The sequence below is a fragment of the Culex quinquefasciatus genome, chromosome 3 (genome assembly GCF_015732765.1).
Source record: "Culex quinquefasciatus strain JHB chromosome 3, VPISU_Cqui_1.0_pri_paternal, whole genome shotgun sequence".
Lineage (NCBI taxonomy): Eukaryota > Metazoa > Arthropoda > Insecta > Diptera > Culicidae > Culex > Culex quinquefasciatus.
Genome location: NC_051863.1, coordinates 88,054,425 through 88,116,350, shown reverse-complemented (window position 1 = coordinate 88,116,350; position 61,926 = coordinate 88,054,425). Strand labels below are relative to the sequence as shown.

General features: G+C 43.4%; 2 protein-coding genes and 2 long non-coding RNA genes across 4 annotated transcripts; 2 read left to right on the top strand and 2 right to left on the bottom strand.

Annotated features, from left to right (window-relative positions):
- Window positions 1-1,695: 1,695 nt before the first annotated feature.
- Window positions 1,696-2,816, top strand: LOC119770468. Its single transcript, XM_038265417.1, has 2 exons — window positions 1,696-1,822; window positions 1,912-2,816. Exon 2 carries the CDS (start codon window positions 1,912-1,914, stop codon window positions 2,314-2,316), a length of 405 nt encoding a protein of 134 aa, XP_038121345.1. The 5' UTR covers window positions 1,696-1,822; the 3' UTR covers window positions 2,317-2,816.
- Window positions 2,817-18,104: 15,288 nt separating this feature from the next.
- Window positions 18,105-19,069, top strand: LOC119769576. Its single transcript, XR_005278432.1, has 2 exons — window positions 18,105-18,654; window positions 18,724-19,069. It is a non-coding gene; the product is annotated as an uncharacterized LOC119769576 (long non-coding RNA).
- An 11,157-nt stretch (window positions 19,070-30,226) lies between these two features.
- On the bottom strand, window positions 30,227-33,220 carry LOC119769034. Its single transcript, XM_038260915.1, has 4 exons — window positions 33,191-33,220; window positions 30,740-30,821; window positions 30,612-30,679; window positions 30,227-30,534 (listed from the first exon to the last, which is right to left on the bottom strand). The coding sequence occupies exons 1-4, from the start codon at window positions 33,218-33,220 to the stop codon at window positions 30,331-30,333; spliced, it is 384 nt and encodes a 127-aa protein (XP_038116843.1). The 3' UTR covers window positions 30,227-30,330.
- Window positions 33,221-40,121: 6,901 nt separating this feature from the next.
- On the bottom strand, window positions 40,122-40,544 carry LOC119769577. Its single transcript, XR_005278433.1, has 3 exons — window positions 40,414-40,544; window positions 40,286-40,353; window positions 40,122-40,209 (listed from the first exon to the last, which is right to left on the bottom strand). It is a non-coding gene; the product is annotated as an uncharacterized LOC119769577 (long non-coding RNA).
- Window positions 40,545-61,926: the final 21,382 nt, after the last annotated feature.

The window sequence follows — 61,926 nt, the reverse complement described above, 5'->3', positions numbered from 1 at the left end:
AAAGGACGCGCCGCCACTACAGTGGAAGATGGGAATTATCCAGCAAACCTACCTGGGGCCAGATGGATTTGTACGCACCGCGGACGTGAAGGTTGGTGAAACAGTCGTCCGGCGTCCGATCACCAAGCTATCCGTCCTCCCGATTGAGGACAACGAGCAGACTGCAGACCACGGAGCGATTTCTGCTGGGACTTCTCCCCAGCCCGGGGGAGGATGTTGGCTGCTTGACGGATCGAGATGATTTGGCAGCACTGGTCGAGCGCCGCAGCCAGATTGCTACGATCGGTTTTATATAAAAGCTACTGTAGAATCATGGTAAAAATAACCATAGAATTTATCGTGTGATAACCATAAAATCTACTGTTTGTTTATAGTAAAACTTTATGCGGGTTTTGATTATGCGGGAGGCCACACAATGCTCATGTATTTTTCTTTGATACATTTTTTCCTTCTGAAAAAAATGGAAATATTGTAAATTTTACTAAAAATCTCTTTATCAAAAAGAGAAGTTTTCAGGTTGTAACTGCTTTCAATTTAAAAAAAATCAAATATTTTTCATCTCTAAAAACAAAATTCATCACTGCTTTTCGGGATATTTAACATTTTAACATTTTAAACAACACGAAAGAGTGATTTGTTTAATAACTTAAAAAAATTTTGAAGTTAAAATAGAAAAATTCGAAAAAAATCACTTCATTTTTTTGTAACATTGAAAATTAAATCCATATTTGCCAAGATAACATCAATAAAAAAAATTAGGTACCTTATTGGGTAACATTTACAATAAAAACATTTTTTCCTAAGTTTATTTTTTGGCAAAACTAAAAGACAGGTCGAATAAATAATGTTAAATAATGAAACTTTAGAATCTTTTACCAACCTTTTGAATTGTTCTAAGAGATGGTAGTTTTTTTTTCTTTCTCTTCCAAATTTGAGAGAAAAATTTGAAGAAAAAAATTAACAAAAATCTAAAAAACGGTACACTTTATTTAAATTGACAAAAAAATATTATCGAATGCAAGCGATTTTTCTCATTTAATTTTTTTTTAATATTTTCTGTGTGTTTTGACGATTTTTTAGAATCATAGCATGGCCAATAATTAGAAAAAAAAATCTTTTTAGGAAAACCTTATCATACACTTTGCCAAAGATTTGTGATCAGAACATGCCATCACAATGTACAGATTTTCGCACATATTCATAGCACTTGTGTATGGACAGCCCCCATTTTGTGTGCATCAATCACCCAGACAGAAACGGGGGGCTGTGCCAGACAGCTGTGAGTTATCCCGCCAGATTAGTCGGGCGTCACGCAAAACCTGGCTAAAAGAATGTGCCAAGTGTGACTGAACTGCACGACAAACGTCCGCCTGCGCCAGACACTCAATTTAATTTTACTAGATTATTTTCCGAGGGGGTGGTGGATTTTTGACAGTTCGAATTATTTCGAGAAAATCCACCGCGGTTAACCAAAATCAAATTAACAACAGTATTCATACCCAATCAAACCGTTCTCCGCTTGTCGGATTCATTCCGCTTCGAATTCCGATTCGAAAATTGTTTCGAAATTTTCTAAACGGAATCTCCGGTTGGACTCCGTTTCAATTCCGTTTGACCATTTTGGCACACCTGCTGGTGTAAGACGGAACCTCGGTGACAGTTCACCGCGATTCGCCGAAGCGGTTTTTTGAGTGTATTTGTGAGGGGCCTTCTAAGAAACGTCAACCATGTTTGATCTTGGAATTTTCGCAAAAGTCGTTGGGAGCTAATTTTCAAAGTTTTCGCGACGTGATGGAAAATGGCGTATCCTCCTCGTCCCTAGGTGAGTTGGATATTTCCTTCACCTAATTCGAAACGAGTGGACTTGGTGCAATAATCAACATTACCCATTTTATTCCCTCCTCCTTTTAGATGCAGCTTCCCCGGCCAAACACAGCAGCAGCAGCAGTTCCGGCCAACGAGGGCGCAAGATGGCAACAGCCAATCAGAGGCGGCTTCCTGGATGCCGGAGAGTTGATTGAGACGTACCTCGAAAAAAACTGGTTCAAAACATGGAGCTCTTGGAAAAGCAGGAAGCGTCCTGCATCGAAGCTGCCATCGCCGAGCGCAAGAGCGCCGATAAGGTACAGGAACTCCGTGCCAGCTGCCATCAGCGAGACCAGCTGCCGATTTCAGAAGGTGATCTCCAGCAATTCAGCACGCCAGAAGCTGAAGCGAGGTTCCAGCACAAGGCAATGCAATGATGGCGCTGTTTCGATCGGACGGGTCGGAACTGCCATCCCGACTCTGCCCAGAGTTAAGTACCATTCAGTTTGACTGTTTTTCTGGGCATTTACTCGTCTTTCCGAACAGGTGCAGAGCGCTGGAACACTCGGCAGCAATCAACGGTCGCAGAAGCAGCAGTGCATCATCAGATGCATCCGGACGCAGCAGCAGTCGCAGTACTAGACGATGGCGAACCAGTCGCAGTCGTCACGCACAGCAGCGACAACGGACGGAGGATGACGCGATCGTCGTCAACAGTAGCGGTAGCAGTTTACCGAACACGGTCGAAGAAAATAAGAAGAACAGTGAAAGAACGCGCCCAAATCAGGTCAGAATAGATTTTGTGAGCCAGTGCAGATTATGCTCTAGTACAGCAACACAAAAACAGACAGCATAACACATACAACAACAAAACAGAACATCCAGTGACTGCCTGGAGTTCAGAGTTCAAATTAAGTAGCTTTGGCCAGCAGGAACCGTACTACTGATCAGTTCAGAATATAACAGACGCAGTTTTACTAAGATTAGTGTGTACAGTCCACTATTTAGTCCGTCCATTTACTTACCGCGAATAAAACCTGACGAATAACGAATAAATGTTTTCTGTACAACCCGCGAGTTCTAATTTACGTTGATATATCCGATTTTGCAAGGCACCGGGAATCTGACGCTAGTATGTGCGCAAACAAACAACATTTTAGAAAAAAAATCAAGTAGTACGAGTGTAAACTTTTTGCTCTCTATAAACGCATTAAAAAGATCTTGAAAAAAAAAATTAAAAAAAATATTGGAATTTGTGTACGATTCTAATTAGATTCCGTTTCAGAATTCGGGTTGATCTGACTGGGATAGAGCATCAAAAGTTTACACAGGATCAGCTCGAATTTTTGCTCAAAAGTTGTTTTGAACGCTGGATTGGTGCGCTGGAAGTGGGGACGCGAAGCCGTGATTATGCAAGTTATTTTTTTTTTTTTTGTTGTGCTTTTGTGTCGCTATTCGTATGGGGTGAGTGATTGTGGTAATCGAATAATAGCATCATTGGTGCGCTGGAAGTGGGGACGCGAAGTCGTGATTATGCAGGTTAATTTTTTTGGTGTGCATTTGTGTCGCTATTCGTATGGGGTGAGTGATTGTGGTAATCGAATAATAGCATCATTGGTGCGCTGGAAGTGGGGACGCGAAGTCGTGATTATGCAGGTTAATTTTTTTGTGTGCTTTTGTGTCGCTATTCGTATGGGGTGAGTGATTGTGGTAATCGAATAATAGCATCATTGGTGCGCTGGAAGTGGGGACGCGAAGTCGTGATTATGCAGGTTAATTTTTTTGTGTGCTTTTGTGTCGCTGTTCGTATGGGGTGAGTGATTGTGGTAATCGAATAATAGCATCATTGGTGCGCTGGAAGTGGGGACGCGAAGTCGTGATTATGCAGGTTAATTTTTTTTGGTGTGCTTTTGTGTCGCTATTCGTTTGGGGTGAGTGATTGTGGTAATCAAATAATAGCATGCCTTACTGAATTATTTGTGTCTTGAGCGTTATTTTCGTTGAGTAATTGGTGTTTTTTGTGATTTTTTTTTGTGATCTTAATTAATTGTTTTGTGATTTTCAAAGCCCTTCCTATATCATCGTTGATCGGAAGGCACGGCGTCGGGTAAATGGTATATAATTTTTTCGAATAAGGTTTTATTTTTATGGTGAAAAATATATATATAATGATCGAAAGACACTGACATTTGGATTAATTAATAGTGAAGTGAAATAATTGTGAGTGAGTGATTTTGTGTGTTAACCAGAAAGACCTTCCCATAGCATCGTTGCTCGGAAGGCTCGCCAACAGGTCTGTTATGAAAGTCCTCCCCATAGTATCGTAGCTCGGGAGGCATCGAAAAGCCAATACCTTGTCCTACTAACCCAAAAAATAATAATCACGTGATGCTTGAAGGAGATGCTGTGGATTCAACTGTCTCAAGCGATATCAACAAGTATATAGCGAAAAACTGTGTGCTTGATGAGTCTGCAACTTCAACTATCGGACTAACATTCCTCCCTTTCGTTGAACTGCAGGCTTCTTGGGAGGGCGCCGGTATTGACTAATAAAGTAGGGATCTTCAGAGGTTAAACAGTCAACGGATGGTTGGCTCCCACTGATCATTTTGATTCATTGTTTAACTTCAGCTGATCTGTCAATAACGGAGTAGCAGCTCATTGGCAGTCAACCATGCTCATGCTCAAAAGTTGTTTTGAACGCTGGAATTTAACAAAACAGAATTCGCATACATAACCTCAAAGGGCGGAAATTTCAATCGACATTCTTCGCTCTGTTCTGCTACTCAACACTACGTGTCGCATGTCGTTTGGCTCTTGAACGCCAATTTAATTTTGTTTAACCGCGGTGGATTTCCTCGAAATAATACGAACTGTCAAAAATCCACCAAAGCATCTACCACATTGATCACACAAAAAAACTGTGGTAGAAAAGTATCCATCGCCCGAATTCTGCAACGGAATCTAATTAGAATCGTATAAAAAATCCGTTTCAAACGCAACAACCGGTTCGAACACGGAACCGGTTGTTGCGTATGAAACGGAATTTGTATACGATTCTAATTAAATTCCATTTCAGAATTCGGATTGAGTTAACTGGGCGGAAGATGCCTTGGAGGATTTTTGACAGTTAGAATTATTTCAAGAAAATCCACCGCGGATAACCAAATCAAATTGACAATGCAAATGCCAGTTCGACCCACTTTACCAAAAAAATAGTGTTATCCGAGTTGATAATTACCACTTTTTTGGTTTTATTTGGTAAGCGTGTAGAAAAATCGAGAGATCTCAAAAAGTAAACAACAAGTGCCGGAACTTGATTGCCACGATGAAATTACCTTCGGTGTCTGTAATTTTATGCTCGATATTTGTTTGTTACTTATCGCACTCAATTTATACTCTTGTTAAGCTCTTCAAGCCACCACAGTGCAGTGAAAACCCATGTTTTCATTCATATTTCACATCAATCAGGATGCAAAACTGCAGCTAATCTTATTCACATCAACAACAAGCAACCCGATAAGCAGTGAACTTTCTAAAATTAGTACCTTTAGAAACTTTGACTACAATAATGATTTTAAAGAGTAAGTGTTAAACGTGATTGGAGAAGATAAGAGAATAATTTCAAGTATCATCATCAGGGATGACATTGGATTGAGATTGGGCCATACAAATTTCTGCATTTTAGTATGACCCAATGTCACTCCTGATGGTGGTAACTGAAGATCGTGTTTAAGAAATGGGGGGGGGGGGGTAGCATCGTAGTGTAAAAACAGCTTAAGTTATTTGCAAAACTTTAAAATTGTGATTTCATCTAATTTCCATTGAACTTTCAATATGATTTTTGGACAATGTTAAAAGCATTTATTGATATAGTGAGTGTTGATTTATATAGTTTTTTTTTCCATAATCTTCATTATTCATTAGATGAGTCCAAAATTTGGTCCAAAAACATTGAAATGTTTTTTTTTTAATTAAATTTTCTGCAAAAAGCCTAATCGGGGCAAAATGCGGTGTCATCATCGAAGTGGTGTCTAGTGAAAACTGCTTTAACCCGGTGCATTTTGCCCCATTGTTGTGGTGCATTTTGCCCCGTTGTTGTAGTGAATTTTGCCCCAAAGTTGGGGTGCATATTGCCCCGCATTGTTATTTGAAATGAATCAAAAATGTTTTTGGAAATTTGATATTTTCGATCAATTTTGAGGTTGTTAAAGACTTTTTTCATATGGATGACGAAGAATATTAATTGTTTTGGAACATCGAACAAAATTGTTCCATAGAAATGCTGTTATAGTTGAGAAATCACAGTTTTCCCTTAGGGTGCATATTACTCCCTCTCGTAGGACCACCCAAAGGTAGAGGAGAACAATAGGTTTCAGAGAAAACAATCACGGCTACGTCACAACTGTCATCCACATACAAGGCGAGTGAAGTCAAAATCGAACCAAGTTTTCGGCGCGTAGCGTTTGAAAAGGTCGTATGCGCATCGGTCATAATTTTAAAAAAAAACTTTTTTCAGTTTATTTTTTTCTTTAGAAAGATTTACATTTAATCTCGGACCTGAACCTTGAAACAGCATTTAATTCCATCGAGCACCTTATGTTTGCATATCACCTTTTTGGTGAACAATTAAAACTAGTTTAAAAAAATGTCGATGGAAATTGAGTGAGTATATTAATAGCGCAATTCTGAAGTTTTTTTTTTTAATGGTCCAATAAACCAAATTTCCAGTTTTGGTTTTGGGTGATTTTGAAGCTGGCTTGAGTCAGGGTATTGAAAAACACCCAAAAAAGGAAAAACTGAAAATTTGGTTTATTGGACCTTTTAAAAAAACTCCAGAATTAATTTTAAACCAACGGTCAGGAAGAATCAAACGTAATTTATGTTGCTTCAAAGAATTGTATCTATTTCATTTTTACTTGAACGATTGGATCATAATCTAACATTGCTGAAATTTCCAGCCTGTAATATTTTGCGTTTTCGGAGATATGCCATTTTGAATATTTACGTTTTATCAAAATTTGCTGCAATCTACATATGCGCCCGTTTATTTCACTTGCTTTGCTACCTACTTCGTGGGCATCGTCGCTTCAAAAATTAGTACCTGGTTTCTAGAAGTTTGAAATGACTTTATTAGAATTTTCTGTTGCCTACATTTAAAATTGAGTACCTTAGTCAAAATAAGGTATTCGTACCGAAGTTTCTCAAGCGAAACTGGAGAATGGAGAATCTCAGTTTGACACCGAAAAAAGTATTCAGCAAAATATTGACTTAGCATGATGAATTTCTGCGATCAATCCATGAAACTGATCCACATTTATGTTCTATGTTGGATAGAAGAAAGAGGGGGAGGGGTTGTGTCCTTAAAGTGGGGATCAGGGGCGCCGACTCTGGGGGGCACGGTACTTTTTGCCCCCTAAAATTTGGCTGGGGGGCAGCCCATACATTGTGCCAATTTATATATCAAATATAAAAAAAAAAAACACAGAAATAATTGAAAATAATATCTAAAACTTAAATGGAACATTGTTTGTACACACGAATAGAATTCTTGTAAGCGAATCCGTAAAATAGTTCGAAAACGTTTGTTGTTTTCGAAATCGCTGAAATTTTTTGAACAAAATCGTTTACAATTTTCTGGATTTAGATGCATTTTTATTCTAAGTCGACAACATTTTATCTATACCACTCTGGGGATGATCTTGCACTTGCAATACAAGATATACGCGATTCTGTGTACTTGCAAATGTATGAAAAGACTATTTATTATAAACAGTCAACTATAGAAAAACATGAAAAGTCATAAAAATCTACGTATACCATTTCAATACCATACCATTACCCAAATTGGTTTGAGAAAACATTTAAAAATCAAAAAAAAATATTTTCGCTGCCTGTTTGTATGGGGATGGCCCATAGTGCACGTAGGCTCCGTTCAGACCTGGATACTTCTTGCTCCCCTGCAGACATACATCCCTTGGCACGGGTCGATTGACACTGTAGATTGGGGAATGGGATTTGGGGAAGGGATTGGGTATGGGGATGTGGAAATCTGCGCTGTCCACATCATGTCTGCCCACATCCTAGGCCCTTCTGGCAACCACGATGATGACGACGACGAGCTCTCCTTCTTTGACGACTCGTCGATCGTCCTCACAACCAGTTTAGCGATCAACTCGATCAGTCGTGTTTTTTATAACAATAAACGTTAGTCTTAACTGTAAATTCTCGCGTTTTCCTTCTCACTTCCGACTTCTGCATTCCTCTGGTCGCCGATAGGTTATGGGCCCAGCAGAGTCGGAATAGAAGGTTTTAAAAAAAAAACCGCGTGGTTTTCTTTGTTCCCGCAGTGGAAGAAGTTTTTTAGAGACTATTGTTGTCTGTGCTATTGTGTTCCGTACCGGAAGTGAACAAAATGGCGGAAAAGTTCGCCATCCAGAAGCTGAATGGCCGGAACTGGCAAACCTGGAACATCCGGATCGAAGCGCTGCTTTCCCGCGAAGACATGTGGTCCGTCGTGACGGACGCCATCCCGGTCGGGGACGCCCGGAAGCCGGAGTGGGTCGCACAGGACCGGAAGGCGATCCTGCTGTTAATTGAGGACAACCAGTTCCCGATCGTGAAGGGCAGCACCCACGCGAAGGAAGTGTACGATAAGTTGAAAGCGTACCACCTGAAAACGACTCGGTCGTTTCGAGTAAGCCTTTTGAAGAGGTTATGTTCATCATCTTGATAAAACGTCGGTGTGACGTCTAGAAATGTCACAACAACTATTTTGGTTTCTGCGAAACCCGCCAAACCTAACCAACAAATCGACGGAACCGGCAAGTTTGAGAAACAGTTCCCCAAGGGTTTGAGAATCGTTCTGGAATAAATTAATCGAAAATCCCCTCTTATTCTTTAGGGCAGCGCCAAACACATCCGGTTCCAAAGATCTCCCGGAGTGGTGACTTTCGTTGGCTTGGAGGGGGCTTCTGGCGATTACATTTTGATATTTTCAATGATATTATCGCTGATTATGCGCGGATACGGGGACTGTGCGGACCCGTTGCGCAAATGATTTGGTGGAGAAGACTTCGCCAGTTGCACGGGATTATGCAGGAAGCGATTGATCACTCAAAGGACCGGCAGGCCAGTTCGGTGCTGCCGAGAGGAGAGCTTAGAGTACCTACATTATGAGGAGGAATCCGTCGTAGGTTACTGAAGTGGGGGACCTTACTTTTGGGATATAGTATTTGTAAAGAAGATGAAGGATCTTTACGCGACCGTTATTTGGAGCTGGAACAAGCTGAGCTGGAAGGTTTGGGATCAAGTTTTTGATCGAATTCGGAAGAGTCCGATGAAGTTTCTGCCAAATAGAAGAAACGGCTGAAACGGCAGGTGGTGCCAAATTTCTTCAAGGGTTTGGGAAACATTCTATAATCAATTCTCAATTAACTGGGCTCTTGACACAGAACTCGCGAGGCAAAAAGCTGCGGCGATTTAGTACCTATAGGTAAAATTGTCCCAGACCAAGGAATTGCCCTTTTCGTTATTTAAAAAATTGGATATGCCTAGGGATATACTGTCTGGCTACAGCTGGGTGATCGAATTGTGGTTCTATCATGTGAACCCTGTCGTTTTTGTTCAATTTTCAGCTTTAAAACTGTGATTAAACCTAAAAACTGTCACCTCTTGAAAATTTTAATGCTCAGCCTCGTGCTCAACGTAAACATAAACACAGGCAAGCAAACGAACGAAACGAACTGTCAAAGCCAAGAAGCGTAAAGTTAAGGTGGTCTCGTGATTCGAATTTCGTTAGTATACTAACAAGTATATTAAAATAACGTAAGTATACTTAAATTAACTAATTATACTTGGAGTTTCCTGCCCTTGATCGACACCAGACAGAAATTCGTGCAGGAACTGTGCGTCACGAAGCAGATTGCGTTGGAGTACCGTCCGACGGACGGATGGTAGCCGATCTTCACCAAGCCCCTGGGACCGTTGAAGCTTGGGCAGTTCTGCGGAACGCTCGGGCTGCTGGCGTAGGCGTTGCTGTTGTCCATCGAGGAGGAGTGTGGAAATCTGCGCTGTCCACATCATGTCTGCGCACATCCTAGGCCCTTCTGGCAACCACGATGATGACGACGACGAGCTCTCCTTCTTTGACGACTCGTCGATCGTCCTCACAACCAGTTTAGCCGATCAACTCGATCAGTCGTGTTTTTTACAACAATAAACGTTAGTCTTAACTGTAAATTCTCGCGTTTTCCTTCTCACTTCCGACTTCTGCTTTCCTCTGGTCGCCGATAGGGAATGGGACGTGGTTCTCTGTATGGCTTTTTGCGAGATGAGAGCAGAGGACAGCAATCATCTCAACGTTTCCACTATACCCGGGCTAACGTCCGGCAGTTCCAGTTCACGATGATTTCCCTTCATATGTTAAAAAAAGGTGCAGGTGGTTATGTTACACATGACCAGTATGACAAAGAACTTTGCAAGATGGTTGTTGAAATTTTCGATAACATTGTCTGGTCCAAATATTTCCAAGATTCACTAGATTCATAATTACCATAAAGTTTGATACCCATATTGCCCCAACTCTTATGGTTCGGCAAATGTCCTCCCATCGGAACATCCCCGGGGCCTCCTGCCACTTCGGATTGTGGCCACTGCTGCTGAAATGTCAAATTTCATATCCAGTATCAAAAGTCATAAAGTTTGATACCCATATTGCCCCAACTCTTATGGTTCGGCAAATGTCCCCCCATCGGAACATCCCCGGAGCCTACGGCCACTCCGGATTGTGGCCACTACTTCCGAAATGTCAAATTTCATATCCAGTATCAAAAACCATAAAGTTTGATACCCATATTGCCCCTACTCTTATGGTTCGGCAAATGTCCCCCCATCGGAACATCCCCGGGGCCTCCGGCCACTCCGGATTGTGGCCACTACTGCCGAAATGTCAAATTTCATATCCAGTATCAAAAACCAGAAAGTTTGATACCCATATTGCCCCAACTCTCATGGTTCAACTTTAGCCTCCGGCCACTCCGGATTTTGGCCACTACTGCCGAAATGTCAAATTTCATATCCAGAATCAAAAACCAGAAAGTTTGATACCCATATTGCCCCTACTCTTATGGTTCGGCAAATGTCCCCCCATCGGAACATCCCCGGGGCCTCCGGCCACTACTGCCGAAATGTCAAATTTCATATCCAGTATCAAAAATCATAAAGTTTGATACCCATATTGCCCCTACTCTTATGGTTCGGCAAATGTCCCCCCATCGGAACATCCCCGGGGCCTCCGGCCACTACTGCCGAAATGTCAAATTTCATATCCAGAATCAAAAACCAGAAAGTTTGATACCCATATTGCCCTTCTCTTATGGTTCGGCAAATGTCCCCCCATCGGAACATCCCCGGGGCCTCCGGCCACTACTGCCGAAATGTCAAATTTCATATCCAGTATCAAAAATCATAAAGTTTGATACCCATATTGCCCCTACTCTTATGGTTCGGCAAATGTCCCCCCATCGGAACATCCCCGGGGCCTCCGGCCACTACTGCCGAAATGTCAAATTTCATATCCAGAATCAAAAACCAGAAAGTTTGATACCCATATTGCCCCTACTCTTATGGTTCGGCAAATGTCCCCCCATCGGAACATCCCCGGGGCCTCCGGCCACTACTGCCGAAATGTCAAATTTCATATCCAGTATCAAAAATCATAAAGTTTGATACCCATATTGCCCCTACTCTTATGGTTCGGCAAATGTCCCCCCATCGGAACATCCCCGGGGCCTCCGGCGAAGGGATTGTGGCCACACTGCCGAAATTTGTCAAATTTCATATCCAGTATCAAAACCAGAAAGTTTGATACCCATATTGCCCCTACTCTTATGGTTCGGCAAATGTCCCCCATGATTGCTAGCCGAAATGTCAAATTTCATATCCAGTATCAAAAACCAGAAAGTTTGATACCCATATTGCCCTTCTCTTATGGTTCGGCAAATGTCCCCCCATCGGAACATCCCCGGGGCCTCCGGCCACTACTGCCGAAATGTCAAATTTCATATCCAGTATCAAAAATCATAAAGTTTGATACCCATATTGCCCCTACTCTTATGGTTCGGCAAATGTCCCCCCATCGGAACATCCCCGGGGCCTCCGGCCACTACTGCCGAAATGTCAAATTTCATATCCAGAATCAAAAACCAGAAAGTTTGATACCCATATTGCCCCTACTCTTATGGTTCGGCAAATGTCCCCCCATCGGAACATCCCCGGGGCCTCCGGCCACTACTGCCGAAATGTCAAATTTCATATCCAGTATCAAAAATCATAAAGTTTGATACCCATATTGCCCCTACTCTTATGGTTCGGCAAATGTCCCCCCATCGGAACATCCCCGGGGCCTCCGGCCACTCCGGATTGTGGCCACTACTGCCGAAATGTCAAATTTCATATCCAGTATCAAAAACCAGAAAGTTTGATACCCATATTGCCCCTACTCTTATGGTTCGGCAAATGTTCCCCCCATCGGAACATCCACGGGGCCTCCGGCCACTCCGGATTTTGGCCACTACTGCCGAAATGTCAACTTTAATATCCAGTATCAAAAATCATAAAGTTTGATACCCATATTGCCCTTCTCTTATGGTTCGGCAAATGTCCCCCCATCGGAACATCCCCGGGGCCTCCGGCCACTCCGGATTGTGGCCACTACTGCCGAAATGTCAAATTTCATATCCAGAATCAAAAACCAGAAAGTTTGATACCCATATTGCCCTTTACTCTTATGGTTCGGCAAATGTCCCCCCATCGGAACATCCCCGGGGCCTCCGAAAACTCCAGGTGGTGGCCAAATCCAATTATCGACTCCTTCTAATGCCGGCTGGCATGTCTTGGCTGATCCATGCCATCTGCTCCCGGGCCAACAGACCATCTGCTCCTGATGTTGACTCGTCGACGTCCAGCAACAGAATGAATTTTCGGGACCAACCGAGCCGAGTTTTGTTGGTTTAGGTTTAGTTTTGTTGCCCCGTCGACGATCCGAAAATTATGAGGTGGAGTAATTTTAGATACATCAATCTCACGTCTCTCGATTGACTGATTGGGAAACGTTTGTTCGACCAACCAGCGTGTACCTAAGAGGGGAAATTTGCCGAGAGGGGAATTCGTCACGTAACGTTTTCGCTTCGCGAAAATTTTGGATTGACACCACGTATAGAAACCTTAGGACAAAGTTCTTTGTCAAAACCACTTATGATTTTGGTACATATTCCGTTTGTCAGCGTTTCCTGTTATTACTGGCGGGAAAAATCTACGTGGAATCAGCTGTGCAGACCTCAGGTGTGACAGGAATGCAGGTTGAGCGACTCCCACGAAATGATCCTCCCTGGCTTGAGGACACAGAGGAGACTACATACTGCGTGGGGCGTCTTGGTACCACGCAGGCTCCGTTCAGACCTGGATACTTCTTGCTCCCCTCCAGACATACATCCCTTGGCACGGGTCGCTTGACACTGTAGATTGGGGATTGGGATTTGGGAAAGGGATTGGGGATGGGGAATGGGACGTGGTTCTCTGTACGGCTTTTTGCGAGATGAGAGCAGAGGACAGCAATCATCTCAACGTTTCCACTTTACCCGGGCTAACGACCGGCAGTTCCTGTTCACGATGATTTCCCTTCATATGTTAAAAAAAACCAGACCTCATGTGTGACAGGAATGCAGGTTGAGCGACTCCCACGAGATGATCCTCTCTGGCTTTCTTCAGCTGCCGCTGCTGCCCATTTGTTTTTTTTTTCTTGACCGGTTCCTTCCGAAGTGCATATATACCACTTCAAATAGAATTGCTGCGTTACCACTCACTTATATCACATACTCCTGACATCTGAGGACTATCAGAATTTAACCACGTGCCAATGATTTTTTTTTTCAGAGTTATTAAATTAGACATTCCTCTTAAGACCAGACGCAATGGCACGCTGTTTTTACATGTTATTTTGACAACCGATGATACACATTTTGAATGGCGATTATTAAATAAAAACGGGCCTACAGTTCATACAAAAATACGACTCACTGAATATGATTTACCAAAAGCCACTACGTTCAATTTACTCGGAGAATCAGTGAGTATTATATTTATTTATTTTTCAAACCAACATTATTGACTACATTGATGCAGAGACGCATCGAGCTCTACAGGCTCAATAAAAACTCCTTACCTGCTCTGTATGGTAGAACAGAGCTAAGCTCTGTATGCAGCGAACAGAGCCAGCTCTGTATGGGGAAAAATAATATTGATTTGCATATAACTCAAAAACGATAAGTTTTAGAAAGTTGACATGTTCTAGAAAGTTGCTGGTACCAAAAAGGTTCTATATTATTCCCGGGCAGACGGTAATAACAAAATTAATAATATTTCAATAACAAATCCTGTTAAAATAACAAAAAGTGTTATTATTTTATCCTGAAGTTCAACTTCAAAAAGAAAAAAATAATAACAGTTTCTGATAAAATAACAAAATTTGGTATTGAAGTGATATTATATTGAAAATGTTTAATAACACGCTAATAAGAGGAAATGTTATACATTTCAAAAACTCTCCTAATAACAAAATTTGTTATTCGTTCGGTATACTGACTTAGAAATAAAATTACCTTAAATCGCACAAATGGAAAAGTTTCTAAGTGTCCATAACACAATCTGTTATTATTTTTTCTTTTGTTAAATATGTATAGATCTTTGGGATAATTTTGTCTAATTTCGTCGGGGTCATTATTCTGGCCATGAAATGGGGTCCTTAAGCTAAAATTATTCTAAAAAGTTGAAATTTTGAAAGTTGATTTTTTTAATTATTTGATATACCCCCTAAGGGACTTTGCTAAAATTGGCTAGAACTATGGGATAATTTTGTCCAATTTCGTCGGGGTCATTATTTTGGCCATGAAATGGGGTCCTTAAGCTAAAATTATTCTTAAAAGTTGAAATTTTGAAAGTTGATTTTTTTAATTATTTGATATACCCCCTAAAGGACTTTGTTTAAAATGGTTAGAACTGTGGGATAATTTTGTCTAATTTCGTCGGGGTCATTATTCTGGCCATGAAATGGGGTCCTTAAGCTAAAATTATTCTAAAAAGTTGAAATTTTGAATGTTGATTTTTTTAATTATTTGATATACCCCCTAAGGGACTTTGCTAAAATTGGCTAGAACTATGGGATAATTTTGACCAATTTCGTCGGGGTCATTATTTTGGCCATGAAATGGGGTCCTCAAGCTAAAATTATTCTTAAAAGTTGAAATTTTGAAAGCTGATTTTTTAATTATTTGATATACCCCCTAAGGGACTTTGCTAAAATTGGCTAGAACTATGGGATAATTTTGACCAATTTCGTCGGGGTCATTATTTTGGCCATGAAATGGGGTCCTTAAGCTAAAATTATTCTGAAAAGTTGAAATTTTGAAAGTTGATTTTTTTAATTATTTGATATACCCTCTAAAGGACTTTGTTTAAAATGGTTAGAACTATGGGATAATTTTGACCAATTTCGTCAGGGTCATTATTTTGGCCATGAAATGGGGTCCTTAAGCTAAAATTATTCTAAAAAGTTGAAATTTTGAATGTTGATTTTTTTAATTATTTGATATACCCCCTAAGGGACTTCATGGCCAAAATAATTGGCTAGAACTACGGGATAATTTTGACCAATTTTATCGGGATCATTATTTTGGTCATGAAATGGGATCCTTAAGCTAAAATTATTCTGAAAAGTTGAAATTTTGAAATTTGATTTTTTTAATTATTTGATATACCTTCTAAAGGACTTTGTTTAAAATGGTTAGAACTATGGGATAATGTTGACCAATTTCGTCAGGGTCATTATTTTGGCCATGAAATGGGGTCCTTAAGCTAAAATTATTCTAAAAAGTTGAAATTTTGAAAGTTGATTTTTTTAATTATTTGATATACCCCTTAATGGACTTTGCTAAAATTGGCTATGACTATGGTATAATTTTGACCAATTTCGTCGGGGTCATTATTTTGGCCATGAAATGGAGTCCTTAAGCTCTTTTTTTAATTTCGTTATATTCCCTAACGGAATTGATTTATTTATTGAGAATTTTTGAAGTGTGAATAACAAAAACTGTTATTTTTCACAGAGCCAGGAAGTCGGAGCTGACGTAGAAGTTCTAGCTGGAGTGAGACCTCGGAGACTGCATCGGATTCATCTAATTTTCAGCAACTTTTACTTGGAGTCGGAATCTGTGAAGTCGGGTATTTTTGGAGAGCTGAAGTCGTCGTTGACGTCATATCCTGCATCCAGAGTCGGAGTTGACTTTGAAGTATGGATTCAAAGTCGCATGGAGGTACCCGACTCTGCAGCCCTGACTAGTACAGAGGAGTTATGGCAACTGCAGGTTTATTTGCAAATTACAAATAAACCAAAACAATAACTTTTTTTGTTATGGAGACATACCAGTTCAATAACATTTTTGTTATTATGCTGCTCCACCTCTCCGCACAAAATAACAAATCTTGTTATTCCTTCATGATTCCTTCTGTGTTATTGGTTTGTTATTGCAATAACAACATAATAACAGTTTAAGTTATTCTTCGAACAAATCTTTGTTATTGATTTCTGTTATTTTAACAACTAATCCGATCATCCCAATAACATATTTCGATCTTCTCAAAATATCAAAAACTGACCTTCCCAAGTTATTTCCGTCTGCTCGGGTTGTCTCAGACGTCATTACAATTTGATTGATTTGAGTTGTGCAAAACAAGAAAAAACTATTTATTTTCTAAGATACAAAGTATAGAATATTTTTGTTTTCGACAAAGTTGCTCAGCTACCAAAAATGAACAACTCTCTCGAAGACACCAAAGCTCTATCTTCAATAGATACCGAAATAAAAAATAAAAACTATTTTTATAATAAATACTGCTTGCGACAAACAAAAAGCGACCGCGTCGTAGGCACAGGTAATATGAGGCATGTTTGGTAGAAATCGTCTGAAGTGAAAACTAGTATAGCATAGAGAGTTTTTATGTTAAATGCTCTCGTCTGGATGGTTGAAAGAAATTTCAGAAAAAATTATACAAATTTATAAAATTATATTCTTTTTATTGTACTGGTAAGTAATTATGATTAGAAACAATAAAATTATTTTACAGCTATTTGTATGTTTGTCTTGACAAAACAAATGTTTAACAAAATTACATGTTTCGTATAACAAATTAAGATAAAAAAACAATTTCAAATACGCAAGTTAAAAAAATTAAAACTAAATCTTCTAACAATTATTTTAATTTTATGAAAAGAAAATCAGTTAACATATGTTTAACCTTATAAAGATTTCAGGAAACTTTGCCATTTTATTTAATTCAACAGAATATAAACTATAATATATTCAAGCAAGATAACCATTAGAAAGTTTTAAGCTCTAAATAATCTCTATGATATGTTTTTTAATTTTGTCACCTTTTTAAACAAAATAAGAAATTGAAATTAAATAGCAAAAAGCATTTTTTCTTTATTTCTCAAGCAAGGAAATCAGTGAAGAGTTGTATGCTCTAAATGCTCTCTATGGAAATTTACCATTTTATTACCTGTATTCTAAATATTTTTTTTATTTTTCAAACAGTTTTTAGCTCTAAATGCTCTCTATGGAAATTTGCCATTTTATTACCTGTATTCTAAATTATTTTTTTTTTCAAACAAAGGAATGCAGTGACGAGTTTTTAGCTCTAAATGCTCTCTATGGAAATAGCTTGACAGACTCGTGTAATTGAAGCACTCGAAAAAGTTTTTTCTTTTGCAATTATTTGGAAAAAAATTTAAGTTTGCTATGTTCGTTGAATGAAATTTAATTTTACCCGCTACAAGATCATAAAATCAATTGAGTTGAATTATGTAATTAAATTTAATTTGGACAAAATAAATCAATAATATATTTTATTGTCGATTATGTGTTTGCTAAATTTCCATAGAGAGCGTTTAGAGCTAAAAACTCTTCACTGCTTTCCTTAGTTTGAAATATAATAAATATTTAGAATACAGGTAATAGAATGGCAAATTTCCATAGAGAGCATTTAGAGCTTAAAACTCTTCACAGCTTTCCTATGTTTGAAAAATAATAAAATACAGCAATTCACCACGAAAACAGCATGATTTGAAAAAAAAGTTCTCCGATCGAGCTCAATTTTTGACAAAGAACTTTGTCCTAAGGGCTCTATCTGCGGTGTCAATCCAAAATTTTCGCGAAGCGAAAACGTTACGTGACGGTCTACACTGAAAATACGCCACCCTTTTTTTCCAAGTGCCCAAACACTTGAATGATTCAATTAAACCGCATCTTAGATCTAATTTGTTTGTGTTTCAATTTCAATCCAATCCATTATTAAATTCAAGTGTTTTGGCGATTGACTTTTTGGTATTTTTTGACACCTTATTTTCATTCGTGTGGCTCAAAAATTTCAAGTGTTTTGCTCATGAATTTGCCCCACTGTGTTGAACTATTCAAAGTGATGAGGAAAACACTTGAAAATGATCTTGTTTTGATTTGAAATGCAGTTTCGCGACAGCTTCATTAGACTGCTTTGTTTCCTCATTTGAAAGTTTTGGCCGTCCGGTGTGTTCGTTTTTCGCAGACCGCGTGAGTTCGCTGCCGCCATGTTCCAGTCCAGTAAATTGCCTGCCCGGTTTGTAACCGCGAAGATGAGCATCGCCACAAGACTGCGTCCTCGGGCTCGGGATCCGTATGGCCAGCGGAAGGGCTTGGTCTCCCAGATTCCCGGATAGAAGCCAACTTTTGTGATAAAGTTCCTTTCCGAACCCATTTGGTGAGTGGGAGAGAAATTTTGTTGTGGGGTTTTGTTTTGATTTTTGGATGTATTTTGTATGATTCACAGGAAGGATGCGAAAGAGCTGCAGATGCCGAACCAGGAAGCGGTGCCAGTGAGAAGCAAGATTCGGATGCAGGGGCCAAGCTATGCGTCATTCGGATGGTCAAGGCACAGTTTGAGTCGATGGAACCACCGCGGTTCCACCAAAGAGAATTCCGCATCAACAAGAAGATTCTCCAGTGGCCTCCATCTCCTTCGGCACCGGTGTTTCACTCGCCGACTCTGAGGAACCTCCCAGGAAGCAGTGGTGGTGGCGGGACAACCGGATGAAAAAAATTACAAAGTTTTTACACACCAAGTTGTTCTTGAAGTTGTTAGAAAATAAAAGCAGCCGAAAAATTTAATTGCGCAACATCTTCTTTATTAAAAATAAAATCGAAATCCATTTCTTTTACATGCAAACATGCATTGATTATAGAAAGAAAAGCTATTTAAAACCAATAAATATAATATAGTATTTCATGTGACGCAACACGTCAAATTCAAGTGTTTTGCTATTGAATTGACAGTATATTTTGGTGCCCAAAATTCAAGTGTTTTGCGATTGATATTTGAGTGCTCTGTACAGCAGGGTCAGATCATGTGTAGAACACTTCGATAAGCCGTGGGATTTTTGCTCAGTGTACTTCTTCGCATTACTTCGAGTATACGAGAGCTATGCCCCGCCTTTTGGAAGCCAACCAACTTTCTTCACATTCTTCTTGGTATTCTTCTTTTCTATAGGAAAGCTATGCTCCGCCTTTTTGGGAGCTGTTGCCGACACAAAAATTATAAATATTGGTTTCGCTACATACTCAAGCTCAGAATATATCTGGCTGTGGAAGAGGGCACATCGTGACTCATGGCCACGGCAGATAACGGAGGAGTGAGAGAGAGATGCTTGATGCGCTGGCGACTCTCTACATTCAATGTCCTCCTGTTTTCCTCCAGTCGGCTCTTCATAAATGTTCCTACGTCATTTTTGTGACGTTGTAGCCATCGCTAACGCACTATGGCTACAATATCTTAAAGTGGCCTGGGTTTTAAAGTATAATAAGAAGTTTACCCTGGACATCGAACTGACCATGGCCACACAGAGGAAGCAGTTTGGAGGACCACCCGGAACAGCCAGTCAAGGATCGACCCGGAGTTGCAGTGGAGCGCATCATCAAAATAAAATGGTCCTTTTTAGAACCACCATTCTCACGAAAGAGTTGATCTTCATTTCAAATTGCTTGCTAGTTCGCTACTAGCAATGCTGGGAGTCTGGACCCCTAAGAAATCCAGTCTTTTTTGGAAGCCGTGAGAGATTTATTTCTTTTGCGGCTGCAAACTAAAAAAAAAACTTGCGAGTTTATTTTGAAAAGGTCCAATAAACCAAATTTCCAAGTTTTACTATTAGGGTGACTCAAGGCCGTTTCTAAAACACCCAAAAATCAAAAACTGGAAATTTAGTTTATCGGACCTTTTCAAAAACAAAAAACTCCAGAATTGTTCACTTTGCCAAACATTTGCTTAGCGAGTGTTCTTTAATTACGTAACGCAGTTAGCGGGGAGGGGGTTTCGGCGTCTATTACGAAATGTTACGAAAATTGGGAGAGGGGGGGAGTGATAAAAGTTAATTTTCATAAAAAATTGCAAAAAAGATCTTGAGTTACGCGTTACAGGCGGGGTAGGAGGGATCGCTCAACTGTTACGGTTTGTTACGAAGGGGAGGGAGGGGGTCAAAAAGCCCAAATTTTGCGTAACGTAATAAAAGAATGCTCCCTTACTTCCTGTTGTTGGTCCAATTTTTGTCACTTACATGTCCACTCTCTATATCAAAAAGTCCACGAGGGGGTTGAGATTTGGCAAAGGGATTTATGGATGATCCCAAATTTATAATGAAAAGAAAATTCTTGGCTACACATTTAAGATTTAAGAATAATGTGTTAATAAACGCCGGCTCTGCCTTACTAGGTCCTAATACCGAAGTAGAGCTAATTTAAATAAATTCATGAAATAAATATTTAGAGTTTACGAAATATACCAGATCGACTCAAAATTTAACTACTACACGGTGAATTCGAGTTTTTTTTTTGAATAGGTCCTGAGAACGAATTTTGTTTATCAAATTTGCAGCCTTATTTAGTCTCGCAAAACATTTCAACAAGGCACTGGCCAAACAAACAAAGAAAAAAAAGGACAGGGTAGCCTGCTGTCACCCGTGAAATCTCTGGTCCTTAAAAGTTGATTCGGAAGCTAAGTTTTGTGTCGCGGACGCCACCCCTACAGCGCGAACCTGGACCTGCTGGCCAAGTGGACGGTGTCGTGGTGCATTTTCCGTCCGACGACCCAAAAGTGAAGCAACTTCCGTCCCGGTCGCGAAGAAGCCCCGTCGCCCTAGCCGTCGCCTCTTGTACTCTACTTTCTCCTTGAGTTCACCTGTCGTAGATTCCTCCCACAGGAGCCCAGTTTTTGCACGGTCGTGTGGAAACTAAACATTCTGCTGTCCGGAGCTGTCTCTCGGAACGGCCGGGAAGCTGGTGAGCAAAGGACAACCGCAGAATCTACATTTTGGCCAAGCTAACGGCGTCGACAAGCGCAGAGGAGAACAAACCGTGAACGGCCTCTTGCCTGCCGTATTCGCCACCCCCTAGAGTCTGTAGATCCCGCCGTGGAGCTGATGGAGAGAGCTGGAGGTTTTCGGACAGAATCTACAAACAGGCCAAGAAGCAGAGGGGAAAACAGCTGCCGCTGCTGGGCGGCATCTTACCTGCCGTATTCCTATTGCCATAGATTCAAAATGCTGTCCGTGGCCCACGGAACGACTAGGATCGTGATGCACCATTTTCCGTCCCGGTAAAAAAAAATTATTCAAATTTATAAAATTATATTCTTTTTATTGTACTGGTAAGTAATTATGATTAGAAACAAAAAAAATATTTTACAGCTATTTGTATGTTTGTCTTGACAAAACAAATGTTTAACAAAATTACATGTTTCGTATAACAAATTAAGATAAAAAAAACAATTTCAAATACGCAAGTTAAAAAAATTAAAACTAAATCTTCTAACATTTTTTTTAACTTTATGAAAAGAAAATCAGTTAACATATGTTTAACCTTATAAAGATTTCATTTTATTTAATTCAACAGAATATAAACTATAATATATTCAAGCAAGATAACCATTAGAAAGTTTTAAGCTCTAAATAATCTCTATGATATGTTTTTTAATTTTGTCACCTTTTTAAACAAAATAAGAAATTGAAATTAAATAGCAAAAAGCATTTTTTCTTTATTTCTCAAGCAAGGAAATCAGTGAAGAGTTGTATGCTCTAAATGCTCTCTATGGAAATTTACCATTTTATTACCTGTATTCTAAATATTTTTTTTTATTTTTCAAACAGTGCACGCAGTGAACAGTTTTTAGCTCTAAATGCTCTCTATGGAAATTTGCCATTTTATTACCTGTATTCTAAATTATTTTTTTTTTCAAACAAAGGAATGCAGTGACGAGTTTTTAGCTCTAAATGCTCTCTATGGAAATAGCTTGACAGACTCGTGTAATTGAAGCACTCGAAAAAGTTTTTTCTTTTGCAATTATTTGGAAAAAAAATTTAAGTTTGCTATGTTCGTTGAATGAAATTTAATTTTATCCGCTACAAGATCATAAAATCAATTGAGTTGAATTATGTAATTAAATTTAATTTGGACAAAATAAATCAATAATATATTTTATTGTCGATTATGTGTTTGCTAAATTTCCATAGAGAGCGTTTAGAGCTAAAAACTCTTCACTGCTTTCCTTAGTTTGAAATATAATAAATATTTAGAATACAGGTAATAGAATGGCAAATTTCCATAGAGAGCATTTAGAGCTTAAAACTCTTCACAGCTTTCCTATGTTTGAAAAATAATAAAATACAGCAATTCACCACGAAAACAGCATGATTTGAAAGAAAAGTTCTCCGATCGAGCTCAATTTTTGACAAAGAACTTTGTCCTAAGGGCTCTATCTGCGGTGTCAATCCAAAATTTTCGCGAAGCGAAAACGTTACGTGACGGTCTTCTTCTTGTTTGTTTGTTTGTTTGTTTTTTATTTGGAGGTGGGGAAAAGCCCCTTTGAGTTGTGTCAGAGGACACTCTCTCAGAGAGGCACAAAACCACCTCGTCTTAACGCATCAACAAGTTTACAAACTCCAATGATACAAGACGAGCATACTTAAATCTAACAATTATTACAATTAACGATTAACATTTATGTCACTTTCCTTAAAAATAATATCACAGATCTTCGCTACAAATTCCTAAGATGATTGAGGACTCGATTTTTGATAGTGTTGCGAGGGAGAGAGAAATCAAAAAAGTCAGAACAGGAATTGAAAATACGACACATGCTGGATAGTGGCTCATGATGTCCGTAATTCGTAAGTGCTCGGGGAACCCTCAGAAAGTAGTGGGTGCGGAGAGTGCGCCGGCGTATGTTGAAGTCGATGAGTTCCAAAACTGATGGGCAATCGATTGAGGACTGGAGAAGGTCGGGCACGAATGTTACTTTAGCCACATCACGTCGAGTAGAGAGAAGGTCAAGTTGTAACATTTTGCAGCGCTCGACGTAACATGGAGGATTCAACGGGTCGGCCCATAAAACGTGCCGTTGTGCATAACGAACAAATTTCCGTTGAACAGACTCGATCCGCTGGATACTGTTCTGATAAAGGGCGACCACACAACCGAGCAGTACTCCAAAGTGGAACGGACAAGGGAACAGTACAATGCCTTGAGGCAGCTTATTTGGCGAAATTTTTAGCGATTCTAAAAATAAACCCTAGAGTTTTTGAAGCCTTAGCTGTGGTGTATGCTAGGTGATCAGAAAATGTTAATTTGCTATCTAGCATTACGCCGAGATCCTTAACGCAAGATGTCCTTGACAAGGGTGTGTTAGTAAGTTTGTAGTCGAATGCAATAGCGGAGCGTTTCCGAGTGAAAGTGATTACAGCGCATTTTCGCATTACTTCGAGTATACGAGAGCTATGCCCCGCCTTTTTGGAAGCCAACCAACTTTCTTCACATTCTTCACATCAAAAGAGATAATGGCATTAAGCGCCGAGTTCTCGCTGAGTATCTTGCCGAGTTCTTTGAAGAAGGGGATCAGAGGTTCCAGCAGGGTTCTTGTAGATCCGCTCACTGCTGACAACACCGCTTCCAACAAAAGCGAAAGCGGAATTCGGTTGTCTTTACCATGGTCCTTCTGAGGCACGACTGCTGCTGGGTTGGTTGGATCTTTTGGCGATGTTTTTGTTGAGCTCACCCCCGGGAACGCTTTGTTGAACTTTTCCGAACCTGGCTGTGGAAGGGTGCTGCTCCGAGACTTGTCACTGTTGCTCTTTTTCTTTGTTTTCTCTTCCTTTTGGAGGTTCCGCCTTTTGCGTTGATTATCAGCTCATCTTCAGTTCCGTCCTCAGATGAATCATCCTCTTCCTCTGAAAGGACGGAAAAGGGGTTCTCGCTGCCGGCACTCGTCGTGACCGTCTTCAACATATCTGCGAATGAGCGCTTCGACAGCCTCTCCAGTTCGCGTTTCAACTTGTCCTCGCGCGCCTTGTATTTGGGACAAGAACGAACTTCGTGGAGTTGTCCTCCACAGAGCAGGCACTTCTCTACCTCTTTCTGGCACTGCTCGTCCGGATGTTTCTCTCCGCATTTGCCACAGACCGTCTTGTTGCTGCAGAACGCCTTTGTATGTCCCAGCTTTTTGCAGTTAGAGCAACTCATAACGCGCGGGCGGTACATGCGCACCGGAAGACGGAGTATGTTGTCCACCACCAGGTAATCTGGTAGAGCTGTCCCCGCAAACGTCACTCGGTACGAGCTCGATGGGACAAAGCGTTTGGACGCGCCCTCACCTTCGGCCGTACCCATCTGTCGAGCCTCGATGACCGGAATTGTTGGTAAACTCCTCTTCTTGAAGTGGCCTACCGCCGTCAACACCTGCTGCACCGTCAGTCCGTTTTCGCTCACTACGCCGTCGATCTCCACGGAACGCGCCGGAATCCAGACCCGGTATTCAATGCAGAACCGCGGATCGCAGACGATTGCGTTGGCTTCCTTCGGGTTGTTGACAGTAGCGCGGAGCTTGTTCTGGTGGAGTTTGGTGACATCCGTCACTCCGGGGTAGTGTTTCCACAGTTCCTCCGAAATCCGCATTGTCTGCAGTGGCTTGTGCTTCGGCCGGAAGAAAACCTGCCAACGCTCCCCGGGAGCGTCCTGGTACTTACGCACGCGCGGGGTTGGTGGATCCGAATTCTCCACCTCCTTGTCCGTCAACGGCTGCTTCTCCTCCTGAAACCCGTCCGGTTTCTTCCACACACTCTCCTGCGTAACTTTGTTCCAGTAAAATGGCTTGCCGTCCTTGGTTTTGTGGACCGTCCAATCACTATCCGCCTTCGCGGCCGCCGCCATGGCCGTCGGCGAAGGTAAACAAAACACCGTCAGAAACACGCGCGTTTTGATAGACTTTTTCCAACCGCGCAAATCACGCAACTAACGATGAGGTCTTTGTTGGTTTCGCTACATACTCAAGCTCAGAATATATCTGGCTGTGGAAGAGGGCACATCGTGACTCATGGCCACGGCAGATAACGGAGGGAGTGAGAGAGAGATGCTTGATGCGCTGGCGACTCTCTACATTCAATGTCCTCCTGTTTTCCTCCAGTCGGCTCTTCATAAATGTTCCTACGTCATTTTCGTGACGTTGTAGCCATCGCTAACGCACTATGGCTACAATATCTTAAAGTGGCCTGGGTTTTAAAGTATAATAAGAAGTTTACCCTGGACATCGAACTGACCATGGCCACACAGAGGAAGCAGTTTGGAGGACCACCCGGAACAGCCAGTCAAGGATCGACCCGGAGTTGCAGTGGAGCGCATCATCAAAATAAAATGGTCCTTTTTAGAACCACCATTCTCACGAAAGAGTTGATCTTCATTTCAAATTGCTTGCTAGTTCGCTACTAGCAATGCTCCTGGTGGGAGTCTGGACCCCTAAGAAATCCAGTCTTTTTTGGAAGCCGTGAGAGATTTATTTCTTTTGCGGCTGCAAACTAAAAAAAAAAAACTTGCGAGTTTATTTTGAAAAGGTCCAATAAACCAAATTTCCAAGTTTTACTATTAGGGTGACTCAAGGCCGTTTCTAAAACACCCAAAAATCAAAAACTGGAAATTTAGTTTCTCGGACCTTTTCAAAAACAAAAAAAAACTCCAGAATTGTTCACTTTGCCAAACATTTGCTTAGCGAGTGTTCTTTAATTACGTAACGCAGTTAGCGGGGAGGGGGTTTCGGCGTCTATTACGAAATGTTACGAAAATTGGGAGAGGGGGGAGTGATAAAAGTTAATTTTCATAAAAAATTGCAAAAAAGACCTGAGTTACGCGTTACAGGCGGGGTAGGAGGGATCGCTCAACTGTTACGGTTTGTTACGAAGGGGAGGGAGGGGGTCAAAAAGCCCAAATTTTGCGTAACGTAATAAAAGAATGCTCCCTTACTTCCTGTTGTTGGTCCAATTTTTTGTCACTTACATGTCCACTCTCTATACCAAAAAGTCCACGAGGCGGGGGTTGAGATTTGGCAAAGGGATTTATGGATGATCCCAAATTTATAATGAAAAGAAAATTCTTGGCTACACATTTAAGATTTAAGAATAATGTGTTAATAAACGCCGGCTCTGCCTTACTAGGTCCTAATACCGAAGTAGAGCTAATTTAAATAAATTCATGAAATAAATATTTAGAGTTTACGAAATATACCAGATCGACTCAAAATTTAACTACTACACGGTGAATTCGAAAATAATTAAATATAATTTACAAATTTGTCCCACATCTCATTCAAGATTGTACATAGAATTTGAGGATAACTTATTTCAAGGAAAACATGTTGCAGTAGCAATTCATAAAAAAGGTAAATGAAACAACTGATTGTACCAGACCCTTTTCAATCAGCGATTGAAAGCTCAGTATGTGAAAATAAACGATTTGTTAGCAAAATTCTAGAGTTTTCTTTTCAAAAGGTCCTATAAGATATTCTGTCTCATATGTTTGGACCTATTAAAAAAACTCTGGAAATATGCTATGCTGGTTTGCTGATTTTTCCTGATTGTTTTGGCGATTTTTTTTCTCTTCAGACCTGGTCAACCTGCCTGCCTGCAAGATTGAGTTTTTTTTGAATAGGTCCTGAGAACGAATTTTGTTTATCAAATTTGCAGCCTTATTTAGTCTCGCAAAACATTTCAACAAGGCACTGGCCAAACAAACAAAGAAAAAAGGACAGGGTAGCCTGCTGTCACCCGTGAAATCTCTGGTCCTTAAAAAGTTGATTCGGAAGCTAAGTTTTGTGTCGCGGACGCCACCCCTACAGCGCGAACCTGGACCTGCTGGCCAAGTGGACGGTGTCGTGGTGCATTTTCCGTCCGACGACCCAAAAGTGAAGCAACTTCCGTCCCGGTCGCGAAGAAGCCCCGTCGCCCTAGCCGTCGCCTTTTGTACTCTACTTTCTCCTTGAGTTCACCTGTCGTAGATTCCTCCCACAGGAGCCCAGTTTTTGCACGGTCGTGTGGAAATCTAAACATTCTGCTGTCCGGAGCTGTCTCTCGGAACGGCCGGGAAGCTGGTGAGCAAAAGGACAACCGCAGAATCTACATTTTGGCCAAGCTAACGGTGTCGACAAGCGCAGAGGAGAACAAGCCATGAACGGCCTCTTGCCTGCCGTATTCGCCACCCCCCTAGAATCTGTAGATCCCGCCGTGGAGCTGATGGAGAGAGCTGGAGGTTTTCGGACAGAATCTACAAACAGGCCAAGAAGCAGAGGGGGAAAACAGCTGCCGCTGCTGGGCGGCATCTTACCTGCCGTATTCCTATTGCCATAGATCCAAAATGCTGTCCGTGGCCCACGGAACGACTAGGATCGTGATGCATCATTTTCCGTCCCGGTAGTGCAGAAGTTTTAGCCGCAAAAAATTAAAATACATACGAACTCCTTGATAAACACCTTTAAAGTTTTATTTTTCATTTATTGTGCAAAACCTGCTGCTATCTAGACTGCATTGCATTTAACAGCATTCTCTGAAAGGGGACGTCCGCTGGGGTGTATTGAGCGCCCTCGCGAAATAGCTAGCACCAGGTCATCATATGTCGCACGTTGTCACCGTAGGCAGTCAATCCGTAGAACTCCCGGGGACCTCGAATCTGCGGGCATACTTCACGTTTGTTTTCAGGCAACTCTACAAAGCAAATAAACACCGTTAGTCCTAAAATCAATTAAATAACAGCTGCAACTCCTTACCGATGTCCATGAGCACTCTGTGGCGCGTTGCGAGGGCCATGCGTAGAGGTTCCGTTCCGAACGAGAGTGTGGAAAAATCGGACAAGTGGATATTGGATTTCGCCAAGAAGGTGTGCCCGGACTCGGTGCCGACACAACCATCATTCGATGTTGTTGATGGGAGCGATGATAATCCTCCCTTCTCGATGGTAGAGCTCTCCATAGCACTATTGACGGGCAACAACACTGCTCCTGGTCCGACAAGATCAAGTTCAGCTTGCTGAAGAATCTTCCGGACGTCGCCAAGCAGCGTCTGTTGAATCTGTTCAACACGTTCGTGGAGCAGAACGTAATTCCACACGAATGGCGACAGGTCCGGGTGGTTGCCATTCAAAAGCCCGGTAAGCCGGCGTCCGACCACAACTCGTATCGTCCAATCAGCTTGCTGTCGTGTCTACGCAAGTTGCTGGAGAAGATGATCCTCGACCGCCTCGAACCATGGATGGAACGAGAGCACTTGCTGTCAGACACGCAGTATGGCTTCCGGAGAGGCAAGGGAACAAGCGACTGTCTAGCCTTGCTGGCCACAGGGATCGACATAGCCCGTGGTAAAAACAGCAAATGGCTTCTGTCTTTCTAGACATCAAGGGTGCATTCGATTCAGTCTCCATCGAGGTGTTGGGAGTAAAGCTGCGGCGGAGCGGTCTCAATCCGACGATGTGCAACTTCCTCATCAACCTGTTGTCAGAAAAACACATGCACTTTGTGCAAGGTGATCTGGCAATCACCCGGATAAGTTACATGGGTTTGGCACAAGGCTCACGCCTTAGCCCATCCATGTATAACTTCTACGTCAGCGATATCGATGATTGCTTGACCGGAGACTGCACCCTTATACAGTACGCAGATGACGCAGTGGTTTCAATCGCTGCCAAGAAGGAAGTCGATCTGCTAGAACCCTTGCAAGATACCCTGAACAACTTGGCCCATTGGGCAGTTGGAAAGGGTATTGAATTCTCTCCGGAGAAGACGGAACTGGTCGTTTTTACGGGGAAGCATGAACCGCCGCAGCTCAATCTTTCTCTCTCGGGAAAGACTATCGAGCAGTCGGACCACTTCATGTACATGGGTACCATCTTCGATCAAAAGGGAACATGGGGGAAGCACATCAACTACCTGAAGCAAAAGTGTCTGCAAAGAACTAATTTTCTGCGCAGTGTCTCTGGCAACCGGTGGGGTGCTCATCCTTCTGACCTGCTTCGACTGTACAAGACAACGATACTCTCGGTGCTGGAATATGGCAGTTTCTGCTTCCAGTCAGCTTGTAACCGGAGGCGGTCGGTCGGATCGCATTGGCGTAATTAAACGAATGGCTTAAGCGCCACTCCCAAAGGGAGACCATTCATCATGTGCTGCTTTGCCCAGCTATGAGACCCTGCCACAGGGCGGGTGTATCCTTGATGCCAAAATTTGCGATTGAGAACGATCCGACTCATCCGAGAACTCGGCGGTTAGCCGAGGCGCTACAAACGGAAGAAAAAGATCGCAAACTCAAAAAAAATACCTCAGATCTAGAAAACAAAAGATTGTACTTGCCCCGTTCTTATCATCACAGGTAGAAAATCTCCCCAATCAAATTTCCCCAGAACGCTTCAGAAGCCAGAATGGCGGAACCAAACAGAAACTACCGCGAAAGTCGTGAAAAGATGCCTCAGAAAACATTAGAAAAAACCACAAAATTACTCTAGGAACTCAAAAAATCGTATATTCAGGTTCGCATAATTTATTCAATACAAAAAAATACTTCGGGCCCTACGAGATTCGATCCACAGATCTTCAGCATGCTAGTCCTACACGGTACCTCGGTACCACTCGAGTTTTTCTGTCTCTCTACCTGTTCATTTGCAGTGCACTGCTTGGCTAGGGTGTGCGTTGGCTTGGGGGGCGAAATTCATTTGGGATCGCTATAATTCATTCACTGGGGGCTTGCGATCACGCAACATAACATGGGGGTGGCTTATGTTGCCCACGGGGTTGGCGGAAAAAGAACTGGCCAACGATCGATCATGCGCATGTCGGGGGAAAAAGTACTTACACGACCATGGTTTTACGTGTTGGTTGGCGATCCGGCGATCAGGTGGTGGCGCGCTTACAGCTTCGGCTACGGCGAGATGATTCCGCCGGCGGCTAACAGCAGACGGGTTGGCACTAACGACGGGTGCTCAGCATCACTTCCGGTGTGCGGGGCGCACAGGTATGCAGCTAGGATGCTGCGATGATAGCGTCGGTTGCGACGACGGCGCGGATGCGCGCGGGAACTTGGCGGTGTACCTAGGCCTCCACGAGGCCGTCCCGGTTCGGTCGGTTGGTCGAGGGTTCGACCGCGGCGTATGTTGACGGACGCCGCCCAGCTCGTGTGTTGACGGGCGAGCCGCTTGGGGGTTCACCCCGGAACTTTGACCCCTTGATGGAGTCCAGAAGCGCTGGGTTGTCGGTTGGAGTGGTCGCTCTGCTACGGATGATGCCGGTTGCCACCTGTGCCGAGAAGATCGCCCAACCAATTCCCCAAAAATTAGCCAACGCACTTCGGTAACCTCGATTGACTACGTTACCTGGAGTTTCAGGGTTTCAATCTGGTTTGCCACTACCCTACTCCTAATTCTACCACTAGCCGCGAGATCTAGAATAAAATTGCAGAATTAACCTCTGCCACTGAGACACTTCCACGACTTTAAACTACCTAACTCAAACGATTCCCAAAACGGTCCTTCGACCACTCCTGCTTCCTCCACGATCAGGGTAAAAGTGACCGAGTCGAAGTCCTAGAACCCTCAGTAGAAGTGCAATTAGAACAACTTCGGTTCTCTAGAACTCGAGCAACATTACAATTGCAATAATTGCGCGAGTTTAGCCGAAGCATCTCTTAAGAATTTGCAATCTCTGACTGCCGAACTGGAGTGCATCGACCTCCCGTTCGAGTCAAAAAAGTGCTCTTGTCGCAAACTTTAGCATCTGAAGATTCTTCCTTCTTGTGCGGATCTCATAACAGGTCAAGGCAAAGTATTTTGAAAGTCTCCCATAAGGGGTGGCGCTCAACCCATGACATAATTAGGTCGAGGCGTAGCGCGAGAAGATAAGCCAACCATAATTATGGCACGCTAAAATATTGGCGAATTCATCTTTTCTGTCTGCCGTTCTTACGGCAGAGGGTTGTACTGATGGTACTGCTACATCATTCCCTACTAAATTTTCGAAAATTTGATTGGTTTGGAACTGAAATTGAAAATTTCTTACCCAAAACCAATCAAATTTTCGAAGCTGAAATTTATCTGAATTTCTGAATAACATTTCGCTTCCGGGGTCATATAGGGTCATCGCCAGTGGCTCACTCTCTGTTTCCAGCACGTAATTTCAAAAACTACGCCTGCTACTAGACCATCAACGTGTTTAGACTCCGGTCTCCAGCAGAAGCTACTAAGAAAATCCAAAACTTCATATAAAATTCATTGCAATAAAACTATAATAATATCTACAAAACTTCGGCAAAAAATATGTACAAGAATAAAGAAGAGCTTAAAAAAAATATATTACATGAGGAAAGGATATCAAAAATACCGCAACTTCAAAAAAATATCAAACAACAGAATAAATCATCTGCTGATTTTGAACTGAATTAACTAAAAAAAACTATTGAGAACTGACTATGAAAAGTTTCCTGGTAGCTGGCATCACATACATTCTAACCATCATAAAAAAAAATCTCATCCTAAAAACATTCCCAAAAAAAAATCAGCAACGACCTTCTACCTCAGTGATAAACACCAAAAAACCAAAGAGTCGCTCTATTCAAACTATCACCTTATGTGAAAAAATAACCGACAAATTTAACGAGTGTTCAAACCTCAGAAGAAAATTTCCCAAGAAAACAGAACATCATCAAATTTGTCTTAAAAAAAATTGGTCTGTTCTAAACAACAGGAAACTACCTCGGGGTATCCCCAAAAAAACGTTTCCATGAAGTTTAAAACTCAAATTCACAACAATCTCTAACATTAATTTGCATTAATTACGAAACTGTTCATGAAACAACAAAACATAAAAAAACTGCATTGACGTACCCCTCGTCCATCCTGAATGAACAAGTGTTCATTTTCACGTTCACCCTGTTACCAGTCTACCAGTCAACGGGATGTAAACAAAGTGCGTGGAACGAAAAAAAATGTGTGTCGGGAAATCTGTGTTTTCGTCGCGGAAAAAATGTTAATGTGCTAGGAAAACTGCTCTAGTGATGGAAAACCGGAAAAGGAAAGTGAAATTGAATGTGTCGCTAATTGTGTTTGGTTGTAAAAAGGTGTTTTTTTTCTATTTTATTTTCAGGTGCAGACTGCAGAAGGCAGCCCAGAACCTGGATGAACTGGACCAAAAGAACTGAGGAAACTAAAAATAGCGCAGATTCTTGTCGGCAAAGTAGAGCTTTCGCTCACTCTGCAACGTGATCTTGCGGCGCGAATGGAAAAAATACAATGTTTACCTACAACTACAAAGAGGATCGATCCAGAAGAACTGCAAAGGAGAAAAGATCGGTAAAGCAAACCACTCAACGTAAACAAAACTACTTCATTGACCATAATCAACACCAATTAGAAATTATGCTGATATTATGGAAGCAACTATTTACCTCCGACGGAAAAACTTACTGAGAGGGAAAATTCAATGAAAAAAAGGTAATTTGAGTGCTAATTAGCACAATTCACTAAATATTTACAAAAAACTAATGCCAGAATGTGTCAGTTTTAGGTGAACATCAACCTGGACCACCACTGGAGAAAATTCATCGAAAAATATTTACAAAATGGAAAATTTATCAACAGGAAATGGAAAAATATGTACAAAATGGAAAAGGATGGAAAATATTTACAAAAAGATGATAACAAGATGGAAAAGCTTCGAAAAAAAACTTCAGCAAACAGCTGCACACTGTCCCCTGTGCAAAACCGTGAATAGTTTTCAAGTTTCCTAACAAAATTCAATAGAATAAGTACTAAAACTAGAATTAACGTAGGTACACTACTAACTAAACTTTTACTAACTAAATTATGTCTAAATATTTACAAATTTGTACAAATTCCGTCGTTTTGGCGTGAATTTTCGATGCTGTTCGGTCAATACGATCGTTTGGTACTCGCTTTACTTCTTTCGCCTGATTCAGGCCACGACTCATTCGATATCCTCGTTTAGTCTCCCGTTAAACAGTCATGAATCGGGTTCACTACTCTGGGCCGGTCATCGACTTAACTCAATCTTATTTGTGGAATGAAAAGCTTTCCCGCGTTCAAGGGTTTCATTGATCGAATTAACCTCCCATTATCAAATCATCTGCCTCGACAGGAGTCAAAATCGGTGGATTTTCGTGGTTATAAATTTCCCATTAACGGTATTTTTGAAAATTCGTTCATTTTCGAACTTGTGGTCACTTTTGAATGGTGATAAAAGTTACATAGCTTGTTGGGTCATAATATTTACAAATTTAGTCAAAATCAGTTAGCAGATTTCAGCTTTTTCAGGTGATCTGCGAAATAAACTCCAATTCTTTTTCCCTCGCCAGTTTCCAACTCGTAGGTGTTGCTTCCCAGAACCTTTTTCACCACGCACGGCTCGTACTTAGGGGCCAGCTTCTTACAAAACCCTGCTCCTTTGTCGGACAGGTCGAATGTCTTCTTGAAGACCTTTTCCCCCACGGCGTACTTTGGGCAATTCGAGCTGGATCGCAGATTGTACTGTTTCGCGTGGCGCTGATACGCGGCCGCCAGGTTCACCTTCACGTCTTCGAACAGCTTCTTCCTCTGCGCTGAGACTTCCGTTTCCTTGGTCGCCTCCGGGGCGTGTGTGTCTCTGATCCGCGAGTACTCCCTTCCGTCCGAAACTTGATCTCTTCCGAACACGATGAAATACGGACTGTACTTGGTCGAGTTGTGGACAGCGGTCCGGATCGCGGCCGCAATGGCTTGGATGTCATCCGCCCAATGCTTGTGCTCCTTCTTCAGCGTGGCTCGTATCGCCGTCGTGATGACCCTGTTCACGCGCTCCGTGTTGTTGACCTGCGGATGGTAGGCGGGTGTCAACCAGTGCGTCACGCGGTACGATTCCAGCAAACCCCTGAAGATCTTAGACACGAACTGGGACCCGTTGTCCGTGAGAATGATCTCGGGTACGCCGAACAGTCGGAAGATCATGTTTTCGACAAAATCCGCTAGAGGACCGGCTTTGGCCTCTCGGAACGGTTGAACGAGGACGAATTTACTGAAAACGTCGGTCGCAACGAGAAGATAGGTGCAGCGGTTCTTCCCGGACGCGGGCAACGGGCCGATGTAATCGAGCGTCACGAATTGCCACGGGTACTCGACAGGCTTCTGCGATCCCATGGGCGGCGTGACGTTTACATTTCCGGCCTTGCTGGTCTGGAACGGTAGGCACTCACGACAGAACTTGCGGATCTGCTCGTTCATCTTCGGCCAGAAAAATCGCTGCTTGATGGCCGCCAGCGTCTTCTCGAATCCGAAGTGCGCCTTGTCGTGCTCCTGCTGGATGATCCCTCTCCTCTCCTCGGGCATCGGAAATTGCTTCCAAGCGAACCGTGGGTCCTGTTGCCGCGACGAGCTCTTGACGTACTTCATGATCCTTCCGTCGATCACCCGGTAGTCGGCGTACTCCGTCGGGCTGGACGCGATCTTAGCAGCGAGTTCCTCGTAGTCCGGATCGATCTGAAAAACGGCCAGAGACTCGATGGAACGCGACAGGCAGTCCGCGGTGATGTTGCTCTTGCCCTTCCGGTATTCAAGTTGGATGTCGTACGACTGAATGCGGAGAGCCCAACGAAGAAGTTTCGAGTTGCCGGACTCCGCCCCAATCTTGAACAACCACAACAAGCTGCGCGCGTCGGTGACCACCTTGAAGCGTGTCCCCTCGACGTAATGCCGGAAGTTGTCGATCGCTAAGAGTACCCCTAAACATTCTTTCTCAACAGCCGAATATCGTTTCTGCGTACTGCTCAGCTTTTTGCTGAAATACGCGATAATTCTCGTCTCTCCCTCCTGTTCCTGGACCAACGCGGCTCCTACGGCGTTGTCCGAAGCGTCCGATTCGATCGTGAACGGTCTGGTGAAGTCCGGATTGGCCAGAATCGGCGCGGACGTCAGAACCGACTTCAGCTCGTTGAAACCTTTCTCTGCTTCTTCAGACCACGTAAACTTCTTCTTGTCCTTCTTCAGAAGATCCGTGATCGGCGCCGTAATGCGGCTGTACCCCTCAATAAACCTCTGGTAGAAGCCCGCGAGGCCCATGAGTCGCCGGATGTCTTTCACGCTCTTCGGCCGAGCGTAATCCAGGATCGGTTGGATCCGCGACTGGTCAATGCACACGCCTCGTTCCGTCAGCAGATAGCCCAGGTACATAACCTGCTTCCTGCAGAAACGGGACTTCTCAAGAGAGATCGTGAGACCGCCGTTGCGTAACCGTTCGGCCACGATTCGCAGCAACCGCAGATGCTGTTCCAGATCCTCGGTCGCGATCACTATGTCGTCGAGATAGACGAAGACCTGCGGCTGAAGGTCGAAACCTATGACCTTGTTCATAAGCCGGCACATAGTGAACGGTGCGTTGGTCAGACCAAACGGGCAGACCTTAAACCGGAACAACCCCTTGGATGTCCGAAAAGCCGTGAAATTCCTACTCTCCTCCTTCAACGGAATCTGGAAGTAAGCGTCCTTCAAATCGATAATTGAAAAGTACTTCGCGCGGCCCAGCCGGTGAAAAATGTCCTGCATATTTTGCATCGGATACGCGTCCTTGACCGTCATCGCGTTGATCCGCCGTGAATCGAGACAAACCCTGATCTTGCCGTTCGATTTCCGGACCGGCACCAACGGGTTCGTCCACTCGGAGTAACACTCCTCGATGGCATCGAGCTCCTTGAACCGCTCGATCTCCGCGTCGATCTCCTTCTGGATGAACGGCGAACACTTGTAGACGGGCTGGTTCCTCGGCTTTGCTTCCTCCTTCAGGATGATCTCGTGCTGGATCAGATGTGTGCGTCCTAGCTTCCCGGGCGCGGTGAACTCGAACACTTTGACGACTTCGATCAGTTCCGCCCGCTCTTCCGGCGTCAGCTCGTGTTCCGTCTCGATGCTCTCGGGAGCTGGTTCGCCAGGCGTGTCGAACGCTGGAATGTCCAGAGTATCGTCTGGTTCTTTCTCGTCGACCTTCGGCAGCTCACCAGACGGTTCGATGTTAAAACAGAGTTGCGTTTCGGTCGCGATGTCCAGCGTTTCGATGGACTCCGGTCCGTTGCCAACGTCGATCATCGGCTGGATCCTAAAGCTCTCCCAAAAGTCGGCACCTAGAATAAGCGACCTGGAAATCTGCGGGACAATAATCGTGGGGATAATTCGCGTGATGTTCTTGTAGGTAAATGGAATGTTCAAAAAGCCTAAACATTTGTACTCCGTGCCATCTGCAGTGCTGACTTTCACCGCTGCGGGCTGGATCTTCAGGCCGTATTGCTCAGCTAAGCTCGGCGAGTTTATCACGCTGATCCCAGCGCCCGAATCCAGCAGCGCTTCCATCTCGAGGTCGAATATCTTCACGCGGATATGTGGACATTTGGTCACACTCACGCGGATGTGGTGTACTCTTAAAAGTGGGTCAAATTCAGTAGGATTTGTTCTTGCGTTGGGAATCAATTCAGGTTGGGGGTTGCTAGGATTCCCTTTCTTGCACCCCGAAATTAGTTTCCCTGATTGTTCCGGCTGCTGAACTGGAAGTTTCTTGTCGCGCATCTTTCGCAACACGTGATAGTTCGGCCTAGGTTTCCGCAACCATAGCAGAAGATCACCTTGGGACGCGAACACTCTCTCCAGATGTGGCCCTCCTCCAGACAGTTCCAGCACTTCACAACGCCGGATGGTTCACCGTTTCCGCCGTGACTTTGGTTGTGTCGTAGCTGTCCTTGGTGGTTTGGGTTCACCTGATTCCGTTCCGTCCTCTGATGCTGCGGAGGTTGCTGCCGGAACACGTTTTCTCGCTCTCCTTCTTGCTCGGGTTGTTCTCGCCGTCTAGCCGTGTACCGGTTGTCCCTCGCCTGACGGGTTCGTACCACGTTTACATCCGCCGACGCCTCAGAATCGTTCTCGCTCTCTTCAACGTCCACGTTGTTCACCATCCTCTGGTGAGATATTTCCCCGGACGGATTCAAGCTCGTGTCCACAGCGTCGATCCGTTGACACGCTTCTGTCAAATCTTTCAGGGACTTGATTTGCGTTCCGGGTGCGATTTTTGTCCGGTAGTGTGAGTGCATGTTCTGCCAGAGCGTCTGGAACTTGCTGTGAGTTGATAGCGGCTTTGACAACTGCTTGTTGAGCCTTTCGATGTCCGTAGCAAACTCGATGAACTTCTCGTTCCGGTGTTGTTTCCGCCCTTGGATTCTGCTCCGAATACCTTGTTCCTGGTTTGGATTCCCAAATCGAATCCTGACCAGCTTCTCGAATGTCTCCCAATTGTCCATCTCATCGACAAACGTGAAGAACCAATCCGAGGCTGTCCCATCAAGAAACATGTGAGCGTGTCGGAAGATCTGTTCCTGAGAAACTCCCTCGCGCCTGGAAATTGTGTCCAATTTATACAAAAAATCTTCGATGCTCATGGACCTATTGTCCCCTGAGAACCGCAACCTCCACTTCTCAATCCGGTACAGCAGATCCCGGTCATCCAACCGATCAGCGTGTCGTCTACGCCCACGTGAACCGTAACTGAGAAGTGAGGACAGCTCGTCATCGTCATTTTGGTTCTTGCCTGCTTGCCCACGTTGATAAGAATATTTTGCCGTGTCCTTGTGACGTTTCCTCGATTCGAAGTCCTCGTCGTCATCACTCGAGTCTGTGATTGCGACCGGGGAAAACAAACCGCTGCGGCGGACTCGCAATCTCGGTTTCTCCTTCGGAATCGACCCGGTTGGATTCCCGAGGGCATTTCCGTTGCTGCCTTGAGATTGGTTTAGCTGAGATTTTTGCTGCTCGGCCATACCCGTGACCGTTACGGTCAATCCGGACAACATCCGTTCCAGATGCGCAAGGCGTCTGTCCATGTCTACCTCTTCATTTCCGGTTTCTCCACCGTTACCTCCCTTGCCACCGTTTCCCGGCGTAAGTGGTGTACCGTATCCGCTTCCCGGTGCTGGAGTACCTTTTCCGGGTGTTCCTGAACCGCTGGCGGGCTTACCGTCTGCGCCAACCTCATCCCCTGGATCTGGATTTAGCCCAGGATTCAACCAAAGTTTGAGCTGTCCCTGAGCCGGCGAAGGTGGTTCAATTTCAAATTTTCTCATAATCCCCTCTAGTTCCCTTACCATCTCTCTCCTTTGAGCCTTCTCCTCTTCAGAGACAGCAATACAACGTTTCGTTCGGAACCAATAATGCAACAACCGAGCCTCAATTTTTGGGGTTCGACCAGTTTTGAGCCAAGCACTGTAAATGGTAATTTTGCCAGTTTTTAACGTCTTTTTTGAACAGTGTTCTCAAAAGTGTTTGTTTGCCTACCAAATCAAGAGCGTCATTCTCTTGTGACAACTGATTGCGGATCCCTAGCTCATAATCAACTTGCTCTGCATTCAAATATTCTGCACAAGGTAGCCGAGCCATTTTGAAAATATTATTTTTAAATGGAATGGTGCAGCAAAAAAAAATATTCTTAAAATCTACAAATTTCTAAAACTACAAAATTATTAAAACTACAAATTAAGAATAAGAAAAATGGGAAGAATTGATGAAACCAAATAAATTTGCCTCAAAACTCCAGAAAAATTAAAAGCTACAAATTATTTACAAGAAAAAGTTTACGAAAAAGTTCATCAAGTTGCGAGAACTCAAAAAAAAAATCAATAAAAAGAAAAATGTCCAGAAAAAAATCAATTCGCTTAAGAAAATTTACGTGCCAAATCTTGTTGGGCGCCAAATGTAACCGGAGGCGGTCGGTCGGATCGCATTGGCGTAATTAAACGAATGGCTTAAGCGCCACTCCCAAAGGGAGACCATTCATCATGTGCTGCTTTGCCCAGCTATGAGACCCTGCCACAGGGCGGGTGTATCCTTGATGCCAAAATTTGCGATTGAGAACGATCCGACTCATCCGAGAACTCGGCGGTTAGCCGAGGCGCTACAAACGGAAGAAAAAGATCGCAAACTCAAAAAAAATACCTCAGATCTAGAAAACAAAAGATTGTACTTGCCCCGTTCTTATCATCACAGGTAGAAAATCTCCCCAATCAAATTTCCCCAGAACGCTTCAGAAGCCAGAATGGCGGAACCAAACAGAAACTACCGCGAAAGTCGTGAAAAGATGCCTCAGAAAACATTAGAAAAACCACAAAATTACTCTAGGAACTCAAAAAATCGTATATTCAGGTTCGCATAATTTATTCAATACAAAAAATACTTCGGGCCCTACGAGATTCGATCCACAGATCTTCAGCATGCTAGTCCTACACGCTACCTCGGTACCACTCGAGTTTTTCTGTCTCTCTACCTGTTCATTTGCAGTGCACTGCTTGGCTAGGTGTGCGTTGGCTTGGGGGCGAAATTCATTTGGGATCGCTATAATTCATTCACTGGGGGCTTGCGATCACGCAACATAACATGGGGGTGGCTTATGTTGCCCACGGGGTTGGCGGAAAAAGAACTGGCCAACGATCGATCATGCGCATGTCGGGGGAAAAAGTACTTACACGACCATGGTTTTACGTGTTGGTTGGCGATCCGGCGATCAGGTGGTGGCGCGCTTACAGCTTCGGCTACGGCGAGATGATTCCGCCGGCGGCTAACAGCAGACGGGTTGGCACTAACGACGGGTGCTCAGCATCACTTCCGGTGTGCGGGGCGCACAGGTATGCAGCTAGGATGCTGCGATGATAGCGTCGGTTGCGACGACGGCGCGGATGCGCGCGGGAACTTGGCGGTGTACCTAGGCCTCCACGAGGCCGTCCCGGTTCGGTCGGTTGGTCGAGGTTCGACCGCGGCGTATGTTGACGGACGCCGCCCAGCTCGTGTGTTGACGGGCGAGCCGCTTGGGGTTCACCCGGAACTTTGACCCCTTGATGGAGTCCAGAAGCGCTGGGTTGTCGGTTGGAGTGGTCGCTCTGCTACGGATGATGCCGGTTGCCACCTGTGCCGAGAAGATCGCCCAACCAATTCCCAAAAATTAGCCAACGCACTTCGGTAACCTCGATTGACTACGTTACCTGGAGTTTCAGGGTTTCAATCTGGTTTGCCACTACCCTACTCCTAATTCTACCACTAGCCGCGAGATCTAGAATAAAATTGCAGAATTAACCTCTGCCACTGAGACACTTCCACGACTTTAAACTACCTAACTCAAACGATTCCCAAAACGGTCCTTCGACCACTCCTGCTTCCTCCACGATCAGGGTAAAAGTGACCGAGTCGAAGTCCTAGAACCCTCAGTAGAGGTGCAATTAGAACAACTTCGGTTCTCTAGAACTCGAGCAACATTACAATTGCAATAATTGCGCGAGTTTAGCCGAAGCATCTCTTAAGAATTTGCAATCTCTGACTGCCGAACTGGAGTGCATCGACCTCCCGTTCGAGTCAAAAAGTGCTCTTGTCGCAAACTTTAGCATCTGAAGATTCTTCCTTCTTGTGCGGATCTCATAACAGGTCAAGGCAAAGTATTTTGAAAGTCTCCCATAAGGGGTGGCGCTCAACCCATGACATAATTAGGTCGAGGCGTAGCGCGAGAAGATAAGCCAACCATAATTATGGCACGCTAAAATATTGGCGAATTCATCTTTTCTGTCTGCCGTTCTTACGGCAGAGGGTTGTACTGATGGTACTGCTACAAGCTGCGAAATCACGCTTGTTGGTTCTCCAGCGGATACAGTACCGATGTCTTCGCATTGTCTTGGGATGCATGCACTCAACTCACAACATGACCCTCGAGGTCTTGGCGGGAGTGTTGCCTCTGCGAACTCGTTACTACGAACTGTCTTACCGGTTCCTGATCCGGTGTGATTACAGGAATAAACTGGTAATTGACAACTTTGAAACGTTGCTGAACCTTCACGTTGAGTCTCGGCGCATGCTTCTATATTATGACTTTATGTCATCGTGGGAGTGGAGCCCGAGCACAACGGTACAGCGCACGCCTCCGTTAACCAGCAGCACCCTGATTGGCTTCGACACGTCCATGAAAGCCGATACTCGCGGTATCCCAAACCATCTTCTGCGGGGAGTTGTACCGTCGATCTTCGCATCAAAGTACAACCATGTTCCTCCAAACAACAGATTCTTCACCGATGGCTCCAAGCTCGACGGCTGTACGGGCTTCGGTGTTTATCATGAATCTTATCAGCTGTTCTTTAAGCTGAAGGACCCGAGTTCGGTTTATGTCGCAGAGTTAGCCGCGGTTTACTGCGCACTGCGAATCATCGAGACCATGCCACCTGACCACTACTTCATCTTCACCGATAGCTTTAGCTCTGTTGAGGCTATCCGGTCTCTGAAGCCGACCAGGGAGTCTACGTTTTTCCTCACGGAAATACGCAAGACTTTAAACAACCTGGCGGCTCAGTCCTTCAGCATCACGGTGGTATGGGTCCGCGCTCATTGCTCGATTCCGGGTAATGAGAAAGCGGACTTGCTCGCCAAGAAGGGTGCTGAGAGTGGAGACATTTTGAAAGGCCAATTAGCCTACAAGAATGCTACGGTTTTCCGAGGCAGCGTGCGCTTCTGGATTGGCAAACACAATGGGACGGCGACACCAAGGGACGTTGGATGTATTCCATACGACCTAAGGTGCAAAGAAAAGCCTGGTTCAAGGGAATGGACTTGATGCGTGGATTCATCAGAACGATGTCCCGCCTTATGTCGAACCATTACTCGTCCAAGGCTCATCTTTACCGTATCAACATGAGTGATACGAACCTTTGCGACTGTGGGCAGGATTATCAGGACATCGACCATCTCGTATGGGCGTGTCCAGATCACCATGTTCACAGAATTAAGTTGAAAGATACCCTTAGGGCCCGAGGAAGACCACCAGAAATCCCGATGCGAGACGCGTTATCTCAACTTGACCTTGATGTTCTCTTTCCGATCTATCAGTTCCTCTCAGATTCCAAAATATCTATTTAGTTTTCTTCCAGTTAGTTTTCCTTCAGTTAGTTTTCCTTCTGTTAGAATAACTCGCCTTCGCACAAAGCCGTCGTTTCTGGATTGCACCGGAAGCGAAGCAAGAACGCCCCAGCAGCTGGACACCGAGTTGCGGCTGAGGAAAAAACGCAAAGGCCAGCAGAGCCAACCAAGACCCCTACACAATCCCCCATCCCTTCCCACGCCTTGTCTTTAACATCAATCCCTTCCCTACTAACCCCGAGTAGGCCGCGGGTAATCGGCTCCCCTTCCACTAACATTTACACACAAGATCCTCTGTAATTATTAAGTCAAATGTAATTACAAAAGCCGACTCGGTCCTAACCAGGTCCCAGTACCGAAAAGGACCTAATAAAAATAATTTTATGAAAAAAAAACTCCTTACCGATTCGCTAATTATAGATTCAACTCCTCGGACTTTACGGCACATACCCGCCGTGCTTCAACATCTTGACTAATTCACAGCTCCAGCGTCCGCCAGGACCAGGTTACAGATAACCGACGACAGCTTCCTCGAAAAAAAGCAAAAATCGCGCACTAATTTCACAAAAAGGGCTTGCATTCGCTAATGCCAACGAATCTGGATGAAAATAACTGAATCATGTTTTCTTCGATGCCCACAAAATGTAAATGCTTCGTATCAAAACAAACACAGAGGCACTCATTTTGGCATGACAAACGTAGGCACTCACAAAGTGGATGTCAAAAAGAGAACCCTACAAAAGTCATCTGGCACTGCTCACTGAGCGTCGCGTGGCAGACGCATAAATATATGGCACAGCACACAAACGAAGTGTTAAATTTTATGTAACATATTTAATTACTAGGATTACTAGGATGAAACAATATTGAGATTAAAAGTTTTCAAACAATATTGCAGACAATTTTATATAGTTGCCCTTTTATATTCGGTAAGGTGAATTGAAAAATATTCGTTTTGAACTTATTGTAGGATTGTGTTTGAAACGTCTTTAATAAAAGGTGCAGGTGGGTCCGTAAATTCAACAATTTCTAAGAACGGAACAACTGTCAATCGATAAATTGAGATTAATGAGAACAATAAAATATGACAATAATAATAATGAAAGCAATAAAATTATCACCCACCGAGTTGCGGCTGAGGACAAAACGCAAAGGCCAGCAGAGCCAACCAAGACCCCTACACAATCCCCCTTTCCTTCCCACGCCTTGTCTTTAACATCAATCCCTTCCCTACTAACCCCGAGTAGGCCGCGGGTAATCGGCTCCCCTCCCACTAACATTTACACACAAGATCCTCTGTAATTATTAAGTCAAATGTAATTACAAAAGCCGACTCGGTCCTAACCAGGTCCCAGTACCGAAAAGGACCTAATAAAAATAATTTTATGAAAAAAAAAATCACCGTCGTTCCGTCTCAGACGGATGTTCGATCAACACCAGTGTTTCAAATGAGTGATAGAAAAGCTATCTCTGCATTAAAAATATCCGAGAGTATCGAGAAATTAAAAGTGCAACATGGAGTTAAACTTTCTGTCAAGCTGCTGTGAAGTGTTCCATGACAGCTGTGAAAGTTTCACTCCATGTTACCGGCTCACATCTCTCTTTTTAATTTCTCGATAGCGGTCGTCATCGAGAAATTAAAAAGAGAGATGTGAGCCGGTAACATGGAGTGAAACTGTCGCAACTGTCATGATAAACTTCGCAGAAGCTTGACAGAATGTTTAACTCCATGCTGCACTTTTATTTTTTCTCGATAGCTTGTGAGATCTCTTCTTGCGTCTCGTGATTACACCCTTACCAAAAATCATGATTTTTTGAGTTCCAAATCACACTTTTCACACCCTTACCAAAAATCATGATTTTTTGAGTTCCAAATCCCACTTTTCATACGATTTTTTGAGTTCAGGTACTACAACCATAAAAATGGTTATATGGGTTGAACTGAAAAAATCGTATGAAAAGTGGGATTTGGAACTCAAAAAATCATGATTTTTGGTAAGGGTGCATACGATTTTTTGAGTTCAGGTCTAGGTTCAGGTACTACAACCATAAAAATGGTTATATGGGTTGAACTGAAAAATTCGTATGAAAAGTGGGATTTGGAACTCAAAAAATCATGATTTTTGGTAAGGGTGTACCACCCATGTCATTCTCTCTCTATCACTCCTCCCCATCCTCGACGATGCGCTCTCACCGCGGAGCCTCTCAATCTCTCCAAAAACAGCAATGAGAGAACGCGAGATGGCGATTAGGAGCCGACCACGCATGACGTCCCGTAAAACTGCGTTTGCAGAATTGGTTTTGTGGCGGCTATTGTGATTAAACCTAGGATTAAACGCTGTTGCGGTAAGATGATCGTGGAAGCGGGAATGAGAGAGAAAAGGAAAATGTCAATCGCGAGTGGGTAAACACGAAAACGTGTTTGGCTATGTTCGGCGCTGAGAGTTTCAATGAGGAGAGAAGAGCAGTTATATTTGAGGCATGATTATTCAGGCGGGATAATTGTAGTTGCTGAGAGCTGATATTTTGATATTTTAACAACCCTGATCAACACTAAAAATTTCAGAGGCTATCTCTTAGCTTATATAGTTCGCACGAAATGTGACAACATGGTGCAAATTTTACCTCGTCTCCTGCTTTCTTGGAATAGTCACGCGATAATGTTGCACCATGGTTGCCACATTTCGTGTGAACTATATCGAGAAATTAAAAAGAGAGATGTGAGCCGGTAACATGGAGTGAAACTTTCGCAGCTCTTATGGAAAACTTCACAGCAGATTGACAGAAAGTTTAACTCCATGTTGCACTTTTAATTTCTCGATAAGCTAACAGATAGCCTCTGAAAATTTTAGTGTTGACCGAACTTCCATCAAAGATGGATCTCACACACACACGCACATATTGAAAGACACTTTTCTGCACCAACTTGAGAAGAATTCTGTTCTAATGAAGATTTTTAAGGACGGTCACCGGAAAACCAGAATGATTTGGGGCAATGGGGTTGGGATCAAATTGGTAGGAGCCTGAATAAATTATTTAGGAATCAATAAATAGGAAATGATTTTTAAAAATAAATAAAAATAATAATATTTTTTTAAGGTGTTTTGTACAAAGTTCTTTGTCATATTGGTCATGTGTAACATAACCACCTGCACCTTTTTTAAATATTATGTGAAATTTTCCGAGGAATCCGATAAAATTATTTTCAGACATAGGCTCTTTGGTCCCGAGACCTTAAAACATCATTTTAAGTTTTCATACGACCTTTTCAAATGTTAAGCTAGATTTTTGAAACTTCTATTTTTCCCAAATAGCCAAACTAATAACCTTTCTTTTGCGTCTAGGACAGCTAAAATCGGACGAAATGGCGCGGAGATAAAAAAAAAAGTATTTTTTTGCGAAAATCGACGAACATTGCCATTTTTCGAACCACCCTAACACGGCGTAGGTCACCCTAATGGCCAAACAAAAAAATACGGGTCCAATTATTTCGGCCAAGGATCCCCCAGAAAAAAAATGATCTCGATCGGAGAATTTTTTTTTCGAACCATGCTGTTTTCGTGGTGAATTGCTGTATTTTATTATTTTTCAAACATAGGAAAGCTGTGAAGAGTTTTAAGCTCTAAATGCTCTCTATGGAAATTTGCCATTCTATTACCTGTATTCTAAATATTTTTTTATATTTCAAACTAAGGAAAGCAGTGAAGAGTTTTAAGCTCTAAATGCTCTCTATGGAAATTTGCCATTTTATTACCTGTATTCTTAAATATTTTTATTTTATTTTTCAAACAAAGGAACGCAGTGAAGAGTTTTTAACTCTAACCCAGTCACGGCGTTCTCGCAGGATTATCACAGAAATCTTACAGAGCGAAAATGTTCTTACTAGAACGCAGCCATCATCCTGCCAGATTATCTTAAGAATTCTTTGAGAATTCTAGCTCTAATGCAATAACCGGTTCTAGCAGGAGCTGGCGAAATCTACCGGTTCTGTAAGAATCCTGCTAGAATGCTGAAATTAAACGGAAAGAATTTCAGCTAGAATCCTGCAAGAATTCTGTCAGAATTATGCTGGCAGGCGTTTCTGCTAGAATCCTGCTAGAATTTTATTAGAATGTGATGACCAAGATTTTTGCCCCAACTTAAAGTAAGAAAAAGTGATTTATTTAATTTATTTCACGATTATACTAACACAACACACATTTTTGAGGATTTTTTGAACAAAACATCAACACTTTCGTACTGCACTTTCCACAATTTGCGCCCGCTCCGATCCATCCAAACGATTGTTTCTGAGCCATTGAGGCATCGTCGATTGTGACGATTTCCGGGGTTTCTCCAGATTAACTTTGTTAGTATATCTTCTGAAATAAAGGATTTTTTTTATTTATGTTGGGCCATTTTCTTGAACAATTTACTTACCGAGTTGGTGGCGCAGAAAAAAACGTCATTCTCCTTCGACAAATGAAAATGAAAGAACTTGACAAAATGGCGGCAATCACATTCGCCACAAATCGGTTCAGCGAAAATGACGTCATTTTCGACAGATTTTGCTCTCTCAGAATATTCTAGCAAAATTCTTGCAGCATTATGACAAGCCTGCTAGAATCATTCTAGCAGGATTCTAGCAGAACAAGCTCTGCTAGAAATATCCGTGACTGGGAAATGCTCTCTATGGAAATTTAGCAAAAACATAATCGACGATAAAATATATTATTGATTTATTTTGTCCAACTTAAATTTAATTACATAATTCAACTCAATTGATTTTAAGATCTTGTAGCGGGTAAAATGAAGTTTCATTCAACGAACATAGCACACTTAAATTTATTTTCCAAATTTTTTTTCCGTGCATCACTCTACGAGTTTGGTTGCTGTGCATACCGGAGAGTCTTGAAATATAATTTTATCGTGAAATCAATCAAATCTCGCCGAGAAAACTGGTGCAGCCAGAAAGATAACTGGAGGACTCCAGCTGTTGGCGTTATCTGATACAACCCTGCCTGGAAAACAGTGGAAAACGCGCTGGAAAATTGTGGGTATCGGGCAAGTAAAAAAAACAACAACAATTATTTGTATCGTCACGCGAGCGTAACCTTCATGAGAATCATCTGAACTGTGTCAACCAAATTATAGCACAATCAATCCGTAACACTACTATAATCAGATCTGTCAAACGTTTGTCGTCAATCAACATGCCGGAGTATCAGTGCGTGATCTGCAATTTACGCGAAAAAAGCCTGTCCAAACTGTTGAGATGTGGACAATGCAAGAGCTGTGAGCATGTGAAATGTAAAGGTTTATCTGCTGAAGCCGCCGACGCACTTCGCCAGGGACCTTATTACTGTTCAACGATGTGCGAATTGGTCCCCCAGATGAAAACAGTGATCACCGAAGTGAAGGAGATGAGGGGTGAGCTGAGATCAGTTAAAGTTACAATGGATGATCTGGAGAGCTCCCACACTTACCTCTCCGGACAGATGGAGGACCTCCTGCAGGACATCAAAACCCTCAAGTCCGACCAAGCATCACTCAGGAAGCATGATACTGTCAGCAGCAAGGTGGATCAACTCGAACTGGAGGTCGACCGTTTACATAGAACGGCCATCTCCACTCATGCTGTTGTTCTTGGTATCCCGAACAAGCCACACGAAGTGCCCGAACTTATCATCAAAAAAGTAGCTGCTGCTGTCGGGATTGTCCTCCCTGATGAAGCCATTCTCGAAGCATCTCGCCTGGTATCCAAGGAGACAAGCTCGTCTAAAACACACCCGATCAAGGTCGTCTTCAGCCAGGAGCAGTACAAAGAGGAGCTGTTCACCAAGAAAAAACAACACGGTCCACTGAGTATCTCAGACGTTGATCCGGAATTTGCTGGTATTGCTGGGAGGGTCACCTTGCGCGACGAATTGACCCAGTACGGTCTGAGGCTGCTGAAGAAAGTCCGGGATATTCAACTCGATGCTGATATTAAATTTGTCTGGCCGGGCAGAAACGGAGCTGTACTGGCCAAGCGAACGGAAAATTCTAAAACTGAAGTCATCCGGAACCTGAAAGATGTGGATCGTCTTGAGCGTACGAGCAGCAAACGACTGCTGAACTTGTCGTCGGGCAACGCAACATCACCGTTGGAGAGTGGACCGAACCCGAAGAACCGTCGCCAATGAGTCGGGTCACACATGCAGCTGTTTTTATTTGTATTAATTTCTTTTATCAATGTATTGTAATCGTAAATATTCAGATATTGAACAATGGATAATAAATAAACACAAAAATCATACCCGAACGACTTTAAGAGTCTTGCAGTTCAACATTCGCGGAATAAATGATCTAGATAAATTCGACACTTTCAAGGAAATTTTGCAGCGGTACTCATCGCGCATCGATGTAGTTGTGCTTGGCGAAACCTGGCTTAAAGCTGACCGAACTGGATTGTACCAGCTGAATGGCTACAAAGGGATATTTTCCTGTCGTACTCATTCACATGGTGGGCTTGCCGTGTTTGTGAGATCGGATTTGACCATTGAAGGAACCATCAACACGACCTACGAGGGATTCCACCATATCAGTTGTACTATCAAAACATCTGGGAAGTACATTGATGTTCATGCAGTGTACCGACCTCCCCTCTTTGACTTCAACTTACTTCTGGCCAAATTTGAAAGCATCATCAGCAGCGTTCGTAGCGGACATGAACTAATATTAGTAGGAGATATCAACATCGCAGTAAATGACCTGGAAAACAGTAAAACCATCGAATATCTGCAGTTGCTGGAGTCGTATCAAGTATCTATGACTAACACTGAAACAACAAGACCAGTAAGCTCGAACATTCTGGATCACGTTATCTGTTCTGAAAGACTGGCAGAGGCTGTGGTGAATGAAACCATAGTATGTGAACTAAGCGACCATTGTCTCATTCTGTCTACGTTCGAGATCTCAGCCCCGACGCTGGTGAAATTGCTTCACAAGGACATCGTTGATCATCGCCGTTTGGAGGAACTGTTCGTTAATTCCATGGCAGGGTTGTCATCCACACTGACGGCAAACGACAGATTGTGTTACGTGATTGATAGCTATAATACAGCGCTCGAGCAATGTACCAGAAGGGTAACTGTGCAAGCCAAACTGAAAGGACACTGTCCGTGGATGACATTGGACACTTGGAAGTTGTTGCACATTAAGGAAAATTTATTGGAAAAGTCCCGGAAAAACCCCACCGACGAAAAACTAAAAGTGCTCCTACGACATGCTTCCAATAAACTAAATGCAGCCAAGGCCAAAGCGAAGCGAAACTATTACACAGGAAGGTTGGATAACTCCAATCAAAGGAACACCTGGAACGTGGTTAACGAGGTACTTGGGAGAGAGCGATCTAAATCTGCCATTCAGGCTCTCAACTACAATGGACGAACTATCTGCGAAGGGACAGAAATTTACGAGTGCTTGAACGAATATTTCTGCAACGTGGGAAAACATCTTGCTGATTCAATAGTAAGCGATAGAGATATCTTCAAGTTTGGAACGCTGAAACGTCTCGATAACTCAATCTTCTTGAGCCCGTCAACCATCGCCGAATTGAGTGTGAAAGGCGAGTTTTTTGTTTGCTTTTAGTTTTTTTTTTCTCATAGTTTTTTTTTTTGTTAGTCATATTTTTTTTTCTCTTCTTCCTTGGGTTTTTTTTCTTTTTCGCGTAAATCTTGATTAGCTTTTGTATTAGTTTTTCTTTCGTTTTTCATTCCAACCATGGATCCGGATGAGGACCAGGTGGAAAAAATGTCCGAGTCCGAAGACTGGGACACGGACAACGAGGGTGAAGTTGATCCTCTCCCAGGAGTGCCTTCTAACCAAACCGCGTTGGAACTCTACGGAAAGGACACCAAGGTCGTTGTGAAGGGCACCGGCGGGCGCAAAGCGAAGAAACGCAAGTCTCGACTGTCTCCGAAACCATACCCAAAACCTGATCCCACTTCCCCTCCAACACAAAAACCGGATCCAGCTCTTCCACTGAATCCAAGTCCTCTGGTCCCAACAAATCCAACTCCCATTCCAACGAACCCAACCCCTCCGATCCCGCCAAATACGAATCCAATTCCACCGGCACCAACCCCTCCGATTCCGCCAAATCCGAATCCTATTCCACCGGCAACAACCCCTCCGATCCCTCCAAATCCAAATCCACCAGGTGACAAGCAAAGACCAGTTCAAGCTCGCGCTCGCCAGTACGTGGGGGGCTCGCAGACGGAGTGGGTGGTCTTCTTCCGGCCCAAACAAAAACCCCTTAACTTCGTTCGGATCACAAAAGATCTGCATAACCATTATCCTGGGCTGGTACAATGTACTAAGCTGAACAAGAGCAAGCTCAGCGTGATCGTGAACTCCGCGGAGGAAGCTAACCAGATCGTGAAAGACATTCGGTTCTGTGTCGAGTACCGTGTTTGGATTCCGGCCCACAAAGTCGAAATCGACGGCGTGGTGACCGATGACAGTCTGTCGCTTGTCGACCTCTCAAGGGCGGTGGGACGCTTCAAGAACCCTAAACTTCCAGCTGTGGAGGTACTCGAGTGCCGGCAACTGGGCAACGTCACCACCGAGGGTGGCCAGAAGAAGTTCATTCCTTCTGCCTCGTTTCGGGTGACTTTCGCAGGGTCAGCTCTGCCGGACTACATTGAGCTGTACAAGCTTCGGCTTCCAGTTCGATTGTACGTTCCGCGTGTGATGAGCTGCGAAAACTGCCAGCAGTTGGGACACACCAAGACCTACTGCAGCAACAAGAGCAAGTGCTCAAAGTGCGCAGGCCCCCACAAGGACGTGGAATGCCAAAAGCAGGCTGAAAATGCCTGCTTTGTGGCGGGAACCGCACAAAACTCGGCAGTGCCCAAAGTACAAGGAGCGCGAGGACAAGATGAAGCGATCCTTGAAGGAACGCTCCAAGAAGTCCTTCGCGGAAATCCTTAGTCAGGCGAACCAATCCAATCGTTTCGCCCCCTTGGCAGATGATTCGGGGGACGAGGAAAACGAGGAGGAAGTCCTCTTCCGGAGAGACGAGGAAAGTGACTCTTCCGGACCAAATCCGAAGCGCAACAAGGTTTCCAAGTCCACAAAAGCCGCTGGCGGCAAGGGTAAGGAAAGTGTCTCGTTGAACTTCGAGGAGGATTTTCCTTTCGGTCCGTCGGGTAAGCCCGCTCCGAAGCCGACACCGAAGCCGGCACCGATTCCTCTCAAGCCGCTGAAGCCCGTTCCCAAGCTGCCAAAGATCCCCCTAAAACCGGTTCCTCAACCGAATCCGATCACCGATGCCTTCAAAGGAGTCCTTCCTTTTTCCACAATCGTGGAATGGCTGTGCTCTTTCGTGAGTGAACCGACGCGTTTAATCATAAAGCGGTTTGAGCCTCTCGCTAGGCACATCGGGAAACAGCTTGCTACCACGATGCCCCTCTTGTCGTTCATTTCCTTTGATGGGTAATACACCAAAAACGAAAAATGGCATCTCCTTCCTACAATGGAATTGTAGAAGTTTAACCCCCAAGTTAAACGATTTTCAACAATTCGCATTCGAACGGGACTGTGATGTGTTTGCGCTGAGCGAAACGTTTCTTATCGGAGATGAGACGCCAGCTTTCCGGGGGTACAACATCTTCACAGAGAGCAGGGCAGGACCAAATAGAGGTGGAGGCGTACTGATTGGGGTCAGGAAATGCCACACTTTTAGAAAGGTCACGCTCCCGAAGCTAGGAGGAATCGAAGCAGTCGCAGTACAGGCCAGGATCAGAGGACTGGACATTTGCATTGTATCCGTCTACGTTCCCCCACAGGTGTCGTTAACTCGACAAAAGTTGTGGGGTATGCTTGAGCTGTTGCAGGCACCGCGACTGGTTCTGGGTGACTTTAATCTTCACAGCACCGAGTGGGGAAGTCACAAAACAGACCCTCAAGCATATCTGATTCATGAACTGTGCGACGACTTCCAGATGACCCTCCTAAACAGGGACAAGCAAGTTACGCGGATTGCAACACCACCAACGCCAACTACGTCCGGTACGAAGGCGAGTGCCATCGACTTGTCGCTCTGTTCCAACAGTTTGGCAGTTCTCTGTGACTGGACCGTGCTTCAAGATCCTCGTGGCAGTGATCATTTGCCGATCGCTATTCTGGTTAGCCATGGCCCACAGCAATCGACAACGGTGGAGATGCCTTACGATCTGACGCGAAATATCGACTGGAAACAGTACGCGGAGGCAGTCTCCATTGGAGTTGAGTTGCGAGCTGGGTTGGCACCGCTTGAAGAATATGCGTTTCTGGCTAATACGATCTATGACAGTGCGTTACAAGCTCAGACAAAACCCGTCCCGGGACCGTACATCCGAACGCGCCCTCCACTTCCCTGGTGGGACAAGGAGTGTACGGATCTCTCAGCGGCCAGGTCTGAAGCTTATGTGGACTTCTGCAAGTGTGGAATCCGAGCGAACTTCCAAAAGTACAGAGCTCTTGATCGCAGGTACAGTAATACTCTGAAGCGTAAGAAGCGAATGTACTGGCGGGAGTTCGTTGAAGGACTACCAGCAGATACGTCCATGAGCACTCTGTGGCGCGTTGCGAGGGCCATGCGAAGAGGTTCCGTTCCGAACGAGAGTGTGGAAAAATCGGACAAGTGGATATTGGATTTCGCCAAGAAGGTGTGCCCGGACTCGGTGCCGACACAACCATCATTCGACGTTGTTGATGGGAGCGATGCTAATCCTCCCTTCTCGATGGTAGAGCTCTCCATAGCACTATTGACGGGCAACAACACTGCTCCTGGTCCGGACAAGATCAAGTTCAGCTTGCTGAAGAATCTTCCGGACGTCGCCAAGCAGCGTCTGTTGAATCTGTTCAACACGTTCGTGGAGCAGAACGTAATTCCACACGAATGGCGACAGGTCCGGGTGGTTGCCATTCAAAAGCCCGGTAAGCCGGCATCCGACCACAACTCGTATCGTCCAATCAGCTTGCTGTCGTGTCTACGCAAGTTGCTGGAGAAGATGATCCTCGACCGCCTCGAACCATGGATGGAACGAGAGCACTTGCTGTCAGACACGCAGTACGGCTTCCGGAGAGGCAAGGGAACAAGCGACTGTCTAGCCTTGCTGGCCACAGGAATCGACATAGCCCGTGGTAAAAAACAGCAAATGGCTTCTGTCTTCCTAGACATCAAGGGTGCATTCGATTCAGTCTCCATCGATGTGTTGGGAGTAAAGCTGCGGCGGAGCGGTCTCAATCCGACGATGTGCAACTTCCTCATCAACCTGTTGTCAGAGAAACACATGCACTTCGTGCAAGGTGATCTGGCAATCACCCGGATAAGTTACATGGGTTTGGCACAAGGCTCACGCCTTAGTCCATCCATGTATAACTTCTACGTCAGCGACATCGATGATTGCTTGACCGGAGACTGCACCCTTATACAGTACGCAGATGACGCAGTGGTTTCAATCGCTGCCAAGAAGGAAGTCGATCTGCTAGAACCCTTGCAAGATACTCTGAACAACTTGGCCCATTGGGCAGTTGGAAAGGGTATTGAATTCTCTCCGGAGAAGACGGAACTGGTAGTTTTTACGGGGAAGCATGAACCGCCGCAGCTCAATCTTTCTCTCTCGGGAAAGACTATCGAGCAGTCCGACCACTTCATGTACATGGGTACCATCTTCGATCAAAAGGGAACATGGGGGAAGCACATCAACTACCTGAAGCAAAAGTGCCTGCAAAGAACTAATTTTCTGCGCAGCGTCTCTGGCAACCGGTGGGGTGCTCATCCTTCTGACCTGCTTCGACTGTACAAGACAACGATACTCTCGGTGCTGGAATATGGCAGTTTCTGCTTCCAATCAGCTGCGAAATCACGCTTGTTGGTTCTCCAGCGGATACAGTACCGATGTCTTCGCATTGTCTTGGGATGCATGCACTCAACTCACAACATGACCCTCGAGGTCTTGGCGGGAGTGTTGCCTCTGCGAACTCGTTACTACGAACTGTCTTACCGGTTCCTGATCCGGTGCGATTACAGGAATAAACTGGTAATTGACAACTTTGAAACGTTGCTGAACCTTCACGTTGAGTCTCGGCGCATGCTTCTATATTATGACTTTATGTCATCGTGGGAGTGTAGCCCGAGCACAACGGTACAGCGCACGCCTCCGTTAACCAGCAGCACCCTGATTGGCTTCGACACGTCCATGAAAGCCGATACTCGCGGTATCCCAAACCATCTTCTGCGGGAGTTGTACCGTCGATCTTCGCATCAAAGTACAACCATGTTCCTCCAAACAACAGATTCTTCACCGATGGCTCCAAGCTCGACGGCTGTACGGGCTTCGGTGTTTATCATGAATCTTATCAGCTGTTCTTTAAGCTGAAGGACCCGAGTTCGGTTTACGTCGCAGAGTTAGCCGCGGTTTACTGCGCACTGCGAATCATCGAGACCATGCCACCTGACCACTACTTCATCTTCACCGATAGCTTTAGCTCTGTTGAGGCTATCCGGACTCTGAAGCCGACGCAAGTACGCACGACGGAAATACGCAAGACTTTAAACAACCTGGCGGCTCAGTCCTTCAGCATCACGGTGGTATGGGTCCGCGCTCATTGCTCGATTCCGGGTAATGAGAAAGCGGACTTGCTCGCCAAGAAGGGTGCTGAGAGTGGAGACATTTTTGAAAGGCCAATTAGCCTACAAGAATGCTACGGTTTGCCGAGGCAGCGTGCGCTTCTGGATTGGCAAAATCAATGGGACGGCGACACCAAAGGACGTTGGATGTATTCTATACGACCTAAGGTGCAAAGAAAAGCCTGGTTCAAGGGAATGGACTTGACGCGTGGATTCATCAGAACGATGTCCCGCCTTATGTCGAACCATTACTCGTCCAAGGCTCATCTTTACCGTATCAACATGAGTGATACGAACCTTTGCGACTGTGGGCAGGGTTATCAGGACATCGACCATCTCGTATGGGCGTGTCCAGATCACCAGGCTCACAGAATTAAGTTGAAAGATACCCTCAGGGCCCGAGGAAGACCACCAGAAATCCCGATGCGAGACGCACTATCTCAACTAGACCTTGATGTTCTCTATCCTATCTATCAGTTCCTCTCAGATTCCAAAATATCTATTTAGTTTTCTTCCAGTTAGTTTCCCTTCAGTTAGTTTTTCTCTAGTTAGTAGGTGAGTCGGCAGCACTGCCTAGCGTCTGGTTGGTCGTTTTGTGGTCCGAGTTTGTCTGCATTTTCTACCGGTTTTTGCAGTCCGCGAGTGAAAATTTAGTGTTTAAGGGAATGCTAAAGTCCTGTACCACCGCGTTTCAGTGGAATTACTAAGTTTCTTAGGAATTTATGGTGTAAATCAGCGATTTAAAAAAGCTGCGGCTGACATTGTTTTCATTTTGGGCTTTCATTCTACGGAACGGGCCTGCAGGAAAGTGAAGAAAATTTCGGGGCTAACTTCTCGCTGTTTGATATTCCCGCAGGGATCGATGTTTTATGAAATGTCAAACTGTGTATCGTTTTTGTTTGTTTTGCTCTTAAATATTAGAATTTGTTTTGCAATATTAGTTGTGGAATTGTGAAAAATATGAATGTGCGACATGCTCCATTCTGTTTCACGAGTTTTCAGTGCAGTGCGTGTGGCCCGAAAAGGGTGGTGAATGTGAGCCTTTGTGACGAGGAGGAAGGAAGAAGACCGAAGATGCTTTTGTGCGGTTCTTTCTCACTATCGGTGGTTCGTGTGTGCGCTTTTTGGCTAGCCGATGACATGGCTCTGCGGCGCGCCTAATATTAACGCTGCGAAACTTGTTTTTGGGTGCTGATGCTGGTGGGACGCCACAAAATCGGGTGAGCCAATTCCAATAGGAAATTGTTCTGTGAATGTAGAAGTGCGAATGTTTGAGCGTGAGTGCATGAGTGAATGAGATTGAGCCAAAACAACAGTTACTGATCCACACAACTATGTTTGAATGTGGTTGTAGATGTTGTTTAGAAAGTGTTGCCAATTATCATTCAATGTAATGTTATAATATTTTTTTTGTGATTATTTAGTTATTTTATTTTTATTAAAAAAACATGTTTGTTCAAGGTTTTTATTTCAAGAAGCTTTTTTAAGATATCTATTTATGTTGTTTCGGCTCATTAGTGAACGGTTGCGTGAAAAAATCTTTTTGATTATAACTTTAATTTTTGCTTCAAAGGTTAATAAGTATACAAAACATCACCACGCAAAACGTAATTATCGTAATCAATAAATTCTATACGTTTTCGATCAATTTTGTTACTCTGATAAATTAAACACTACTTTCTTTTTTATTTCACGCGTTTTTTACTTTTAATAAGTTCTTTTAAAGAGTCGAATTTGGATGGTGAGGCAGCGCGCACGCCTTGCAGGATTATTCGTGTTTCGAGAGTCATTTTTTCAGTGATTGGGTTTTTTTTGCTTTAATTAAGATTACATTAATTGTTTTGTGATTTTAAAAGCCCTCTCTATATCACCGTTGATCAGAAGGTACGGCGTCGGGTAAATTGCAAAAAAATATTTCTAGCTGTAATGTTGAAGTCTAAAATGTAAATTAGTTAATGTGTGTATGAGAGTGTGGATGAGTGAATTTGTTATTTTTTCTTATTTATCCCAATAAATATTTAAAACCGCGTAAAATCTACAGAATCGGTCGATAAATCCAAATCATATCTCATTGAAAATAATCGTTATAGGGTCATTATTTAATTATTAAGTATACGCGTTCTTGACCATTTTGCTGTCGTTTCGTTAGTTTGTCAACTGTACCAGTAGATAGAACCAATCCAAATAATGTGTTAAATTTTCACGGTGGAAAACTAATTTCTATAGAATCGTTTATCGAAAGACACGCTGACATTTAGGATAGACCATTAGCGCACGTTTTTTAATTTTCTGATTCAATTGTGAAAAGCGGGACCTTGCGGTTACTCTGCAACGTGTTTTTCGGAGCTTTTTATTTGATATTTTATTTTTCATAAGTCCTTCTTTTATCATCGTTGATTGGGAGGCACGCCGCCGGTTTAGTTCGTTTAAGTTATTGTTTTAATTTCATTACAATCGGTTACGTGGTGTCCTGTTTTCTTTACGTTTAAATTCATTGATCGCGTCATCTAAATTGTACAAACAGTAAAAATTTACTGAAAAGTCCTGCCCATAGCACTACTGCTCGGTTGGCACGCGTTCGATTAAAAAAACTTTTTTAAATAATCAATTTATTATCTTTCCGCAGCCGGCTGCCTAAGATTTTAAATTTTCAACCGATAAACAAAATGCTCATGGTCACATCACTGCCACTCGTGAATCCTGACCTCATACCCATCTACTAACACCCTCAAAACTCATGTGATACTTTGTCGGAGAAGCAGTCGATTGGGCGGTCTCTATCACTCAAGTATCGGACTAACATTCCCATCCACTTCCCCGTGACCCTACCACTGGTCGTGGCCGGCGCCGGTATTGATCAGCATGATAGGGGCCTTTGAGAAGTTGCGAAGCGAGGAAAGATAGCGCCCACTCATCTTCCACGGCTCGTGGATGTAACTTCTGGAGGTCCTGGTCAATAACGGAGTAGCAACTGCGGGTGGGCACCTATGCTTATGCTTATGCTTAGTTAGTTTTTCTCTAGTTAGTATAACTCGCCTTCACACAAAGCCGTCGTTTCTGGTTACACCGGAAGCAAAGCAAGATCGCCCCAGCAGCTGGACACCGAGTTGCGGCTGAGGACAAAACGCAAAGGCCAGCAGAGCCAACCTAGACCCCTACACAATCCCCCTTCCCTTCCCACGCCTTGTCTTTAACATCAATCCCTTCCCTACTAACCCCGAGTAGGCCGCGGGTAATCGGCTCCCCTCCCACTAACATTTACACACAAGATCCTCTGTAATTATTAAGTTTTTTGTAATTACAAAAGCCGACTCGGTCCTAACCAGGTCCCAGTACCGAAAAGGACCTAATAAAAATAATTTTATGAAAAAAAAAAAAACCATCGCCGAAGTGAGCAGTCTAATTCAAGGCCTGAATCCAAAAAAGTCTGCCGGTCCTGACAACATACCAATATCATTCGTCAAGAATCACCACTCGTTTTTTGCCGCTCTGCTGGTTGGAGTTTTCAACGAGATCATCCTCACTGGGCAATTTCCGCAGTGCCTTAAGATTGCGAAAGTTGTACCTATTTTGAAATCTGGCGACGCTAAGGAATCGAATAATTACCGTCCAATCTCAACTCTATCTGTACTCGACAAGATCATCGAAAAGCTGATTGCATCCAGGCTGGTCGACTACTTGAATCGTTTTGAACTCCTCTTTTCCCACCAATACGGGTTTCGCCAAGGATCCAGCACCCTCACAGCTGCTGTTGATCTTGTAGATGCTATCTACAGTGCCATGGACAGTCAGAAATTTGTCGGAGCTCTCTTCATTGACCTTCGCAAAGCATTTGACACCATTGACCACACCCTACTCATCAAAAAGCTGAATTACGCGTTTGGAATACGAGGAGTTGCAGAATCTCTCATTAGGAGTTATCTGGACGACCGGTCGCAATTTGTTGTTGTTGGTGATAGTAGGAGCTCCCTCAGTCCTATTTCTATCGGTGTACCACAGGGGAGCAACTTGGGACCGCTGCTCTTTCTCATGTTCATTAATGACATCGCCGAACTCCAAATCAAAGGTCAACTTAGGTTGTTTGCGGACGACACTTCAGTGTTCTATGAGAACACTCGCTTAGAGACATTGCAGAACTTCACCAGACAAGACATCGTCCTGTTGAATGGATACTTCAAAGCCAACCTTCTTTCGTTAAACCTGTCCAAAACAAAATGCATGATTATACACTCATCAAGAAGACCAGTACCGCCGCACGATGAGATCGAGTTCGAAGGCCATCGCATCGAGGAAGTTCCAGCCTTCTGTTTCCTGGGTCTGACTCTCGACGAAACCATGACTTGGGGTCCTCACATAGAGGGTCTTAGAAAGAAGGTCAGCTCGCTATGTGGTGTTCTACGCAAGGTATCAGCATTTTTGCCACGTGCGTGTCTAGAGAGCATCTACTTCTCGTTGGTAAACTCTCGGCTGCAACTGTACTCGGACCCATCCAAACCTTTTCTTCCGATACAAGCCCTCAGCCAATACCAAATCGTGCTACAAATGCATAAAATCGCCACCGTTCCAACATTGCACCACAACAGTGCGGTCAAAAGGAGAGTACACATCCGGTCATCCAGACAAGCTGGTAGTTTTGTCCTGGAAAAACCAAAAACGGAGATGGGAAAGAAGAGATTGGCTTTCCTTGGATCCAAACTCTACAACGATCTGCCTCCTTCCTGCAAAGCCATAACCAGGTTACATGCGTTTAAGTATGAACTTAGACGCATCCTAAAACAAAAAATTGACTGCTATCTGCCATAACCCTTACCGTCACTACTCAAACAAATGTTCTTTCGTCTCGTTTCCGCCTCCACCGCCAGCGCTGGATGGAGTTAGGAGCGAGTGCTTAACCTGCCAAACATACGAGAATTTCCCCTAGTATTACATTTTTCTGCGCCTTTTTTTCGTTGCGTTTTCCGTTCAATAACTTCAATTCGGCGCTGAGTCATAATTGTGTGGATCGACAATTCCACTCGGGAAATCGCCCGCCGGGGGAATCGGTGCGGACTCACAACCGATCCGGCCGAGCGTCACACGAGGAAAGAGGGCGCGAGCTGGGCTTGCATTGCCAGCTGTCACCGAACCATTCATGTGGCTGCGTCCATGCTTTGTCAGTGCATGGTTGCGTCATGCCAATCGTACGAGGGGCCTATCGAGGTTTTTAAGCGAAGATGGCGTTCGAATGGTGAACGCCCGAAATGTCAAAATCACGCCACGGTGTATTTTTTCGAGACCTCAATGATAAAAAATTCGGTATGTCTGATATTTGGCACCATGAAAGAAGGGCTCTTCCCCGTCATTTTGCGGTATATACCGAAATATTTCGTCGGGGGGTCTAGTGCAACTTTTTTTTTTGAAGATTTTTTTTTCGATTTTATGGGATATTTGTTCAACAAAGTCACAGAAAATCGGTGCATTCATGTTGATATCATTCAAACTTCTTATGAATATGCCTTGGGGATTCTAACCAACTATATTTGACCAATATTTGACCTCCAATAAAAAAAAATCGAACCAAATTTACCAGATTTCTAGCTTTCTTTGAAATAACTCCAACATCCAAGCTGGAAACCCCGATACGACCGAAAGCAAATCTTTTCTTTGTACAATTTGTCATGAAATAACAGTAACACATTTCCCGGATAGAGATTTGAGCATTAAACAAAGCAAAACATAGATTATTTATTTAATAAGCTGTTTATTACCCAATAGGTTCCGAAAATTATTTTTTCAATCCTCTGCCACATAACACCATTACATTTTAAAACATTTTAGAATCAATCACATTGTAGAAAACAGTTTTCTGAACAAGTTCCATAAAAAAGTATCACTTTTGGTTCAATATAAGCAGATATATGCCCAATTTCCTGAAATAAATAGTGCCTTTCTCCAAAATTTCTTAATTTAATTACCTTTCACACGATGGGCACTGCCTACTGAGTTTTGTTATGAATGCTATAGAATAATTTCATTAATTTCGTCAAAACTTGTTATAATTTTTACGTTTTAATAACATATAATCATCATAAAAAATATCTTAGTAGGCAGTGCCCATCATGTGAAAGGCAATTAAATTAAGAAAATTTTGGAGAAAGGCACTATTTATTTCAGGAAATTGGGCATATCTCTGCTTATATTGAACCAAAAGTGATACTTTTTTATGGAACTTGTTCAGAAAACTGTTTTCTACAATGTGATTGATTCTAAAATGTTTTAAAATGTAATGGTGTTATGTGGCAGAGGATTGAAAAATAATTTTCGGAACCTATTGGGTAATAAACAGCTTATTAAATAAATAATCTATGTTTTGCATTGTTTAATGCTCAAATCTCTATCCGGGAATTGTGTTACTGTTATTTCATGACAAATTGTACAAAGAAAAGATTTGCTTTCGGTCGTATCAGGGTTTCCAGCTTGGATGTTGAGGTTATATCAAAGAAAGCTAGAAATCTGGTAAATTTGGTTCGATTTTTTTTATTGGAGGTCAAATATTGGTCAAATATAGTTGGTTAGAATCTCCAAGGCATATTCATAAGAAGTTTGAATGATATCAACATGAATGCACCGATTTTCTGTGACTTTGTTGAACAAATATCCCATAAAATCGAAAAAAAATCTTCAAAAAAAAAAAGTTGCACTAGACCCCCCGACGAAATATTTCGGTATATACCGCAAAATGACGGGGAAGAGCCCTTCTTTCATGGTGCCAAATATCAGACATACCGAATTTTTTATCATTAGTTTGTTCTAAAAAATACACCGTGACGCAGTGGTACCAACATTACAGAACAAGTGTGCCATGGCATGACAGCCACATTTTTTTTTCTAATGTTGGTGCTACTGCGCGATTTTGACATTTCGGGCGTTCACCATTCGAACGCCATCTTCGCTTAAAAACCTGGATTCGACTCGATCCAATGGAGTGCGCTCACTTACACCGCAATAGGGTGTATCACTACACACATCTCTCCTCTTCTCCATAAAAAAATATTGTTGAAACAATTGAACTATGAAATAAATACTACAACTACATAACGGCATTCCTAT

Excerpts from the sequence above, each read along its gene's own strand:
- LOC119770468 (XM_038265417.1), top strand. The coding sequence starts at position 1,912 with ATGCAGCTTCCCCGGCCAAACACAGCAGCAGCAGCAGTTCCGGCCAAC.
- LOC119769034 (XM_038260915.1), bottom strand. The coding sequence starts at position 33,220 with ATGAGTCGTGGCCTGAATCAGGCGAAAGAA. Across the intron at positions 30,822-33,190 it reads GCCTGAATCAGGCGAAAGAA|GACTTCGACTCGGTCACTTT; the intron begins GTAAAGCGAGTA and ends TGAGGGTTCTAG. Across the intron at positions 30,680-30,739 it reads TTGGGAATCGTTTGAGTTAG|ATCTCGCGGCTAGTGGTAGA; the intron begins GTAGTTTAAAGT and ends ATTTTATTCTAG.